The sequence below is a fragment of the Triticum urartu genome, chromosome 3A (assembly GCF_056163025.1).
Source record: "Triticum urartu cultivar PI428250 chromosome 3A, HENAU_Tu73, whole genome shotgun sequence".
NCBI lineage: Eukaryota > Viridiplantae > Streptophyta > Magnoliopsida > Poales > Poaceae > Triticum > Triticum urartu.
Window position 1 is genome coordinate 437,127,438 of NC_141875.1, and position 71,524 is coordinate 437,198,961.

The 71,524-nt window shown below is 46.8% G+C and overlaps 4 protein-coding genes and 1 pseudogene across 6 annotated transcripts; 4 read left to right on the top strand and 1 right to left on the bottom strand.

Moving 5' to 3' along the window:
- The first annotated feature begins 5,138 nt into the window (after positions 1-5,138).
- Positions 5,139-5,561, top strand: LOC147979991 (uncharacterized). Its single transcript, XM_087515426.1, has one exon. It carries the CDS (start codon positions 5,139-5,141, stop codon positions 5,559-5,561), a length of 423 nt encoding a protein of 140 aa, XP_087371552.1.
- A 1,610-nt stretch (positions 5,562-7,171) lies between these two features.
- Positions 7,172-11,058, top strand: LOC125548461 (uncharacterized; annotated as a pseudogene).
- Positions 11,059-18,924: 7,866 nt separating this feature from the next.
- Positions 18,925-25,691, top strand: LOC125544275 (transcription factor GTE9). 2 transcript variants are annotated; one of them, XM_048707891.2, is made up of 6 exons: positions 18,925-19,553; positions 19,645-19,787; positions 20,195-20,310; positions 20,740-20,820; positions 21,128-23,886; positions 25,352-25,691. In XM_048707891.2, the coding sequence occupies exons 5-6, from the start codon at positions 23,269-23,271 to the stop codon at positions 25,379-25,381; spliced, it is 648 nt and encodes a 215-aa protein (XP_048563848.1). In that variant the 5' UTR covers positions 18,925-19,553; positions 19,645-19,787; positions 20,195-20,310; positions 20,740-20,820; positions 21,128-23,268; the 3' UTR covers positions 25,382-25,691. The 2 variants fall into 2 exon arrangements, with proteins under 2 accessions (XP_048563848.1, XP_087403434.1); XM_087547308.1 differs by having other exon boundaries at positions 22,420-23,886.
- Positions 25,692-28,748: 3,057 nt separating this feature from the next.
- LOC125548462 (transcription factor GTE10-like) lies at positions 28,749-38,333 on the top strand. Its single transcript, XM_048712052.2, has 2 exons — positions 28,749-29,400; positions 38,031-38,333. Exons 1-2 carry the CDS (start codon positions 28,783-28,785, stop codon positions 38,073-38,075), a joined length of 663 nt encoding a protein of 220 aa, XP_048568009.1. The 5' UTR covers positions 28,749-28,782; the 3' UTR covers positions 38,076-38,333.
- Positions 38,334-39,688: 1,355 nt separating this feature from the next.
- Positions 39,689-42,381, bottom strand: LOC125544276 (transcription initiation factor TFIID subunit 7). 2 transcript variants are annotated; one of them, XM_048707894.2, is made up of 5 exons: positions 42,113-42,378; positions 40,787-40,920; positions 40,598-40,717; positions 40,436-40,496; positions 39,689-40,008 (listed from the first exon to the last, which is right to left on the bottom strand). In XM_048707894.2, the coding sequence occupies exons 1-5, from the start codon at positions 42,237-42,239 to the stop codon at positions 39,857-39,859; spliced, it is 594 nt and encodes a 197-aa protein (XP_048563851.1). In that variant the 5' UTR covers positions 42,240-42,378; the 3' UTR covers positions 39,689-39,856. The 2 variants fall into 2 exon arrangements, with proteins under 2 accessions (XP_048563851.1, XP_087403435.1); XM_087547309.1 differs by having other exon boundaries at positions 40,598-40,920; positions 42,113-42,381.
- Positions 42,382-71,524: the final 29,143 nt, after the last annotated feature.

Genomic DNA, 71,524 nt, shown 5'->3' on the forward strand with positions numbered 1-71,524 from the left:
CGCACGGGTGAGTAACTGCCAATTCACTCTTCCCACCACGCCCTTATCCTTAGCCACGTATGACGCATGTATTGAGTGGGGTAGGTAACGGAGGAGCGTGTTGCGGGAGAGCGTCAAAGCAGGGGCTCGGTCTTCATGGATTGGTGGAGGAGGACAGCGGTTACCCGCCGAGGGATCGTCTCCCAGCCCCGGCCCACCTAGAAAAGGAGGGGTGGGGGATGAGTGGTAGAATTCATCCAGACATCCCTCTTCCTCCATTCTCTGATTCCTTTTGGTAATGCTGAAATGGAGAGCCCGGGGCCAGGCCCCAGGCCCTAGCTTGGGGCTGGTGATGTCGAATGCCCGCATCAACGCTTGGGAAGTAGTAGAAAGGCCGCACGCTCGACGTCCTTCCTAGCACTCTCTTGCTCTTGGGAAAATCTTTTCCTTTTCTCTCCGACAGGGTTGGGGATTGTCTTCACAATAGTGGTCCACTAAGGATAGATACTGTCACCCAGGTAGTATCCTTTATCGTAGTTGTGGCCGTTGATAGTAAACTTCACCGGTGGGATGTTGCCTTCGGCAAGCCTAGCAAACGCCAGCGAGCGCTGAAGCACGTCATTGTGTGATCCGGCCATGCCAAAGAAAGAGTGCCAGAGCCAGAGATCTTGAGACACCACGGCCTCAAGTATGACAGTGCAAGCCCTGTCATGGCCCTTATACTGCCCTTGCCAAGCAAAAGGGCAGTGCTTCCATTCCCAGTGCATGCAGTCTATGCTGCCAAGCATCCCTGGGAAGCCCCTGCTGGCATTCATCGCCAACAAGCGGGCTGTATCTTCAGGAGTCGACTCTCTCAAGTAATCACGGCCAAACACAACAATAACAGCCTTACAGAAGTTATACATGGAGTCTAGGCATGTAGACTCGCTCATACAGACGTACTCGTCAATGAGATCACCGGGCACTCCATATGCAAGCATTCGGATGGCGGCAGTGCATTTTTTATAAGAGGAGAAAGCATTTTTTCCAATGGCATCCTCCTCGCACTCGAAATAGTCATCATAGCCGACCACTCTTTCTCTCTAATACGGTTCAAAAGATGCCTACTCATACGAAAACGGCGATGAAATTTCTGATGTTTGAACAACGGGTTTGTTGTGTTAAAGTAGTCCTTCCAAAGAAGGAAATGCCCGCTCTCTCGGTTGCGATTCAACGCCGGGAGGTGCCTAGGAATGGAGCCACGGAACGACGGGCGTTGACTATGGAGGTGGTGATGGACCAACACGGGAGCCAAGATCTCCTCCTCCTCATCGGACGAGGAATCGTCGGGGTTGAAAAGGACATTGTGAAAAAATAACTCGTCGGCGGAGTCCATTTTGTACCTTGGCAAACTGTCGAACAGCTTGCGGGCGTCGAAGAAGGATATGACCGGCGAAGGGAGTCGCGCCGCCCTCGGACCAGCTAGCTGCCCTGGCGGTGTGCGACGAGCCTGTCGGCGTCCGATGAGCATGCTGGTGAGGATCTGGACGGGGCGGCGAGGCAGCTTCTTGGTCGCAGTCGCGGCTGTGTCGAGGGAGTGGGGTGGGAAGCTTTTGGTTCCTTGGTGGCAAGAGGGCGGTGGCGGGCGACGTGGGAGGTGGCGGCGTTGCAGAGGGGATGTTGTGGCGCCGGCAGCTGGCAGAGCCACCAGAAGAAATGGGTGGTATGGGCGGTGGCGGCAGCGACGTGGGAGGTGGCAGCGAAGAAATGTGTGTTTGAATCTGAACTCTCTCACCTAATCCGTACCTCCTCCCTTGGAAAGAAGCTTCTCTCCCAATTCTCAATCTCATCCCCTTCCCCTCTCGGCTCCGATCTCGCGTAGATGAGTTCGTGACAGTTGGTAATCAGAGCTAGGTTTTGCCCCCTCAATTTTTTCTTCGCTGCCACTCATCCCCTCTCGATCAAGTCGTAACATCCACCGCTGCGGGTGCGGTCTTGCTCCGGCGAGATCCACTCGAAATCCCCAGCGGGGTTGGCCTGATTTGGAGCGAGTGCGACGGCGTCACCCTGCAAACCCTCTGCTCAAACTCGCCATATCATCACTGCCATGTCGGAATCCACGGGAGAGCTCAAGGCAACGCTGTAGGCGCTCCTCAAGCGCTTCGGCGAGACCATGCTTGCGGGCAACAAGCAGCGCGAGGCCCAGATCGCATTCAACACGCAGGTCTCCTCCGATCTGGCGCACATCCGCAAGTAGCTAGACCTCACCCAAGCCGACGTCGATGAGGTGCGTCAGCAATGCGAGCCACCACCTTCGCCGTCCGCCGCCAAGCGCCACCGACAGAACGATGCCGACCACCACGACGGCGACACCCAGGCCTCTGTGGTGACATCATTGGAGCACGCCCGTGGGTCTCGTCCTCAGGGCCCCGCTGTTTGCATCGCCAACAACGGGCCGCCCCTACTTCCTACGCGGCACCCTCTGCAGTTCGCGGGCGTCGGGCAGACGACCGCGTTCATGGAGGGCCGCGATTCGCACCATGGGTAGCGCGAGGAGTACACAGTCAAGCCACCCAAACACAATTTTCCCAACTTCGACAGCAATGCGCCCAACCTTTGGATTGACCACTGCATCACCTACTTCGACCTATACCGCGTTCCGCAGCACAGTTGGGTGACCACGACCTCGCTCTACATCGACGGCCATGCAGCGCACTGGTTTCAGGCGTACCGGCAGACGCACGCGTGCCAACCTGGGAACAGTTCACCGCGGCCATCATCAGCGAGTTCGCGTCGGGCGAGTTTGAAGTGGATATGCATAAGCTGCTGCAGCTCCGCCAAACTGGCATCATCTCCGAGTATAGGACAGCGTTCGAGGCTCACATGTATCACCTGCTCGCCCTCGACGCGTCGCTCAACCCCAAGCTATTCATCACTCAGTTCCTACTGGGCTTGCGCGACGATCTGCGGGCTGCAGTTCATCTTCAGGAGCCGTCCAGCATAACACGCGCCGCGGTGTTGGCCCGGATCATGGAGGAGGAGGCAGGCACACAACATGCTCGACCACGGATCATTCATGCGGGGCGACCACCTCCCCCACCTCTTCCTCCCTGGGTTGTGGGGGCGCCATGGCCAGGAGGCGCTGTAGTGCCCAACGACGACCTGGCACGCGAGCGGCAACTTTGAGAGCACCGACGTGCCAACGGGCTCTGCTTCAAGTGCGGTGATCGTTACTCCCGCGACCATCGATGCAAGTCGGCCACTCAACTGCTCACAATTCAGGTCGGGGACTATGGCAAGGTGCTAAGTGACAATGTCGTTCATGCCCTGGATCTGCTCGACGCGCCAGCTGATCAAGATCTCGCACCAGAGTGCTGCGTGCTCTCCACGCACGCTATTGCCGGCACTGAGTCGCCGCGCACCATTCGTGTGTGTATGCTCATCGGCAATCAAGTCATGCTGCTATTGGTGGACTCTGGGAGTATGCACAACTTCGTCTCCAAGGCATTCGCTGAGCGCGTGCACGCACCATCTGTACCCGTGCCAGCAGTGGAGGTCCGAGTGGCCAACGGGGAGCTCATGACCTGCGACAGCATGGTTCAAGGGTTGAACTGGTGGATTCAAGGGCACACGTTCACCACCGATATGAGGCAACTGGATTTGGGGGCCTACGACGGCGTGCTCGGCATGAACTGGTTGGAGCAGTTCAGCCCGATGAGCTGCCACTGGCTCGAGAAGACACTGACCTTCGAGCACCACGGCGCCATGATCACCCTGCAAGGTGTTCGACCCAAGCAGAACGAGAAGATGGAAGAAATCGAGCCCGAGCAATTGTGCAAATGGCAAGCAGGCAATGACATTTTGTACATGGTGGTCCTGGACTTGCCCCGTGCACCGGAGCCGCAAGCGACCAAGGTGCCACCAAGCGTGCAGAGCGTTCTGACAGACTTCGCCGCCGTGTTCGCCGACCCCAAGGGCTTGCCTCCACATAGCCGCTACGATCACGCCATCACCTTGGTGGACGACGCGCGCCCCGCCAAGTCGCGCCCGTATCGCTACTCACCACTACAAGAAGACGAAATTGAGCGTCAGGTCCAGGAGATGCTCCAGTCCGGCGTCATCGAGCACAGCATGAGTCCCTTCGCCGCGCTCGTGCTGCTCGTCAAGAAGAACGACGTCACCTGGCGTTTCTATGTCAATTATCTCCAGCTCAATGACGCCACGGTCAAGAACAAGTTCCCCCTGCCCATCGTGAACGAATTGCTCGACGAGTTGGCCGGAGCAGCCTTCTTTTCCAAGCTGGACCTCCGCGCTGGTTATCACTAGATACGCATGTGCGCGGTCGACAAGGAGAAGAGGACGTTCAAGATGAACCATGGCCACTTCCACTTCAAGGTCATGCCGTTCGGGTTGACGAATGCCCCGACAACCTTCCAGTGCCTCATGAATGCAATCTTTGCCAAGTACGTGCATAAGTTTGTAATCATATTCTTTGATGACATCTTGATCTTCAATGAGACATTGGAGGAGCACCTGGAGCACCTTCGCCTCGTCCTCGCCCTGCTCCGAGAGCACCAGCTGTACGCCAAGGAGTCCAAGTGCCTTTCGCCCAGGACAACATCTCCTACCTCGGCCACATCATTTCCAAGGATGGTGTCGCCACAGACCCCGAGAATACGCAAGCTATGGTGGCATGGCCTTCCCCAACCAACGCGACCGAGATTCATGGCTTCCTCAGCCTCACCGGCTACTATCGTAAGTTCATTGCGCACTACGGCATCATCACCAAGCCGCTCACTAGCTTGCTAAGCAAGAAGGGCTTCGAGTGGACAGAGAGGGTGCAGGTGGCGTTCGATCTCCTCAAGCGTGCAATGGTGACCGCGCCCGTGCTCGCGCTCCCAGACTTTGCGCGCTTGTTCACGATTGAGACGGACATGTGCGACACCAGCGTCGGCGCGGTGCTCGCTCAGGAAGGGCACCCAATGGCGTTTCTCAGCAAGGCCTTGGACGTGCGCAACCAAAGGCTGTCGGCGTACGAGAAGGAGTTCATCGCTGTCATGATGGTCGTCGATAAGTGGCGCACGTACTTGCAACGTGGCCCGTTCACCATCATCACGGACTACAAGAGCCTATGCAACCTGCAGGACCAGTAGCTCGCCACCGAACTGCAGCGCAAGGCCATGGCCAAGCTGGTGGGGCTCCAATTCAACTTCCGCTACCACCGCGGCAGTGAAAATGGAGCCACTGACGTTCTATCTCGCGTGAGCGCGGCTCTGAACCTCGACGCGCTCTCCATCCGCCAGCCCGCGTGGGTTCAGGAAGTGGCAAACTCCTATGCCACGGACGACGATGCGCAGGATCGCCTGGCGCGTCTCGCGATCCACAGTCCCGACGACGATGGGTACAAGCTCTACAAGGGGCTCATCCGCAAGCAGGAGCGCTTGTGGATCGGCAAGAACACGGCATTGCGCACCAAGATCATCAGCGCTCTGCACGACAGCGCGGTCGGTGGTCACTCTGGCTCCATGGCCACCTACCAGCGCATCAAGAAACTTTTCGTGTGGGAAGGCTTGAAGACCGACGTCACCGACTATGTGCGGTAGTGCCCAGTTTGTCAGCATGCCAAGCACGAGCAATCCAATCCGGCGGGCATGCTCACACCCTTGCCCGTCCCGTCAGCTCCCTGGCACGACCTCACCATGGATTTCGTGGAAGGCTTGCCATCGTCGGAGCGCTTCGATTCTATCATGGTGGTTGTGGATAGACTAACCAAATCAGCGCACTCCATTCCGCTCACCCATTAAAAGCCCCTTAGGTGGCCAAGGTCTTCTGGGATGAGGTCGTCAAGCTGCATGGCATTCCGAGCTCCATCGTCTCCGACCGCGATCGCGTCTTCACCAGCGCACTCTGGCGCGAACTCTTTGCCAGTGCAGGCACCAAGCTGCTCTTCTCCACGGCGTATCACCCCCAGACGGATGGCCAGAGCGAACGCGTCAACCAGTGCATGGAAATGTACTTGCGTTGTGCCGTGCACGATGCGCCCTAACAATGGCGTCGATGGCTGCCTACAACAGAATTCTACTATAACTCGTCGTTCAATTCCTCGATAAAATGCTCCCCCTTCAAAGCCCTTTACGGCGTCGAGCCCAACCTGGGCGCCATGGCACTCTGGGACGACAAGACGGTGCCCATGATCGAGGGCGAGCCCTAGGACTGGGGTGTGCACACGGTGCGGCTGCGCGAGCACATTCTCCATGCCCAGCACAGATTCAAGAAGCAGGCTGATCAACACCGCACGGATCGCTCCTTCGAGGTGGGCGACGCTGTTCTCCTCAAGCTCCAGCCCTATGCGCAGTCGTCGGTGATGAACAGACCCTGTGCCAAGCTGGTGTACAAGTACTTCGGGCCCTTCTTAGTGATCGACAAGATCGACAAGCTGGCGTACAAACTGGAGTTGCCAGCGGACATCAAGATCCACCCAGTCTTCCACGTATCCCAGCTCAAGCCATTCACCCCCAACTATACACCGGTCTTCTCCGAGCTACCACGACCCCCAGATCTCGCTGGCCACAACGACGAACCGATGGAGATCCTAGAGTGGCGCATGCTCAAGCGCGGCAACAGTGCCCTGGTGCAGGTCAAGGTGCACTGGTGCAACGACGAGATGACGACGATGATTTGGGAGGACTATGACACCCTTCGCCGTCGATTTCCGCAAGCACCAGCGTGGGACGCACCACCGGCCGGCGATGAGGAGCAGCAAGCAGAACCTGAAGACGACGCTCGTTCTGAAGGAGTGAGGAATGTCACACCTACATCACTAGGAGATGATGCGGTGGACGCGTGATGGTGTGGACCCCCTCTGCCATGTGGCATGGACCCACCTGTAAGGCAAGTTGACAAGTGGAGCGCAGCTATATAGCCAGCTGTAGGCCAGTAGGCAGGGCATGCGATGTGTGTGTGTTTGAATCTGAACTCCCTCTCACCTAATATGTACCTCCTCCCTTGGAAAGAAGCTTCTCTCCAAGTCTCGATCTCATCCCCTTCCCCTCTCGGCTCCGATCTCGCGTAGATAAGTTCGTGACACCGATCCTATATGACATATGAGACATCATCCTGGGACTATGCATTGGCCATGCCCTAAGGACGTTATTGTGTTTGATGGCATCCGGCCGGATTCGTGGTTTGAAATTGACCCAAATTGACTCCCACCCAAATCCTCTCGGCCGGCCCTATGCCGTCCCAAAGCAGCCCGCCCGTAGCACCGCCTGGTTTCCCTACGAAACCTATGCACCACCTCGCCGCCGCTGATCTTCCCCGTGCCCACGAACGCTGTCGCAGGCTGCTGGACAAGCTGCTGCAACATGAGGATGGGTGGGTGTTCGCCAAGCCGGTGGATACACACAGCCTCGAACTCCGCGACTACCTCTCTGTCATCGCCGAACCCATGGATCTCGGCACTGTCAGCCGCCGCCTTGAATTGCGTCGCTACCCGAACCTGCTCTGCTTTTCCAAGGATGTCCAGCGTACCTTCAGCAACGCCATGACCTACAACAACAAGGGAGACGATGTGTACGAGAGTGCTGCTAAGCTCTCTCGCATCTTCGAGTCAGGGTAGGCCTCCATTTTGGAGGCGCTCCCATCACCGCCGCCGGTCGCCATGCGCAGGACAAGGCTCAAGGATGAGCTGTCGCGGCTGCCGATGGACTTGCAGGGGAAAGCGGTCGTCATTATGAAGGACATCGGCGGGTGGATCCAGGAGGTGGATGGGAGGGTTGAGGTGGATTTCGACAAGGCCGACGAGGCGACTCTTGACAAGCTTGAGTGGCTGCTCGCTCTCGCCACCATCAGGAAGGTAACTATTGTGTCCATTTGGAGTCCTTATGGTTCTGATTTGGGAAGCATAATTTTGCAATGCTTGGTGGCAATCTTGTCCAAAGCGAGCATCTTTATTGCAATGTTGTTTAGCGTTCTTGCGCAAACATGATGTGTAGACTGCTTTAAAGATGGACACCTACTTTTGATGATATAATAAGTAGTCCAGGGTGTCAGGTTGTACCGATGTGAAGAAATTCCCATTTTGGGGACAGAAAGGTGCATATTTTCGTCATTTTGGAATTGGTAGTGATATTGTCACACTACCTTTCTGGGAGGGTGAATTGCGTTGTTGATACAAGAAGTTGTCCAAGAAGTTCAGTTTCATCCATCAAGTAGTATCAAATTTTACACTTGGGTAGCTGATGCTGCATAAATGGTACTCCCTCTATTAGTTTACAGAGGGAGTACAAAACAGCCCGACCCACTCACATGACGCCGGTGTGGAATGCCACTTTAATCTGGAGTGTTTGGGCATTATTTTTCGTGCGTGAGCGACACCTGAGGGGGAGGGGAAGGGATGTGTGCAGCCGGAATTGGTTGTGGTTGTGGCCTGTAGTTTTTCGTGCTCTTTGCAGTTCGTTCTGTCAATTTCAATTAGGGTTTTCATGCTCTTGATTAATCTCTGTAACTGGTAGTTAGTGGCACAAATTCGTAGTAGATTTGCGAATGTTGTATGGTATTAAGTGGTAAATGATCAGTAGTTTACTGTTTTGATAGATTGCTCTGTTAGGATTACAATGCCCTTTTTCACATATGTTCATGCAAATACTTAGAAACTTGACATCTTTCAATCGGATCTTGCAATGTAAGCAATGATGTTCATTAGTTCACTTTGGAAATACATCACCATGTTTTTTCCTGGCAAGACGTGCACTTCACCAATGCCATGTGCAGTGCCGTCCTCTGGCTTTGCCCTCTGCCTCGTCGTTCGGCCATGGCGTCGTCCCTGGGTTGAGTGAGTGGGACAGGGGACATGTGAGAGGGGTGACATGAGTGCCCCCTGGATTTAGGGACGAGAGGAACGATGATTGAGCTAGGGATTTGACGCTCAATTTGAGAATTTAGGGCCAGTGGCTATTCTGAAATAAGTTGTAACTGCAAGTTTTCAAAAAACTACATGGCGTGCCACGTTGGCCTCGCGTGGTTGGGCTGAGCTGTTTTGTGCAACCTCTGTTCATTTATATAAGACATTTTTTAGACTTATGGCAATTCTAGAAAATACTTCGTATCTTATATTAATGAACAGAGGGAGTGCCATTTATGCAACATCATATACCCAAGTGTAAAGTTTGATACTTGATGTCTGGAACTGAACTTCCTGGACAACTTCTTGTATTACTAGTGCAATCACTCTTTTTGGGATTTCATCTATTAGATTTCGTGTGGACGAACCAGATTGGCTGCAGTTCATCGAGCTCTACGGGTCTGGCTTTGCGTCTACGAGGCTACGAGCTAGGCATGGCGAAGACACGAGGATTTACCCAGGTTCGGGCCATCTTGCGGTGTAATACCCTACTCCTGCTTGGTTGTATTTTGCTTGTGGGAAGAACTCTTGGAGCTACAAGATGAGCCGGAGCTCAAGGGTGCTAGCCATGGCGCTAGGGTTTGAGTAGGAGGTGAGGAACCCATCCTCTCTACAGTGGCCGCCCTGTCCCTTATATCGACACCTTGGGCCTCTTCCCCAGAGATATGAGCGGGAAGGGCTACCACAGCGCGGCAATTCGAAAGGGGATAGGCGCCGGTGCTTCTCGGACAAAAGGTAGTCTTCGCCTCCAAAAGGTGTTATCCATGACGTGCCAGGGGCTCCATGATGACCTCTGTCCTGCCGCATTGCCGTCTTGGTCTTCTATCACCAAAGGGAAACCCTTGGGACTTGCTTTGGGGGCAGGTAGGCATGGCTGCTCCCTTAGCACCAAAAAGGAAACTGCCCCTGCCGCGCAAGCTGGCGCCTGCTTTGTCGATGTCACCCACGTGACGGGTGGCTCCCGCCTCGCACGGCTCCCCGGGAAGCCTCAAGAGGGGGCACCCCATGGGGGGCGGTCTTGCGAAGCAGCCCGTGGTGGTGGTTGAAACGGTGAAGTTCTCTGCTGGGGAGAGCCCCTCGCGAGGCTCTCAGCTCGCGACGCCCGTTGGTGGGCTGCCTCATGTGTTGGGCCAAGTGACCCCTCCTGGACCGTAGGCAGGTGGCCCGTGGTACCCTGGTTCCCACTGGGCCGACACTAGCCCCTGAGCCCGCCGCGCGCACTTTTTGCTCGTTGGGGAGGGACGTAACGACGTGGGTCCTAGAACTGTTGGGCCCAGGCAGGGACGTGTGGCAGCATGATGGGATGGGGACGCCCCCACTCCCCACGACTCCTCGGTAACCGTTGCCTTGGCCATAAAGCCTGTTGTAGGGCGAAGGCGCATCATTGCTCCTCATCTCCATGTCCGCCTTCCTGCGCATTGCTCCTCTGCTCCCTTTGCTTCCAATCTCCGCCGCTACCGCCATGGCTCCCAAGAGAAAGCTCTCCGCCGCTGCTAAGAGGAAGGCAGTGTTGGAGGAGGTGCTGCCGCTGACGCCGGCTCCGAAGAAGGGCAAGGGCCGCGCCCGCACCCTTGGCACGGTAACGAGGGTTCTCGCTCGGGGCAGGACGCGCTCTGCGACTACCGCCGTGGAGGCTGGCTCCAGCGCCCGCGGGAAAACCTCGGCCCGTGGCCGCGAGCGGCGCGGCGTTCGTGGTCGGGGGGCACGACGGAGCGCGCGCTCTCTCGCCCCGGGCGGGAGCCCATACGAAGAAGGTGGCGCACGAGTTCATCATAGGGCTGCATCACCAGCCCTACAGCAGACTGCGTCTCCTGGACTCCTTCACAAGGGTGATGGAGGACGACGAGCCCTTGGGCCTGTGGCTGCAGGCAGACGGGTGTTGCAATGGCCCATTCTTGGTGGCGGCGGAGTTCTCCCCCGCCGGCTTCATGTTCTTGGCGCAGGTGTGGAAACCGTTCGCCCGCTCCCACGACCTGAGGCACGGGCAGGTCCTGCAATTCAGGTACGACGGAGCGGCCACCCTCTTCATGAAGTTCTTCGAGGTCTCTGGCGGCCGCATGGACTGTTGCGTGGAGAGCGAGAGCAGAAGCGGCACCGACTCCTCTGGCGGAAGTGCGAGCCACTCTGACCCCACCAGCGGAAGCAGAAACGACGAGAGCTCCCGAAGCATTAAGAGAGAAGACATCGACTCCGACTAGGCGCGCCTAGTGCCTGGGTCGGGCCCTTGCAGATGGTTCTTTTTCTTTTGCTCCTGCAAGATTAATGTGGCCTCACGAGGGTGAGGATGATGCTTTATGAGGACTTGTTATCGTGCGCACTCCTCGTGATGCCTATTTTTCCTTCTTGCATGCTCTGGTGCTCTACGTCGTTAGGACCCAGCTCCCGAGCGAGCTACGACCATTGTTGGTATGTCAGGTCGCGTGCCTGGACAAGGCCAGAGGGTGTAGGACTTTGAGGGGAGGTAGGAGTTCCCGAGGCGCGATGCTCGGGAAGCCCCCCTTTAACGCGCAAGCGGCTTGTGCAAAGGGAAAATTGGCACCCCGCGAGGTCGCGAAGGGACGAACTCGAGAGGTGTCAGGGGTGGCCTTCGCGGCATATTAGACTTAGCTCTCGGGTATGGCTTCTTAGCGGTGTCGCCGTCCGCGTGTCGCGCCTTGCGACGGGCGTCATTCAATGAGGCCCCTGGCCGGAGCAGAGGGTGGTGCGGCGGTCGCCTCGGGAAGCAACGCTCTCGAGGCCACCTGAAGAGGGGCACTTCTGAAGTCGTCTGGGCCCTCAGGACGCTAGTCACTGGAGGTGCCTTGAAAGCCGCGACGGACGCGCGGGAGCTCCATGCCTAGGAGGTGAGCTCCTCTGCTCCTGTACAAAAAACGAAGCAACCCCACGGGAGCGTAAAGATGGTGCCTCAGCCAAGCTCGCCTGGCATTCCTGTCGTGCGTTACACCCCTCGCTAGGCCTACTCTTCCCCCTTTGCTTGCCCCGGTACTCTATGTCGTTAGGACCCAGCCCCCGAGCGAAGCTACGACCATCGCTGGTATGTCGGGACGCGTGCCCGGACAAGGCCAGAGGGTGTAGGGCTACGAGGGGAGGTAAGGGCTCCCGAGGCGCGATGCCCAGGAAGCCCCCCTTTAATGCACAAGCGGCTCGCGCGAGGGGATAAGTCGGCCCTCCGCGGGGTTCGTGAAGGAAAGAATTCGGGAGGTGCCGCTGCTGGGTCCGCGCAGGCGTGCCAGACTTGGCATATTAGGCTGTGACGCGGCGGGGTGTCCTCTGCAGGGCACGGCTCGCCAGGGATGTTTGCTGGCGAGGCCCCCTTTGCCGCGGTGCGCTGCCCGTGGGACCGCCCGTGGAGAGGGGGCCGAGGCCTTCGGTGCCCTACATTAGCGAGACTGCCAAACGTTGGCAAATAATGAGGTGGCGCGCGCTCTCCAGGTTACTCATGGGTACCACACGAGGATACATGTACCAAGGACCTTGGTGAGGTGACACGAGTGGGAGCAGGCGTGCGAGCCAGAGCTCGGCCGCTTGGGTTTATGGTGCTGCTGGGTCTGACCTGAGCACATGCACCGGATCTAGGCCCCGCTTGCGTGGCACATAGAGGGAAGACGGTGAGTGCGCACGTCTCTCGAGGGCACTTCATGACAAGTACTTGCAAATATTTAGAAAACGAAGTTTTGCTGATGCACAGAAAGGTGTACTTCAGGAAACCCTTGGTCTCAGGGCCCAGCGCCTGGTGCGCCGCCAACGCACATTTCGTCAGCTTCTTCAGCCCGGGGCTCTAGGCTCATGCGCATTAGCCTTGTGAAGATGGCCCCGCATTCTCCAGGACGAAAGGCATGCGCGGGTGATGGAGTGGGCCCAGGGCCCTCCCGACCCACGGCAAGAGGAAAGGGTCCTCGAGACAGGCCCTGTTGAGGTTGATGAAGTCGACACACATGAGCTTGCTGCCACTGGCCTTGGGGACGACGACGAGGCCGGTGACCCACTCGGAGGGGGGGGAGGAGCACTTCCTGGATGACCCCTGCCTCTTGTAGCCTCTCGATTTCCTGAATGACGAACTCTTGCTTCCCAATTTCCTGGCGATGTATCTTCTGCTTCACGAGCCGTGCATTATGACACACGGCTAAGTGGTGCTCGATCACCTCCCTCGGCAAGCCGAACATGCCTGATGCTGTCTAGGCGACCACATCAGCACCTGCCCGGAGGGGGGCGACGAGCGCACCTTCCTATTTGGGAGAGAGGCTGACCCCAATGGTGAGGGAAGGGCCCGCGGTGGTGCCGCCCAGTGACATCTTCTTGGTCTCCACGCAGACCTGGGAGAGCTGGGGCTTCTTCTTCAAGGGGCGGCCTCGGAGGGTCCCGCCTCGTCTTCGTCTGCCGAGTACGCGGTGGCGGCGACCTTGTAGGCGTGTTCGAGGGTGCACATCACGTCCTTCTTGTCACGGCGGACGGTGAGGCGCACCTGCCCGAGGGGCGTCGTGGAGCCGTTAGTTACGCTGGAGAAGGGCCTTGTGGGCATCAAGCGCTCATAGGGCACCTGGAGCAGCTCGAAGGTGTCCACAGAGATCACATTGAGGCCAACGCCACCATCGATGAGTGTCTTGGTTACTGCCACGTTGTTGATGGTGAGTGTGCACAGCAGAGGGATGGTGCCCACAGACTTCGTGGACTTGGGGTGATCGGTGTGGTCGAAGGAAATCCCGTACTCTGACCACTTAAGGGGCTTGGCGTCTGCAGGCCCTGGGAGGGCCGTGTTCACCTCGCTCAAGAATTGCTTGAAGTGGTGGTTGGAGGGGGAGCCCGAGCCTCGCCAAGGATGCAAGCCATCGTGCGTGGCTCCTGGTAGCCCCCGACATCCTCTTCAGGCAGGTCATCGTTGTCCATGTTTCGGTTGGCGCGCGGCAGGGCCGCGTTGGCCTGCGGAGGGTTGGCTTCGTGAGGGCTAGCTTGCCGACAGCGGTCTCGCTAGCCCTGGCAGGAGTTGTTGTTGTCATTGTCACGGTCCTTCCAGCGTCCTCCCTTGCAGCTGTCGCTGCGGCCCGAGCCGCGTGCTGTCGCCACGCTTCTCCCGCCGCTTGTCGCGAAGTACCTTGAGCTCATGGCAGTCTTCAGTGGCGTGGGAGTGCATGTTGTGATAGGCGCAGAAGGGACGGTCGTCCTTTTGGGTCTCGTCGGGGTTGCAGCCGCGCTTCCGCTCAGGCTCCACCGCAAGCATGGCAGGGCCCTTGCATTTGGTGTCCTTGCCCTTGGGCTTGGCGATGTCGAGGCTGGTGTTGGGGTCGTTGTGGGCGAAAAGGCGGCCTTCCTCAGCCTTGGCGCACTTGTCGGCGAGGTCGAAAAGCTCGACCACGGTGTTGAGCTCGTCATGGATGGCGAGCTTCTCAAGCATCCTAACATCCGTGACGCCCGCGGAGAAGGCCGCGATGACCGCGGTGTCGGAGGCCCACGGGATCTTATTGCACACCTGGCTGAAGCGCTGCATGTACTTGAGGAGGGGCTCGTCAAGGCGCTGATGGACGGCGCGCAAACGGCTGAGCACGAGAGGGCGGTCGGACGTGCCCTTGAAGTTAGCGACGAACTGCTGGCACAGGTCCTCCCACGAGGAGATGGAGCCCTCAGGGAGGTTCATCAGCCACATGCGCACCGCGTCATTGAGGGCCATGGGAAACTAGTTTGCCATGACCTTGTCGTCACCCTCGGCGGCCTGGATGCTCAAGGAGTAGAGCGACAGGAACTCCATGGGGTTGGCGGTGCCATCGAAGCGGGGAGGCATCTCCGGCTTGAACTTCGCGGGCCACACCACGCGGCGGAGCTCATGTGTGAAGGCCATGCAGCCCCCGACGGTGGAGACGACGCCGCCGGCGAGGGCGGCGCGGTTCTGGTGCCCGACGGCCGTGACCTCCTGGATGGTGCGGTTTTGGCGCTTGAGCTGCATTTCGAGGAGCACCCATGCATCTAGGCGCGCGCTGGATGATCTGGTAGCTCGTGTCGTCGCCGTGCGGCGGAGAGGAGCCGTGGGAGGGCTCAGGCGAGTGCTCCCGACGTTGGCGTGGCGCGCCGTCATGGCGCGAAGGTGGAGGTGGCGCGTCCTGGCGCGCCCGTGCATCGTGCGACGACGGGGAGGGAAGGGAGCGGGATGGCGTCGGGCCGTCGCCGGCGACCTTGATGAGCTCGGTGATGCGGGCGAGCCAGGCGTCGTAGACGTTGGTGGGGCGGTAGCGCAGCAGCTCCTGCGCCATGAGGAGCGCAGCCTGCGGGCCGGTTGTTGCGGCAGGCAAGCGAGGTCACCGTGGCCATGTTGGTGGCGCGAGTGCGGCGCACATGAGGGGCGACGACGGGCTCCGTCTAGAAGTGGTTGGAGCAGCGCTGGACGCGGCATGCGCGGTGGTCAACCATGGCAGAGCTGAAGCTTGAGGCGCAAAAACCAAGCCCCCTACCCGGCGCGTCAAATGTCGGCGGATTGATTCTGAGCTACGGGAAATCCACCAAAACCCTGGTTCGAGCTCTAGGGGCCTGGCTTTGCGTCTACGAGGCTACGAGCTAGGCATGGCGAAGACACGGGGATTTACCCAGGTTTGGGCCACCTTGCGGTGTTACCCTACTGCTTCTTGGTCGTATTTTACTTGTGGGAAGAACTCTTGGAGCTATAAGATGAGCCGGAGCTCGAGGGCACTAGCCATGGCGCTAGGGTTTGAGTAGGAGGTGAGGAACCCATCCTCTCTACGACAGCTGCCCTGTCCGGCTGTCCCTTATATCGGCGCCTTGGGCCTCTTCCCCAAAAATATGAGCGGGAAGGGCTATAACAGCGCGGCAATTCAAAAGGGGACATGCGCTGGTGCTTCTCTGACGAAAGGTGGTCTTCGCCTGCAAAAGGTGTTATCCATGACTCGTCAGGGGCTCCATGATGACCTCCGTCCTGCCGTGCCACCGTCTTGGTCTTGTATTACCAAAGGGGAAACCCTTGGGACTTTCTTTGGGGGTAGGTAGGCATGGCTGCTCCCTTATCACCAAATGGGAAACTGCCCCGGCCAGCCTGCCTGCTTTGTCGACGTCACCCACGTGACGGGCGGCTCCCGCCTCGCACGGCTCCATGGGAAGCCTCAAGAGGGGGGCGCCCCGTGAGGGGGCGACCTCGCGAGGCAGCCCGTGCTTGTGGTTAAAACGGTGAAGTCCTCTACTGGGGAGAGCCCTTCACGAGGCTCTCGGCTCGCGGTGCCCGTTGGTGGGCCGCCTCATGAGTTGGGCCGAGCGACCCCTCCTGGGCCGTAGGCACATGGTCTGTGGTACCCTGGTTCCCACTGGGCCGACACAGGCCCCCTACAGTCCCACTGCTGCTATTGAGGTGTACACCATAGAAATATTGTCCATTGTATAATAAATGTAATATATGGCACACCACCCTTTTTTCTGATCAAAGCTGTGGGATGGAGGTTTTTGTTGTTTTCTGTGGCATGCATTAGTGATAATGTTAGATTGGCGTGGAAAAGTTACTCCAAAGAGTTTATGAGCTATATAGAGATACTTTGTTTTTTTCCAGACATACACAGGATGATTGTTCAAGATCCATCTAAAGCTGTGGGAATTGAGAAGTAGGCATATTCACCGTGTACTGTGAGATGTGAAATACCTAATTGTTTTGGATCTTGTTAGCATAATCCTTGTGTCCTGTAGCATAGTAGTATAGGTCTGGTCTGTTAGTGTTCCTTAGCTACCAAGATAAGCTTGCTGCCTGACAACTAGTAGCAGCAGCCAACTTTGTTTTGTCTGGAGAGGGAATTGAATGCTGAGAGTTGATGAGACTTTCATTTTCATTGAAGTATGATGATTTCAAGTTTTTAACCATAGTCACCGGGACCTGAAGCCACTACCTCTGGTACTCATCAGAGTGCTCCCAAATATACTTGGATTAGAATGAAATTGTTATCCAACTTAAGAATAAAGAGCTTTATTGCTGGGTCATTGACCTGTATTAACCGGCTTTGCAACTACATCCCGAAGAACACCAAGTATCTAACCATCTCATCAACCCACAATTTTAGCTGACCATGAATCTGTCACAACTTCCAATGATTGTACATTGTGAACGAAGGGAGCTTTTGACATAATGTTTCACTTCAAAATACTAATATTGCTGAGTATAGTCTACTAGATTTTGAAATGAGAGCTTATGGATGTCTTCCTTGTTACTGACTTGTGTTTTGAGTAGATATGACCACCACTACTAATATTGTTTTGATTTGGCGTTTTGAGCTTGAAAAACTGCTTTTTTGGTACGCACTGATGGAAAGGAAATCTACAACAAATACTAGTTTGTAGTCGTATTGTTCTCGGGGAGTTGCTGCATGTCTGCTACTCGCATTTACAACTGCTGTTAGAATGCTTTGAAGCATTAATCATGGTAATTTTTGCACTTGAGATTGTGAATCTTATGCCTAGATTTCTTTATTTTCCTTATTTTGTGAAGTGTTTTCCTGATAGTTGACACTTTTGACATGACCATATCTTTCCTTCTAGTTGTAATGTTTTCCTGGACATCACACCTACAACTATTGCTAGGATGTTTTGAAGGAGTATAAATAAATGCAGACACTTTTGACATGATCATATCTTTGCTTCTAGTTGTAATATTTTGTTTTGCCTTGGATCACGATGATGCCCTTTTTGGTTGCAGGAGGCAGGAGCGCTGGATAATCAAATTTGATGTGGCGCTGCATGATTTTACCACCATCAATTGTTTCTCGGTTCCAGAACGCTGCTGACTTAAGCATGGCTTCCCACTTTTGCGAATGAGTATCAGCATGATTTCTAAGTGGCTGTGACATCGTTAGCCTAGATATCTCTGGATTTGTATGAATACCCCACTGTCAGTATGGTTGTAATTTTTGGGCTTATATTGATGGTGGGTTATTCTGTCTATTGGTATGTTGGAATTAGACTTTAGACTTGTGATGATACTGAAGAACTGCAAGGATGTGTGGAAGTCATGTTGTTCGAGTTGGAGGGAAAATGTAACATGGATCACTGGACCGTAACTTCAGAAAATCTTTGTTCTAGTGATGTTTGTCTTATTTCAGTTCCTAATTTAGGACCTGGGAAAAGGATCACAAATAGCAGCCAAAGCAGGAAGAGCAGAAGCTCTTTTGTTTTCACCATGAGGGGGAAGGAGGAGGAGGAGGAGGAAAGGTCTCTAAATTTTGTTTTTCACCTTTTCTTTCTGTTTTGATTCAGGTGCTCCAGAGATGATTCGTGTGTGAAGTTCTTTGGATGATCGATCTGTTCTTCAGTGTTAGACCAATAATTTGGGTGGTTCTACTGAGTATTTTCTTCTTGTTTGGATGAAGCAGAGCTCTCCGTGCGCACGCCCTTGATTTTGGAGAGCTTTGTTCTTGGTGAGGTTCTTCCCCACATTGATCGATTTCGTGTTTTTGCGTTCTACGTGTGCTTGCTCCCGTAGTCCTACTGTCTTTGCCTCTGCAGTTGAAGATCTTTGGTAACGTGGTTCGTACGAAGAAAGAAGATCAAATATTGATGTCCACTATCTTGCAAAGAGTGCATTGTGAGGCATGTATGGTACGGCCAGCCGCCGGCCGACATCGATATTTCATATAATTTTCATTAGCTAATGTAAGTTGTTCTAAAACAAAATATAAACGATGCCATATTATTTGGCTCAACTCGTTAGTCATCGAGTGCGGCTCAATTCGAGCCGAGTCGCGAGCTACTTGTTTAGCTTTGACTTTCGATTTTTAATTTCAGCCTGTAAGAGTAGGAAAACCATTTCTATCTATAGTTTGACATTAACTATTCGTCAAACCTTTCGCTCACCATTGGCTCGGCTTCTCATGGCCGAGATATCCGAACGAAATCCCTCACATCATTCTAAACTCTTGTTTTTAATGCAACCATGTTCGTCTAGCCTCGCCAATACCTCTTGTCTGTTTCTCCTTAAACTAATCATCAGTCATGTTCATCTCTCTTTAAATTCCAACCCATCTCCTTAAACTAGCCGTCCACGTGACATGAGTTCTCGCCAACAACGCAACTCAGGTTCAGTCCATTGCATCCCGTGGTTGCAATCCAGCTCATCACTATACCGCCCAGATTTGATCCCTCCAATCCTCCTCGACACGGCTATGGTGCCAACGATTGTGCCTCCTTGAAGTTCTCCAGTGATCCACCAACAATACCACGTCCCACGTTCATCATTGCTACCACAATGCCATCATCGACGAGTTTGTAAAATACTTTCACTCTGAGATCAAATTTACTAATTTTGCCTCTAGAGAGGACGAGAGAGGAGAGCAGACCATTCACCCCACCACCGGTCCATGTCCATCCCTGGCCGCCCGCTCCCACCGTGATCCAGCAACGGTCGTTGCCGATGCACCACTCCCGGCTCCTCTCTCATCTCTTCTTCCCCCACCCCATGCCCCATTCTCTTGCTCGAGCTCCTCGCCGATTTTACCGATCGTTGGCCTCTGATCTAGGGTTCGCTGCTGCCGGTCGCCATTCACCTGTGTGCCTCAGGAGGAAACGGCTCCCTGGACCTTATCCTTCTTCACATTCTACCTCTACAGATCAGGAACGCCTCGATGGCCGTCTCTTCCGTTTCTCCTTTCTCTCCCTCCTTGCAATACACCGGCCATGATTCAGGGATGGAGAAGGGAGGGGGGTAGAGCCACCATATCAAGAGGTACCTGCCGTCGGGCTGGACCATGTTTTGCTTCCTGTTGTCTTCTCTCTTTAGGGATATCTCATCTTTGTTTTGTTTTTGTTTGTTACAGGTAGAGTGAAGGAGCCACGCTTGAGAACTTGGCGTGAGTTACTTTGGTTCAGCGGCTACCAATGTTCCTTTTTTACTTCAGAGTTCTAAAATCATGTTGCCTTTCAAGAATAAGATGGAGAAAGGTCCAAACAATCTTTCAAGGTATTTACTCTTGTCGTTTCTCTCTGTAGCTGGAAATTGCTCTTTTGGGATCTTTTCTATGCCTACCTATTATCAAGCCAGTGGAGTGGGGTGGGTTAGATGTGATTATTTTCAGGGGATTGAAATTGAAGGCATCAGTTGGACAATAAATATGCATCACTTGATATCATTGTTTTTTTTTGAAACAAACTTGATATCATTGTGATTTTGCACCTCACCATCTTTTTGAAATAAAGTTTAATTTAATCAAGTTCAACTCTATCATCCACAACTAACGACATGTTCCATATTTAGTTGTCTGCTTAAATCTGATTTTTTTTCTGGTTGGTGCAAAAATAGTATGATATCCCTACTGATATGTATGAATATACAGACGAAACACATATTTACATGTTTAGTTTTTCCAGATTTGTCACACTTGATGGAAACTGGAAGCATCACTCTCCTTGGCTGAAATCACAGTGGTCAAATTATAGATCACAAGCTGTAGACGAATTGTTTCTTCTGATTTCCCAATCTTCAGGTTATGGGTCATTTCCCCTTTGCAAGAATTAATTTGTGTGCCTCCATTTTTGTTCATTCCAAGGTCAAGGGGAAAGAAAAATTTCGAAGGCAGTGATGTTTTCATTACAAATCTGAATAAAATTCGAAGTTAGCATTTTCTTTACATGTCCATCTCTTAAGATTCTTGTGTTTGGATACAATAACACCTCAAGTAGCTTATATATATATATATATATGCATATACGCCATGTTACATACTCCATTTAGTGGCTAACATAAAGCTTCTTATACTACAGAACTTCTAGAGAGAAGAAAGATAAATGCAGTGATATTCTTATACTATAGAACTTCTAGAGTGAACAAAGATAAATGGAGTGATATTCTGATACTACAAAACCTCTTATGTACTCCATTTTGGTTATGCTGGCCTCACTTAATTGCTTTGCAGATTGAACTGACCAATCCATGTGATTGAGGAATCCTTGTGGAGAAAAAGAATTCAAGGAAATCCGCAGCTCCGAATACAGAGGTGAGAAATCGAATCAATCGAGCAGCGCTCTGGTGATCTATTCATCTACATGTTCTGATCTGCATGTATTCCCTGTTTTTCCTCTGCTGGTTCAGCTTTGTTAAACTTATAGCAGATATAAAATACCTGTATATATATGCTTAGAACAAGCAAAATTAGCACTCTCTATCTTGAGTTGTCAGTTTGATTTACATACACATGTCACTAGACTATGCATCATCAAGCAGAATGTTTATGTGTGTTGCCAGTAACAAATTGTATCAAATCTTGTGTTAAAACAATACTATCAAATTAACTTTCCAACCAGGATTTCAAGAAAAAAAAATTGTGCTGGAGCAAGAAAGGGAACATGGTAAGGAGTGTGCCTACAAGAGTTTCTCTGTTCTCTTCTTATTGGTTGCCATATGCAGCTTGCGGGTCTCAACTTAATAAATACATCAACTGCGTACCGAAGGAAAAACTCATTACATGAATTCTGAGTAGGTATTTTCAGTCTTTCGCAATGTAGTTTGTTTATTTTTCTCTGCACCATGATGTGCTGATAAAATTTGGATAATCAATCCAATTTCCAGTGATGATGCCCTAGCTGATCATGCTTCTTTACCACAATCATTTTCCTGACAGTAGTTGTGCATGCAGTACATGTTTTCAGTTGAGCGAACCCTCTTTTAGTTAGAGATCAAAATTCAAGCCTGACATGGCATATGAATGCTCCCAGTTTAGCAAAAGCCGTGATCTTTCCAACTTTGAGAGTTGAAGGAAATCTCCGGATAAAAAATTGAAGAATTCATATAGCACAGTACAGGGTGAGCATCCACATGACAGTTCTAAAGTTGTTTTTACCATATGGAAGTTCATAAGTTATGATAAGAATAAAAATGCAAAGTTTCAAAAACTTATGTTTCCAGCATGATGGCTCCCCTGTTTCTATGGTAATCTTTTTCAAATATTCTGATCATGGTCCTCTAAGCATTCCTGGTTTGTCACTTGAGCCTGAACCGTGGGTCGCAGATCCAACGGACATTGATGAAATCCATAGAAAAAAGCCTAGCTAACTCTTCATAACAAATGGACTGAGTTAGTGCGCGCACTCACCGGCCGGTGCTTCTCAGTTTTTTTAACATGCTATAGCAGCTATACAATATCAGGTTTATGGAAACATATTTCAAAATTGGTAATTAGTGTGTTCTATTCTCCTTTCCTTGGATATTTCTTATTCTATTTTAGAATTATTATTTTTCGTCCGCACTTTCAAGTATTTATGCGCCTGGGGTCTTTCATTCTACAGCTGAACAATTATATCTCAAAATAGCTTGCGCTGCGCCCCCTATATTTGATCCTTCTGCCCTCTTTTAAATTCAACCTCTAATTGACGTCTTCTCGTTGTTGTTGTATATACGTGCACCAAATTATACAAAATGAAATATTGTGGAACAGGCATATTCAAAACTGTTTTTTGAAGTTAAATATCTAATGTGAGAAGCCTAGATATAAGAAATATAGGTGTAAGGCGATTGTTTTGAGGTGTCAATGCAACTTACAGTACATGGATCTGGTTAGAACTTTGATACTTCTTGCTTTGATATGCTGCTACGGTAGCTCAATACCGATGAAACAGAAGGATTGGTCATGTCACCAAATGGGTACCACACACATATAGATTGTTGCTTGCTCTCACGGTCCATGTCATCCTCGATCCATGTTGGTATGCATCCTCTCCCTTTCCTTTCCTCTCTACTAAGTTGTCTCTCCTTTTCCTTTAATTATTCATGTGATCTTTTTTGCTCTGAGAAGCCCTTCATGATGCACAGAAGGATTCAGTTTCTGAATTCTTATCAACAGTTTTCAGTTGTCTATTGCAAAAATGTTCTATGTATATCATGTGAGTTAAAGGGTCAACCAAATGATCATATATGTATTTATATAGAATCATATCTATCTATTGGCAGCCATGTCTGATGCATACATCTTTGCTGATTAAAAAAATATGCACAAAGACCTACGTGAAATAGCTCGATAAACAAAAAATACTGCTCGACCGATTTCTTCCTCTTATTCACTGTTCCATTTTATAACACAAAGCGCTCACATGGGCTCTCTTGGGCGAGGCGTGTCGCCGCACCTCTTCCTGCTAGTCAGGATTAATTGTTGCTATCTAGAGTATTTATTGAAAGATGTGTGATCAGAGAAAATTAGCTCTAATCCTAGCGTAATTATGGGGAGCACACTTGAAAGCATCGATGGTAAAGGATGTTTAGTTTGAAAACCCCAAGAGATGGGTGGTAATTTGAGGAAGTAAATCTGACGCTCCACTGACTTGATCCAAGGGCCATGCACCGGTGTCATTCCTAGCGGTCTCCTATAAAAGGGGTACGGCATCCGGATCTGACCCAAATTGACTCCCCCCCCCCCCCCCCCCCCCCCCCACAAATCATCTCGGCCGGCCCTATGGCGTCCCAAAGCAGCCCGGCCGGAGCGCCGCCCGGTTTCCCTAAACCTACGAACTACCTTCCCGCCGTCGATCTTCCCCGTGCCCTCGGACGCTGCCGCATGCTGCTGGACAGGCTGCTGCAACATGAGGACGGGTGGGTGTTCGCCAAGCCGGTGGATACATACGAACTCGGCCTCCGCGACTACTACTCCATCATCGCCGAACCCATGGATCTCGGCACTGTCAGCCGCCGCCTTGAATTGCGTCGCTACCCGAACCTGCTCTGCTTTCCCAAGGATGTCCGGCGTACCTTCAGCAACGCCATGACCTACAACAACAAGGGAGACGATGTGTATGAGAGTGCTGCTAAGCTCTCTCGCATCTTCGAGTCAGGGTGGGCCTCCATTTTGGCGGCGCTCCCGTCGCCGCCGCCGGTCGCCGTGCGCAGGGCAAGGCTCAAGGATGAGTTTCCGCGGCTGCCGGTGGACTTGCAGGACAAAGCGGCCATCATTATGAAAGACATAGGCGGGTGGATCCAGGAGGTGGATGGGAGGGTTGAGGTGGATTTGGACAAGGCCGACGAGGCGACTCTTGACAAGCTCGAGTGGCTGCTCGCTCTCGCCACCATGAGGAAGGTAATTATTTTGTCCATTTGAAGTCCTTATGTTTCTGATTTGGGCAGCATAATTTTGCGATGCTTGGTAGCAATCTTGTCCAAAGCGGCCATATTTATTGCAATGCTGTTTAGCGATCTTGTCCAAACGTGCTCGCGTAGGCCGTGTTAAAGATGGAAACCTATTTTTGATGATATAATAAGAAGTCCAGGGTGTCAGGTTGTACCAACGTGAAGAAAATCCCATTTTTGGGACAGAAAGGTGCATATTTTCGTCATATTGGAATTGGTAGTGATATTGTCACAATGCCTTTCTGGGAGGGTGAATTGCATTGTTGATACAAGAAGTTTTGTCCAAGAAGTTTAGTTTCATACATCAAGTAGTATCAAATTTTACACTTGGGTACATGATGCTGCATAAATGGTACTCCCTCTGTAAAGGGAGTACAAAATCCTTGTGTCATGCATCTATGTTTTGGATCTTGTTAGTGTGTCCTGTAGCATGGTAGTATAAGCTTGCTGCCTGACAATTAGTAGGTTGTTTTGTCTGGAGAGGGAATTGAATGCTGAGGGATGATGAGAATTTCATTTTCATTGAAGTATGATGATTTCAGTTTTCAACCATAGTCACTGGGACCTGAAGCCACTACCTCTGGTACACATCAGAGAGCTCCCAAATATACTTGGATTAGAATAAAATTGTTATCTGACTTGAGAATAAAGAGCTTCATTGCTGGGTCATTGACCTGGATTAACCGGCTTTGCAACCACATCCCAAAGAACACTAAGTCTCTAATAATCTCATCAACTTCCAATGGTTGTACATTTTGAAAGGAGGGAGCTTTTGACATAATGCTTCACTTCAAAATACTAATATTGCTGATTATAGTCTGTTACATTTTAAACTGAGAGTTTGTGGATGTCTAGCTTGTTACTCACTTGTGTTTTGAGTAGTCATGATCACTACTCTAGTTGATTTGGCATTTTGAGGCTTGAAGATCTGCTTCTTTTTTTTACGCACTGATGGAAAGGAATCTACCACAAATACTACTCCATCCGATCCAAAGTAAGTGTCGTGGTTTTAGTTCAGAACTAAAACCTGAACTAAAACCACGACACTTATTTTGGATCGGGGGAGTAGTTTGTAGTCATACTATTCATGGGGAGTTGCTCCATGTCTGCTACTCGCATTTACAACTGCTGTTAGGATGCTTTGAAGCATCAATCATAGTAATTTTGTATTCCTTGAGATTGTGAATCTTATGCCTAGATTTCTTTGTTCTCCTTCTTTTGTGAAGTGTTTTCCTGATAGTTGACACTTTTGACATGATCATATCTTTCCTTCTAGTTGTAATGTTTTCCTGGACATCATGCCTACAACTATTGCTAGGATGTTTTGAAAGAGTATAAATGCTGACACTTTTGACATGATCATATCTAATATTTTGCTTTGCCTTGGATCACGATGTTGCCCTTTTTGGTTGCAGGAGGCAGGAGCGCTGGATAATCAAATTTGATGTGGCGCTGCATGATTTTACCAGCGTCAATTGTTTCTCGGTTCCAGAACGCTGTTGACTTAAACATCGCTTCCCTCTTTTGCGAATGAGTATCAGCATGATTTCTAAGTGGCTGTAACATCGCTAGCCTAGATATCCCTACTCTGGATTTGTATGAATACCCCAGTGTCAGTGTGGTTGTAATTTGGGGGTTTGTAGCTGGTCGGTTATTCTGTCTGTTGTTATATTGGAATTAGACTTTGAACCTGTGATGATACTGAAGAACTGCAAGGATGTGTGGAAGTCATGTTGTTCGATTGTTCATTAAATATATGATTTCGTGGGTGGATTTTCTGCCATGAATTGCACTGCTCAAAAGATTTGTGGCAATGCAATTGAAGTATATGGATTTGGAGGAAAAAATGTAACATGGACCACCGGACCGTAACTTCACAAAATCATGCTGATACCCTCGGTGGCTCCGTTGGATGTTCTTGTTGTCTGGATGGAGCAGAGCTGTTCGTGTGCAAGTTCTTGAATTTGCAGAGCTCGGTTCTTCCGCACTTGAATCTGTTTCGTGTTCTTGCGTTCCGAGTATGTCCTCGGCTAACCTCTGGAAGGTGAAGGTGCCCTCGAAGCTGAAAGTATTCTGATGGAGGTTGGCACAACACTCTTTACCTGCGGGAGATGTTGTAGCTCACAGGCATATAGCGGAGAGCAGCAGATGCAAAATTTATGGTGCAATGGAGTCCTGGAGACACTCCCATATCAGTTGCACGATGGCAACGTGCGTCTGGGCTTTGGGAAATGAGCTGATCGCCGAGCACCTAGCTAAGACGACTGAGCCATCGACGAGAAAGTGGTTGTTCGCCCTCATGGATCCGATTAAACACGAGGAATTCAAGACGACGGTAGTGACAAAGTGGGCAATTTGACATGATCGGAGAAAGGCAATACATAAGGAAGTTTATGAGAGCCCACTCTCCGCACATGCTTTTATGTACAATTTTTTGTTGAATGTGGGGCTATCTAAGAAACGTACAAATCGATATATCCTGGTAGCAAGATGGACGTCGCTCCCGACGGATAGTCTAAAGATAGATGTTGACGCGGCGTTGTCCAAGACCAAGCACTCAAACTCACCGGCGGCAATAATTCGGGATGGCAACGAGGCGTTCCTTGATGCTTCAATGGTCGTTCATGAAGGGATTGCTCATCCGGTGATACTCGAGGCCCTTTCGTGTCGAAAGGGCCAGCACTGGCCGCTGACCTGGGAATGAAGAGATTCGTCCTAAGCTCTAACTATGATGAAGCGGTTAGAGCGATGAATGAAGGAAGCATGGAGATCTTCGGTCACGTGGTTCGTGAGATCAAGCAAATGACGAGAAGCTTCAGATCCGTGATTTTTCAGTATGAAAAAAGAAGATCAAATGTTGACGTCCTATATCTTGCAAAGAGTGCAATGTGCAGCATGTATAGTACACAGTGGCGGATCCAGGACCCAGGCCGAGGGGCCTGGGCCTGGGGCGTGATGATGGATTACTTCGTTGACTATAGCATTACGCACTGTAGCGACACTATAGAGGCATTGTAGCAGCTTGGGGCCATGGGCTTGGCCCAATCCCGGGTCCGCCCGTGATGGTACGGCCAGCCGCCAGCCGACATCGACATTTCATATAATTTTCATTAGCTAATGTAAGCTGTTCTAAAAGAAAGTATAAAGGATCTCATGTTATTTGGCTCGACTCATCAGTCATCGAGTTCGGCTCGATTCGAGCCGAGTCATGAGCTACTCATTTAGCTTCGGCTTTCGAAATTTAATTCCAGCATATAAGAGTAGGAAAACCCTTCCTATCTATAGTCTGACAGGAACTATGCACTAGACCTCTCGTTCACCGTCGACTCGGCTTTAATCCCACGGCCGAAATGTCTGAGTGAAATCCTTCACCTCGTTCTAACCTCCTATTTTCATGTAGTCATGTTTGCCTAAACCCGCCAATTCCTCTTGTCTGTTTCTCTCCTTTAACTAATCCTCAATCCCGTTCATCTCTCTTTGGATTGCAGCCCACCTCATTGCCATGCCCGCTGTTCACTTGCGTTGCACATGTTCTCTCCAACAACGTAACTCAGATTAAGTCCATTGCATCTCGTGGTTGCAATCCACCTCACCATGTCGCCCAGATTTGATCCCCTCCACTCTTCCTCGATGCGGCTACGGTGCCAACGAGATTGTGCTTCCTTCACATTATCCAGTGATCCACCTCCAACACCACATACCACGTTCGCCAGTGCTACCCCAACATCATCGCAAACGTAGGCAGTCGCGGTCCCTTCACCATGGGAAGATCGGAACATCGACGACGTCGGGGATGATGACCGCAACAGGGCTTTCGTTGCTGATCCCGCCTCACCATCACCCCCCCCCCCCCTCAGCCGCTTCAATAATCTTACCAACACTCCTCGAAGACTATCTCACATGTGGTTTGAATGCATGTAAAATAAGTGCTTCATTAGCATAGATGAAAAGTTTCGGTATTTTGCACACCAAGCTACCTAGTGCATACATGTGTGCTTCCATTGGCTTAGTGCTTCAACATTATATGTGATGTGCTTCGAACACAAACACAATAGATTTCCTAATACCTACGTGTGTGCATGCATCAGTATAAGATATGGCATGCTTCAAACTCATACACAGTATGCTCCTAGCTAGTACATATATGTGTGCTTCATTCCTTGGACCACAATGAAAAATATTTTGGCACTATACTTTTCATGCTTCACCTTTCATAAAAATCCAATTCCAAGTCCAACCATGCATGCTTCATAGCAGCAAATATAACTTTACATCCAAATCCAACAATACATGCTTCAAAGCATAAAATGAAGCACTAAGAACGAAGCATGAAGGGTAGTCCCCACAAAAAAAAATGCAGGATTGCATTGTTCTGACTATGTACTCACACATATGCTTCACTGGTATTATTACAATGATTGGGTACGTTCATGCTTCAACCATCACAAAATTTATGTTTCTAAATACAGCAATATTTGCTTCCTCCAATATCAGGATTAATTATTGTTTATCTAGAGTATTTATTGAAAGATGCGTGATCAGAGAAAGCTACTAGATCTAATCCTATAGTAGTAATTATGGGGAGCACACTTGAAAGCATCGATGCTTCAAGGATGTTTATAGTTTGAAAACCACAAGAAGATGGGTGGTAATTTGAGATTTGGAAAAAAAAAGAGGGTGGTAATTTGAGGAGGTAAATCTGACGGTCCACAATAACTTGATCCAAGGGCCATGCACCTGTCTCATTCCTAGCCGTGTCCTATAAAAGGGTTCGGCATCCGGATTCGTGGTTTTGAAACTGATCCAAATTTGACTCCCACCCAAATCCTCTCGGCCGGCCCTAGCTATGGCGTCCCAAAGCAGCCCGGCCGGAGCGCCGCCCGGTTTCCCTAAACCTGCGAACTACCTTGCCGCCGCCGATCTTCCCCGTGCCCTCGAACGCTGCCGCGTGCTGCTGGACGAGCTGCTGCAACATGAGGACGGGTGGGTGTTCGCCAAGCCGGTGGATTCATACGAACTCGGACTCCGCGACTACCACTCCGAAATCCGCCAACCCATGGATCTCGGCACCGTCCGCCGCCGCCTTGAACGGCGTCGCTACCAGAACCCGCTCTGCTTTGCCAGTGATGTCCGGCGTACCTTCCGCAACGCCATGACCTACAACTACAAGGGCGATGATGTGTATAAGAGTGCTGATGTGCTCTCTCGCATCTTCGAGTCAGGGTGGGCCTCCATTTCTGCAACGCTCCAGTCGCCACCGCCGGTCGCCGAGCGCAGGGCAAGGCTCAAGGATGAGCTGCCGCGGCTGCCGGTGGACTTGCAGTACAAAGCGGCCGTCATTATGAAGGACGTAGGCGGGTGGATCCAGGAGGTGGATGGGAGGGTTGAGGTGGATTTGGACAAGGCCGACGAGGCGACTCTTGACAAGCTCGAGTGGCTGCTCGCTCTCGCCACTATGATGAAGGTAATTATTTTGTCCATTTGCACTCCTTGTGTTTCTGATTTGGGCAGTATAATTTTGCGATGCTTGGTAGCAATCTTGCCCATCTTTATTGCAATGTTGTTTAGCGATCTTGTCCAAACGTGCTCGTGTAGGCTGTGTTAACGATGGAATTTCGTGGGGCATGCTTGCATTACCTATTTTTTGATGATCTAGTAATATCAGTGTGAAGAAATTCCCATTTTGGGGGACAGCAGGGTGAATATTTTCGTCATTTTGGAATCGGTAGTGGTATTGTCACTATGCCTTTCTGGGAGACTGAATTGCATTATTGATACAAGAAGTTGTCCAAGAAGTTCAGTTTCATACATCAAGTATCAAAGTTTAGTAGTTTACACTTGGGTACATGATGCTGTATAAATGGTACTACAAAACAGCCCCACTCACTCACGCGATGCCGACGTGGAATGCCACTTTGATCTGGAGCGTTTGGGCGGTATTTTTCTCGCGTGAGCGGCACGTGAGGGGGAGCGGAAGGGACGTGTGTGCAGCCAGAATTAGTTGTGGTTGTGGCTTGTAGTTTTTCACTTTTTTGTGCTCTTTGCGGTTCGTTCTGTCAATTTCAACTGGGGTTTTGTTGTTGGATTTTGTGGATTTCTCTTCTCTAGCCAGGAAGCTAAGGGGGGAAGCTAGGGATTTCTGGAAGAACCTTATCTCCCGATTCATTCCTCTTTGTCTCAGTATATACAAACTACATTTACATTTTAACCCTTCTCACTTTACTATTTGCAACTAACTCCTCACAACACTCCCCCTCAAGATGGGGTGAAAATGTCTAAGAGCCCCATCTTGCCACACAACTTAAAGAAGGATACAACACTCACGCCCTTTGTTAATACATCCGCAAGTTGGTCTCCAGTTTTAACAAAACCTACTTGAAGTACTCCCTCATCAAGTTTCTCCTTAATAAAATGTCTATCAATTTCGATATGTTTTGTTCTATCATGCTGAACCGGATTGTTGACAATGTTGATTGCGGCTTGATTATCACAATGGAGCCTGAGTGGTCCTCCTTTAAACAACCGAAGTTCAGTTAATAATAATCGAAGCCATAACAACTCACATAGCCCTGAAGCCATGGATCGCAGCTCTGCTTCTGCTGTGGATCTGGCGACAACACTTTGCTTCTTACTCCTCCAACTGACTAAATTTCCTCCCAAGAAGATGCAATAACCTGAAGTGGATCTCCTGTCATCCAAGCACCCAGCCCAATCAGCGTCTGTGTATCCCTCAACTTCTAGATGCCCATGGTTGGAAAGGAGAATTCCTTTTCCAGGACAACCTTTGAGATACCGCAGAATTCTATTTACTGCATCTAGATGACCTGATCGAGGATCATGCATATATTTACTCACGAGGCTTACGGCATATGCAATGTCTGGTGGGATAGATAGATTAAACGTCCCACAAGTCTCTGGTATCTCCCCCTATCAACAGGTTCTCCTGAATTGGCTGTAATACGAAGGTTTGGCTCAATTGGTGTGGCAGCTGGTTTACTTTCAAGCATCCTAGTTTCAGCGAGAAGATCAAGCACATATTTCCTTTGAGAGATATAGATACCTTGAGCTCCATAAGCTACTTCTATTCCCAGGAAGAAGTGGAGGAAGCCAAGGTCTTTGACTTCAAATGACTTCGCCAACATTTTCTTCAAGTTCTTTATCTCCACATCATCATTCCCTGTGATCACAATGTCATCAACATATACGACCAATACGACAGTTTTATTTTCGTGGTGCTTAAAGAAAAGGGTATGGTCAGCATTGCTTTGTCGAAAACCCAAAGTGCAGACTTCCTTGCGAAATCTCCCAAACCAAGCCCTTGGTGACTGTTTAAGTCCATAAAGTGATTTCTTCAATCTACACACTTTACCCATTGTCTCAGGCCCACTGAACCCTGGTGGAATCTCCATATAAACTTCTTCTTTCAAATCTCCATGAAGAAATGCATTCTTCACATCTAGCTGAAACAACTTCCAATTGTTATTTGCTGCCACCGAGATTAAAGCTCTGATGGTGTTCATCTTTGCAACTGGGGCGAAGGTTTCATCATAGTCCACCCCATATGTCTGGCTATAACCTTTCGCCACAAGTCTCGCCTTATATCTATCTACTTTCCCTTCGGGTGTATGTTTTATGGTAAACACCCATTTGCAACCTACCACTTTCTTGTTACAAGGAAGTGGAGTAATTACCCATGTATTATTCTTGTCAAGAGCAGACATCTCCTCAAGCATTGCTGCCCTCCATTTTGGGTTTAATTTTGCCTCCTGCCAGTCCCGTGGTAAGGGTTCTGCAGAATCCAGCGCTGCAATAAAGGACTTGTAAGAAGGACCAACAATGTCATAAGAGACATAGTTGGAGACATTATAAGGATCCAATTTAGAGGGCAATTTTCTGGCACTAGCTCGTGGTTGCTTTCTATAAGCTATTGGGACATCAAGGTCGTCATATTGAGAAGAGATGTTACCACTGTCCAAGGAAGGTCCAGTATCACTAGTTTGAACTTGAGTATTATCTTGTTGGTCAGCCTCCTTCTCTTGCTCACCATGTTGTCCATAAGCCTCAGGCTCAGGTTCCAACACTTGCATCCTTTCCTCCTCAATACGACGTCTTCGTGTATACACCTGAATCTCCCTTTTCTCATTTGGTTTTGGCCACCGGAATGCTTCACTTGATGTATCATACTGCTGCTCATGTCTTCGTTCTTGCTCTGTTTCCACTGGAATTACCCCAATTATCATCTTTCTTGATGTTGCATCATCTTCGTCTTCCTTATCTCCCCCTGTCTCACAATCTGCATCTAAATTTTCATTTTCATTAGCAAACAAATCAGGGAAGACATCGGTTAAATCCGTCGGTTCACCATAGAATGGTTCCTGCTCCCTAAATACCACATCCATACTCACAAACATTCTCCTTTCAGATGGACACCAACATTTATATCCCTTCTGCTTACCAGAGTACCCCACGAATACACACTTTAACGCCTTTGGATCTAGCTTGCCAACAGATGGTCTATAATCCTTCACAAAACAAACACACCCAAAGACCTTAGGTGGAACCACATATTTTGTTTCACCCGTTAGACACTCTAACGGTGTTTTATAACCAAGTACCCTGGATGGAATTCTATTCATCAAGTAAGCAGCTGTCATTACAGCTTCACCCCACAAAAACTTAGGAACATTCATAGATATCATTATGCAACGAGTGATTTCCAGAAGATGTCTATTCTTCCTTTCTGCCAAACCATTCTGCTCTGAAGTACCTGGACAAGTTGTGTGATGAATAATCCCAAAACTGGATAAGTACTCATCAAATTCCTTGTTCACATACTCCGTGCCATTATCAGTGCGAAATGTTTTCACACAAGCATTATATTGCGTTCTGATCATATTATGAAAATCAACAAAGCATTCAAACACATCGTTCTTGTTCTTCAACACATAAACCCAAGTCACTCTAGTACAACAGTCAATAAAGGTAACAAACGAGCGATATCCATTTAAAGATGGAACTCCACTAGGACCCCACACATCAGAATGTATAACTTGAAGTGGTGTGTCACTTCTATTATCAGACGATGTATAGGAGCTACGTGTTTGTTTACCATATTGACAAGCGTCACATACTAGACTCCCCTGGTTAACTTTACTATAAAGAGCAGGATAAAGCCTACCAAGGGTGACAAAAGACATATGTCCTAGCCTGCGGTGGTGAAGAAGGAATTCGTCAAGTGGTGTAAGGGACGCAACAGCTGCAACCACAGGTGGCACATTATTATCCAGATAATACAGTCCATCATGCATGATCCCCGTCCCAAGTCTTCTTCCAGTCCCAAGTTCCTGAAACAAGCACCATGATGGAAAGAAGATAGCAACACAATTAAGTTCATTTGTGATGCAACTGATGGATAGCAGATTTATTGGGAACGAGGGAACATGCAAAACAGATGACAAAGACATATCAGTGCTACACATAATTGTCCCTGATCCCATAATGGTTTGGGAGGAGCCATCAGCTAATTTAACGGTTTGTTTATTTAAATCAGGAGTATAGTCAATAAAATTTCTGTAGGAACCAGCCATATGTCTAGATGCACCTGAATCTAATAACCATGGTGCATCAATGGACTTATCTATCACAGTGTGAGAGTTGTTACCACCAAAATTTGCTAAGGCTGCAGAGGTAGGCGCTTCAACAGTTGGCTTGTCACCTAGAGAAAGCCCCTTGAATTGACACCACTTCTCCCAATCCTCAGCAGTCATCTCAACACTCATAGTTTGGGTGGTATTTTCAGTGATCACCGACGTGTTTGCTTTAGCAGCAGGGCGTGTACCTCGCCCACGGTAGCCTCGTCCTTCAAGCCCACGGCCACAGCCTCTTCCACGCCAGTCCTGCCCTCTTCCTCTGCCGCCTCCCATTAAGTCAGGGCATGAAAACTTCAAATGTCCTGGCTGACCGCACTCGAAGCATTTCTTCTCAGTTGTATTTGATCCCGACCTTTGATAATTTCCACCCTCTGCTGCATAGAGTGCTGATCGCCGCTGCATGATACCTTGCATCACTGACCCGGCTGCCTCTAATTTCAACCTGGTTTCCTCACTAATGATAGCTGATATTGCCTGCTCCAGTGTAGGAAGCTTTCCGCTACCATACAGTGCAGCCCTCCTGTTTTCATACTTAGAATGAAGTCCATTTAGGAAGTCCCTCACACGTCTCTTTTCCGTCCACTTGTTAAATTTCTCAATACACTTGCCACACTCCATATCAATTGGATCAAAGTAATCAATCTCACTCCACAATCTCTTCAACTCGGACACATAATCCACAACTGATTTGTCACCCTGACTCAACCCCTGCAGCTCCTTCTGAATTTTACAAGCAAGCATCTCATTACCGACTCCAGAATATGTACCTTTCAGTAGCCGCCAAATTTCTGACGCCTCCTTAATCCTTTCCACCTACTTAGCAATTTGAGGTGAGACTGAACTCAGCAGCCATGCTCTCACCAATGCGTTGGTCATCTTCCACTTCTGGCCTTCCTTGGAGTTCTCGTCAGCTGGTTTTTCAATTGCCCCATGTATATAGCCCTCTAGACTTCTTGAGACAAGAATTGTCTCTGCGTGCTCTGCCCAACTTGCATAGGTTTCAGACCCATCTAACTTCACCAGGGGCATCTGCAATGGATGAACCTCCTCCTTGACCTCTGCTTCTGGTTTTGAACTCCCTCCTTGCTTGCTCATAGCCTCGAACAACAATCTGTATTTCTCATCCATGGCTTGCAACACCGCTGCAAGCTCCCCTGCCGTGACTCCCGATGGAGCGGCATCCTTGTCACCCATCGTTGCAAACCTCTCCTTGATGTGCTGCTCTGACCTTGTCTTCAGCAGCCCAGAAATCCTCTTGCTTCAGGACCAAGCACACTTGTGACCTTTGGTGCTTCTTTCTCTGTTGCAACACAACAGCAGCTCCTGCCTCCTTCTGGACACAAATCTTGCCCAGCAACACCACGCAACCACCTCCAGGGAACACTCTCCTACACCTCTGCTTGGCACCTCCAGCCTGCTTCCACACCTACAGTTCTGCTCGCCTCCAAATCAGTGGCTCTCCACCAACTGCTGCCCCAACTGTACACAATCCGTGCGCTGGCTCTCTGCCGGCGACACCCTTGCCGAGGCTTCCGATTTCGAGCAGCCTGCACAAGGCTACAAGCAGGAGCACCACTCCCAGGTCGCACAGCCACCAGCTTCAACTCCAACCCGCTGAACCGCCTCACACCCTGGCCGCAGCTCCTTCTTCTATTCGCTCCAGTCCACCACCAGAAGCACTCCTATTCTCTCTTCGACAACAGCAAGGAGCGCCACCATTCCCTTGGTCGCCGGCGGCGGCTACAGCACCTGCTCTGACACCATGTTGTTGGATTTTGTGGATTTCTCTTCTCTAGCCAGGAAGCTAAGGGGGGAAGCTAGGGATTTCTGGAAGAACCTTATCTCCCGATTCATTCCTCTTTGTCTCAGTATATACAAACTACATTTACATTTTAACCCTTCTCACTTTACTATTTGCAACTAACTCCTCACAACAGGTTTCATGCTCTTGGTTAATCTCTCTGTAATTGGTAGTTAATGGTACTACCTCCATCTCAAAATATAAGACGTTTTTGTAGGCTCTCAAAATATAAGAGGGTTTTGTAGGCTAAACTGGCCTGCCAAAACGTCTTATATTTTGAGACGGAGGCAGTAGTAGTTTTGCGAATGTTGTTGTACTATATCAGGTGATAAATGCATCAGTAGTTTACTGTTTTGATAGATTGCTCTGTTAGGATTACAATGCCCTTTTTTCACATATGTTCATGCAAGTATTTAGAAAGTCGACATCTTTCAATCGTGTCTTGCAATGTAAGAAATGATGTTCATCAGTTCACTTTGGAAATACATCACCATGGTTTTTCTCTGGCAAGACGCGCACTTCACCAATGGCATGTGCAGCGCCGTCCTCTGGCTCTGCCTCGCTGTTTGGCCATGTCGTCGTCCCTGGGTTGAGTGAGTGGGATAGGGGACATGTGCGAGAGGGGTGGCGTGAGTGCTGCCGCTGGATTCGGGTACGAGAGGAATGGTGATTGAACTAGGGATTTGACGCTCGATTTGAGAATTTAGGACCAATGGCTATTTTGAAGACTAAATGATCAAGGAGGACCAAAGTAATAAGTTGTAACTTGCAAGTTTTCCAAAAAAAAAACTCCAGCCATTAGAGGTGAATTGGTACATGGGACTGTTTGGTTTCCACCCGCGCACGCCCTGCCAATAGCTGGCGCGCTAATATGTTGGTGAGAGAATCCGCCGCCAGCGTTTCGCCCGCTCGTGGGCGTAAAAATTGAACTGCCCAATATTGGCGTGGCTCCCAAAATTTGGCGTCCATCCAAGCGGCTGCTCGTCTTAGCAATGAACCCCAATTTTTTTGGCGCGGCAGCTTGGGGCTATAATCCAAACGACCCCATGGCGTGCCCCGTTGGCCTCGCGTGGTTGGGCTGAGCTATTTTATACCATTAATGCAACATCATGTACCCAAGTGTAAAATTTGATACTTGATGTATGGAACCGAACTTCCTGGACAACTTCTTGTATTAATAGCGCAATTCGCTCTTTCTAGGATTTCACCTATTAGATTTTGTGTGGACGAACCAGATTGGCTGCAGTTCATCCTGCCCATAGCCCTTGGATCATAAATTGAATACTCTCATCAAGGAGTTGTATGTTCTGATCGTTGGAGTTCGTGCTTTGTCATTCTTCCCTCGTGTAGCTAATTGGAAGATTTTCATTGTTTTCTGTGAGATGCATTAGTGATAATGTTAGATTGGCATGGAAAAGTTACTCCAAAGAATTTATGAGCTATCTAGAATATGTTACAGTAAAATATGTTATTCCAGGCTTTAGAATGCCATGTGATAATTTTGTTTTCCCAGACCATGCTATGTTATATATGCTCCGAGGAACATACACAGGATGATTGTTCGAGATCCTCCTAAAGCTGTGAGAACTGAGAAGTAGGCATATTGTGTTTTAGCTGATTCACCGTGTACTGTGAGATGTGAAATACCTGAATGTTTTGGATATTGTTAGCATAATCCTTGTGTCTTGTAGCATAGTAGTAATATAGGTCTGGTCTGGCAGTTTTCCTTAGCTATTAAGATAAGCTTGCTGCCTGATAACTGGTAGGTTGTTTTGTCTGGAGAGGGAATTGAATGCTGAGAGATGATGAGACTTTCATTTTGATTTAAGTATGATGATTTCAAGTTTTCAACCATAGTCACCGGGACCTGAAGCCACTACCTCTGGTACTCATCAGAGAGCTCCTAAATATATACCTGGATTAGAATAAAATTGTTACTTAAGAATAAAGAGCTTTATTGCTGGGTCATTGACCTGGGTTAACCGGCTTTGCAACCACATCCCGAAGAACACTAAGTCTCTAACCATCTCATCAACCCACATTTTTAGCCGGCCATGAATCTGTCACAACTTCCAATGGTTGTACATTTGTGAACAAAGGGAGCTTTTGACATAATGTTTCAAAATACTAGTAATATTGTTGAATATAGTCTGTTGGATTTGAACTGAGAGTTTGTGGATCTGTACCTTGTTAGTGACTTGTGTTTTGAGTAGTCATGATCACTAATCTAGTTGATTTGGCATTTTGAGGCTTGAAAATTTGCTTCTTTTTTTGCGCACACTAATGGAAAGGAAATCTACCACAAATACTAGTTTGTGGTCCATATTATTCATGTGGAGTTGCTGCATGTCTGCTACTTGCATTTCCAAGTGCTGCTAGGATGCTTTGAAGCATGAGACAATCATAGTAATGTTTTGTATTTGACATTGTAAATCTTATACCTAGATTTCTTTGTTTTCCTTCTTTTGTAAACTGTTCTCCTGATAGTTGACACTGACGTAAATGTGCACATCACAGCTACAAGTATTGCCAGGATTTTTTGAAGTAGTATAAATGCAGACACTTTGACATGATCATATCTTTGCTTCTACTTGTAATATTTCGTTCTGCCTTGGATCTCAATGTTGCCCTTTTTGGTTGCAGGATGCAGGAGTGCTGGATAATCAAACTGGATGTGGCGCCGCATGATTTTACCGCCATCAACTGTCTCTCGGTTCCAGAATGCTGTTGACTTAAAACATGGCTTCCCTCTTTTGCGAATGAGCATCAGCATGATTTCTAAGAGGATGTAACATGGATTTGTATGAATACCCCAGTGTCTGTTGTTGTTTTTGTTGTTGTAATTTTGGGGTTTGTATTGATGGTGGTTATTCTGTTTGTTGGTATGTTGAATTAGACTTTAGACTTGTGATGATACTGAAGAACTGCAAGGATGTGTGGAACTCATGTTGTTGGATTGTTCATTAAGTATATGATTTTGTGGGTGGGTTTTGTGCCGTCAATTGCACTGCTCAAAAGATTGGTGACAATGCAATCGAAGTATCTGGATTTGGAGGGGAAAATGTAACATGGACCACTGGACCGTAACTTCAGAAAGTCTTTGTTCCAGTGATCTCTGTCTTATTTTACTTCCTAAGTTAAGTACCTGGGAAGAGGATCACAGACAGCAGCCAAAGCAGGGAGAGCGGATGCTCTTTTGTTTTACCAGATCAAGTCGAACGCCTTGATGTCCAATGGCCAGAATTGCCTGGTGGACTGTTGCTTCAGTTTTTTGTGCTGATTTATGCCCTAATAACATTCGGCAATTCTATGCCTATGCTTTCATCCCAGAAGGGGAAAGCTTTTTATACTGTCAGTTTGGCTGCTGTTTGCTGGGCTATATGGATGTCCAATGGCCAGAATTGCCTGGTAGACTGTCGCTTCAGTTTTTGGTACTAAAACATTCGGCAGTTCTATGCTTGGTGCTATGCTTTCTTCCCAGAAGGGGAAATCTTTTTATACTGTCAGTTTAGCTGCTGTTTGCTGGGCTATATGGAACTGCCATAATAGGACGACATTCCAGTTTAAGTTTCCTAAATCTCCATTTGAAATTGTCTTTGCTTCCTGTGCTTCTTTATTATACTGGGCAGGGATGCCGAAACATGGCGATGGGGACGATCTGAGGAGAGGAGCCATGATGCTGAAGGACAACGCCAACAAGATGATGAGGATCTGTGTAGCAGCACAACAGCGTTCAGGCTAGGCTGATGGCAGGATGTGCAACTGATTCTGTTGCTGGTGATGGTCTTATTTTGTTTCAGTAGGTGGTCTTGTGTTCCTGGGTTTAGTCCTGATACCTGTGAGTGACCTTGCCCCTGTGTGGGTGTTTTGCCTTGTGGTGCTCCTGCATGGGCGTTCAAAGTGTTAATAGGATAGATGGATTTTGGTGTCGCGTCGTGTTCTCGTCCCCATAACGGGTGTTTCGATGACAAGCACCTGTGGTGGATTTCCCGGCTATGCGTTGAACTTGCATCCCCTTTCCCGCCCCCTATAACTCAATGGAAAGGGATTATGCCTGTTTAGAAGAAAAAAGAATTCGAATGCCTTTGTGACAAGAGAATTAGGATCTGGAACACCCCCCCCCCCCCCCCCCCCCTCCTCACGAATAGCGGTGCAACAAAATGAAGCACATGAAATCTTCAGCATTCACAACTGAATCTTATGAAAACAGCAACATTGCAGCACTGTTGTAATCAACATCTGGCTGAACAAATAAGGACTCGAGCACCACCTTATGGGAGGATACGGACACTCTTCCACCATGATGGAAAGTCACACTCTTATTGTTACTGATGAGATGATAATCAGTACAGTAGAAGACAACAAGCACACTTGCTTGGTAAAAGTGTGCGTTCTTTGATCTGAATCGCCTAATACATACACTGGGTTTGATCAGCCAACTGAGGCTGCACTACCTATTCTGGTCCACTTCAGCTGTCCGACTCATCAGAGTCGCTCCGATCAGCCTCAGCTTCTTCGCCATTTGCAGCAGGCTCTTGAACGTCAGGCTTGGGTGCAGGAGCTGGTGCAGCCTTCTTGCGATCACCACCTTCACCGCCTCCAGCTACACCAACATTCTGGTCTATAAACAAGTTAAAGAACTTTATACATAGACAGATCTGCATATAAACGGCAAAGTTTCCTTTTATGATGGTTTGACCCATGGACGCAATGCAGTCATGATACAAAACACCTTTCGACAAGGCATTCCAAGTTTTGAAGGTTAGGTTCATTCCAAGTTTTGAAGGTTAGGTTTGGAAACCTCTATAGGCAATCACTATAATCACATGCTTAAGAGATTCTCAGCATTATCCTTATCAACAAGGGAACTACATATAGACATCATGGTTTCTAAAGTAAAGGGCAAGCAGTTTATTCATCAGGAAGTTGATGAGGCAATGGAAGTGCAAAACTACCAACTAAACAGTACAGAACAAAACAAATTACTAGTCATTTGTTCCATTGCAATCTAAGATGCATTTGGCAAATCACACGGACCAAAAGGATACTGACAGGCACTCCTTGCATAATACTTATAAGATCCTTCTCAACTCGGTGAACAAGCTCTGCCTGCAGAAATGAGTGCATGCAATCTTTAGCGTCCTGATTAACAGTGTGTTTTCATCAACATGGGAAACAAATATGGCTGAAAGGTAGTCAATTTCATATACACTCAAGTCAGGCTCTCTGCGAAAACGTCGCCTGCGTGCATCCCTCATTGGAGGAGTAAGTCCATGCTTGTATTCAACTCCTTCTGGAGCAGGATCATCTTCTTCTCTTACCATTATCATCTGTTCCAGTTTAAAATGATTATGAGGCCTACAAATTAACAAGATATATACATAAATCTTCACTTTTACCTGACCAATATCAGCAGTTTTAACTAAAAAGGAATCATCATATGTCTTATATGACTCCACAACGGTTGGGAGATCCAAGAGAGATGCAGGAAACCTCTGGTTACCAATCATAAATGTGCCACTCCTTCCATCCTCTGTAGGAAGAAAAATGCCATCAACGAGAAGGCAATAAGGATTAGGTAAAGTTCAGTTCCTGATAACAATCGTAGACCTGTATTGTGTTCCTTATAATCAAGAGAGACCACTGAGTTGTACTATTACTGGAAACGAGTGAATAAACTGAATATGCACACATACAGTGTTACATAGAAAGTTTGGTAATCAGCATTTAAGGCTATAATTGCAGAGGTTGTCTAGTACGAGCCAGGCAGGCCACAATGAAACGAATTAAGCTCTTCAGAGATACTCCCTCCGTTCCAAATTACTTGTCGTGGTTTTAGTTCAAATTTGAACTAAAACCATGACAAGTAATTTGGAACAGAGGGAGTATATATTTACTGAATCCAAAATTCCCTTTTATTACTGATACTGACTGGTTTCATGGTTTTGTTCATATAAGCCAAGTTAAGCACATCTGAGCGTAGACATGCAATCTCAGTAACTTGTGAAGAAGGGAATACAAACACAGACAAAAATTAAGTGAGAAACTGAAATTGGTCTCATCTCATCCGCAGGTAAGAACTCATAATTCAACAGCGGTTAAGCTACAAAGAAACTACACAGACGTAAAGTTTTGTGTTACAGTGATATTCGATTATCTATTAATCTGCGTCAACAAGCAGGATATTTGTATTGTGTTAATGAGACAGTTACAACTGACCAATCTGCTATCAACACATTCTAACCTACCTATCACTGCAAAACAAATTTAGGACATTGATAACTACAACAGCCCCCTACTCACGGTTACACTTTGTCAATATTAATCTGGACCATTCGCTCCGAAGTACTGAGAAAACTGAACACACACCATGATGCCAGTCAGTAGTGCGAGATTATCCCCTAGGGCAGGGTATCCGCAATGCCCATTCCACACACGCTGTGGCATTCGCGCGCGCCAAACCACAACCGATAGTCATCACTGAACGGAATGCCCCTCGGTAGCCTTCAAGGTGCCTGGGTTGAGCAGTTCGTCAAACAGCGTGCGGGCATGCTGTTCTGCCAACGAACTATCCGACAATTAAGCGCCGCTGTTGCAGCGTATTCTCCGCGAAATACCCGTCTCTGTTGCCATCACAAATCCGCAGTTCTACTGCCATACACCAATTTCCCGCGGAAACAGGAAGTAGAATTCGCGGGGTGGGGAGGAAGAGAATTGGAGGGCACCTGAGAAGGAGAGGTCGAGGGAGGCGTCGTCGGGGTTGGAGGATGAGCCGGCGGCAGATTCGTTCATAAGCCGCTCGATCTGCTCCGCCACGGATGGGGGCACGCGGAGGATGAACTGCTCGTCCATGGCAATTCCACCGCCGAGAATCGAACTCTGTACAAGATTCCTACACGAGGCGAGTTCGAAGGATAGCTACCCTTTCCCCTTTGTTTGTTTGTCCCAGAAGAAGAGAGTTCCCCCTCGTCCGCTTCATTTGCTTTGGCGGCTCCGGTGGATAGGACGCTGAACGGTAGGTCCGTTGGACTTACAATATCCTATTTTTTTAAAAATGGAAATGAACTGTACTAACTGATGAGCGTTCGGCTTTTAGGGGTAGCGCCGAACGATTGCCATCGATGAACGCGATCACCTAAACAGTACGTGCCGTGAAAAATAATTTCATGTAGGTATACAATACCCAAGCCTCTATTCCAGGCAAAGTTTTTGCCTTGAGATTCAGCCATTTGGATGAAAGTGACTTTTGGTGAGTTTTGTTTCTGGTGCGTGGTATTATTTTGGTACGGGGTGGGGTAGAAACGCGTTGTGGCTTCGGTTTTTTGTTTCAAATTTTTTGAACTGGTGTGACGATTCCTTTGGTGGGTTTAGCATTTTTGATTGCATGTGGGGGTAGGTTGGCGTGGTTGTTCCTTTCGTTTCTATTGGCCGTTGGATTTCTTCTGTGTCGCTGTCAGGTCCGCTGTTTGCGCTAGTCGCTGTTGGTCCATTTGTTGCGTCCCTTTCTGCTGTTCGGCCGTTGTCGGTCCGTTTGTGCTGTCGCTGTCCCAGCTCTTCTCGAGATCTGTCAGGATTAGCAAGCTCTCTAGAAGGATCCTGTCCAATCCAGCGCGACCGTCGCACCGCCGTAGACGACTATAAAAAGTGACTCTTCTCCTAGCCGACGGTCCCTATCTCGCCTCCTCCCGGCCCTCCTCACCTCACCTCGAGCTCCTGTCTCCCCTCTCGGCGCAGCCCCTCTCCGCATATCCTCTCTCCATGGCCAAGTTGGTGGCAGGGGAGCCATCGGAGATGGCGTACAGGAAGCGCAACCGACGCGGTGGGGATGGTTACCTCGAGCCACAGAAGCACGATCGAGTGCTGGAGCGGCGGCGGCAGCGTTGTCCCGTCCGCCGGCGTCCTCTTCCACGCCCCGATCATCGAGGAAGATTGCCACGTCTACCGCAGCTCTTCCCATGGCGGCCCCGAGATCTCGATCAAGTTCTTCCACCGGCGGCGGTTGGAGCCTGAGAGGGAACTTCCAGAGTGAATTAGCCTTGGATTGGAGCATTGCGGGCATCTGATGGCCATGGGACAGGGCGTCGTCTAGATCCATCCCAGCGAGCCGTAGTTCACCTGTAAGCACACACGAATGTAGTAGTAATTTATTAATTTTGATCCATATCGAGCGGCGAACAAATCCAGTCGGTGTTGAGCGTTCGTGCGATTTCTTCCTGCTTGCCCCGATTTCATGTTTTGATCGGCTCCAACGGTGACGGAGTCCCTTCCGGAGTGGTGCATCAGGCAGGAAGAAATTGGTCATCATCGGAAGCTCGCTAGGACAATCTCTATCTTGGTCCTCTGGGAGCCGTGGCTTCACCGTAATGCAGTGGTATTCGACGGAGAGGCGCCATCCACACACAAGGTGCTCAAGGCCATTGAACGCGAAGTCAGAGCATGGAAACAGGCAGGATTACTGCGAGGGGAAGTCGAAGCGTTTGTGCTGGGACTTGCAGTGTGGGAGAATAGTGAGTAGTCCTTAAAGGAGTAGTGGTCGAGTGGGATGGCCGAGGGCTTCCTGTATATAACAATGTAATCTCATTTGTGAAGGGTTTCTACCCTTTCCTTCTATAATATATGATACGCACATTCGTGCGTATTCGATTTTTTTATGTTTTGATCGGCCGTGCCTCCTCCCTCTGTCCATGTTTCAAAGTAGCTCAGACGCGGCGTCTGCTCGCTTAATGCTTTAAAGCAGAAGATGAGGATGTGCAGCCCCGCGCGCCAAGCAATCGCCTATGCCGAATCAGGTGATTTTTCTCGGCCCCTCAAGTTTTCTTCCTCATTCCCCTTCTCCCGTTGTTCCTCCTTCCCCTCCCATGGCCGCTCCCATGGTTGCTCCCCACCTCTTCCATCATGATTCTTCTCTACCTTCAATAGCGCTTCTCTGCCTCTCCCGTGCAGCTCCCCCCTGCCCCTCCTATGTCTGCTGCCCACATCCTCCCACGGGCGCTTCTCTCCAACCTTCTCATAGGGCATCTCTCTCTGCCTCTCCCTTTTCTGATGGTTCCTCTTTTACATTTGCCGTAGCATCTCCTCTGTACAGTAGCCTGCTCATTAAAAATCTACATGTCAGAAATATCTCAAGCCTCAAGTTCTTTCTTGGCTGCACATAATTTGTTTTCTCTTTTCCCTTTTATGTTGTTTTGGAGCTGTAGATGAAGATAAGGTAGCAGATCAGAAAATTTGCCGGTGAAGGTCACAGAATAGATCTTGCTGATTATGTAGTTGCATAAAGAAATTGACTTGACTCACAGTGTGCTACATCATACTAGATATTTGGTTCCATGAACACCTACTTCATTTTATATGAATGAATCAGATTGCCAGTTAGTTTTTACTCACAATTGATTGTTGTTGTTTTGCTGAAGAGTTTGTGACAAAAAAGATAATTGTTACAGCTGAGAGCATAGACAAATCTTATGTTGTAACAGGTTTGGAGTTATGATGAGAATCAAAATGACAAGGCTCAAAAAACTAGATGCTACCTTCAACTATGTTCCTTTGTCCATCTCCTCAAATACTCTATATCATGTTCCTTTCAGCGGTTACATATTTTTAGTGACAATATGTCAGCGGTCGATCTCATTGGAGTTTTCCTTTGGTGTGTAGTCATCTCTTATAGTGGCCATAAATTAGTACATATAAATTCAATTTATATGAACAAGATTCCTGCTCTATGGCAGTTATGGTTAGTGATATGTAACAGTGAGCTGTTGTATCTTTTTTTCATCCAGTTAGCAAAGCATCATTTTCATTTTTGAGAAGATTTGATGATAGTCCAGTTTATAAACTTACTCCAGATTGGACCGATGTTGATAATTCTTATTCTTTTGTTAGATATATGGGTCAATAGATTTTGTGATTTAACTCCCTGATAGTCTAAGTTGCTTAAGTTTTGTACCTAGATCAGATTGTATTTAGGCAGCACACTGTACAAGCATTTTCAGATGTACAAGATGGTAGACGTGCATATCATGGTAGACGTGCATATCATGGTAGACGTGCATATCATGCGGGTCTCCTCTGCAGTATTGCGCAGCCGTGTCAATTTTGAATTGGCATTAGACTGGACTATAAGATGTTTAATGCCTACAAACATGGCCTAATTTATTAACAAAGAGAACTCTATACTACTGTATGTGAAATTCGTGTGTGAAATGAGCTGACAATAGGATTATCGACTACTCCATAAGTTTGCTGGGCAATTGCCATTCTTTTTTAATGACAGTTCTATATGCCTTGTTGGAGAAGGAAATTTCCCCCTTTGTCGTGTTCTTATGTCAAATATATCGTGTTTATTTTTTTCATAACGATCACATTATATAGATAGTTTATAATCCACCAAGTTCTTGCCAGAAAAGACGATGAAAAGATAAACAGAACTTTTCTTTTTGAAATTTACACCTATTTGCAAGGCCCCATATGAATACATTACCGATGCAGTGGTGTTATTTTTCGTGATTTTTTATTACATTTCTTTTGCTCTTTGAGTGAGGAGCTTGAAAAGAATATATCTCAAGCGCACTGTATGAGGCTTTAGAAGGAAATACATACGAGACTTCAGGAGGAAGGGAAGACAGAACAGGCTAAGAAAGACTTTGGTGAGGTGTAGGACTGATTTTTCTCTACTGTTCTATGGTATCCCTTCTATAGTTTGTTCTGCACATGTACCTTGCACTTGGTATAGATCATGATGATATTTTCCATTATATTTTTGTCAATGGAACAACTAGCTAGAAGAAACGGCTTACCATGTTCCCATTTGAGTCTTGTGTGCAAGCCTATATTGTATACTATCTGTCTATATTATAATTAACTCGAAGAAATGGCCAACCATTCTTTTATTTGGAATCTCAAGTGCAAGGCCATATTATGAAATGATATAAGCATGTCAGATTCAAGGAAGTTGCTGATCTGGTGTCATGTTACACTATTTGTCCTCCCTGAAGTACTAAAAAACAGAAAATAATTCATTTTCCTATAAGTAATCATTTTATTTTTGATTGTACTGCGAAAATGTATGATGTTATCATATACTATTTCATAGAATGATCACCGTGGTTGCCGTTTGTTATCTTTGTTTAGTATTGCACCACCATTGCTTGATTAACTAAACAATCATGATCTTTACCTATCCTTTTGGTAACTGCAGATCGCCTTACTTTGATCTGGTAAAAGAGGAAGTTGAAAAGAAGCAGGAAGAGTAACAAAAAAATCTCTGCCTTTTTTCTGACGGGTGTGATCTTATCATGTTGGCTTTCTTATATGATGCCAGTCCCGTGTGTTGATACCAGATCGCTACAAAGGATGAGATGCTCCACAGATTTGGAGAGAGTAATGGTTAGTTCCTAGGTTTGTGGTGGAATCGAAAACCACTTCAGTGTCCGACTTGGTGTAAGCCGGCCGAGTTATCATCTTCTATTTTAATATTTTTTTGCCAAACCGTCAATCTAACCAAATAAAAACATATCAGTGATCCATGTTTGAGGAGAATAATGGACAAATATAGTGAAATGTTTTTACACAATATTTTTCACAATGAAAAATCAACCATCTATGCAATCTGTTTCACCATGACACTAGCACAATTTTAACAAAAAAAATAGCACATTCTTTATAAAAAAATGAATATAATTATAGGCTGTCAGTCTATCAATCATGTGATGCAGATTAATCAGCCCTTGGTGAACAAGGAAGTAGTACAACAGGGAATTAGATGTTCGGTGCCAATGACTTTGTATGTTTTGTAGTACTTCTGTTCAGTGGCAATGAATTTCTTCAGTTTGTACAAACCTGTAGAGCACTTATCTGTGCACTTGTATATTCAGTGTTGATGAATTTGAGACCCAGTATGTAAAACATGTGTTTTTGTGAGTAGAGAGAGAGAGAGAGAGAGTACATTTTCATCAATTTATATTGTTTGACCGATGCAAACTTTACATAGCGTCTGTTATCGATCTAGAATGCATCACGAATAGTGACAATAAATTTATCCTTTTCAGTTTGCTTCTATATATTACTTATTTGTTGAGAATACAACATTATTCTCATAATTTCGTTATTTTAATTTAAAATTCAATGTGTACAACAAAGATGCCACCTACAAACACTAAGTATCAACCGGGCCCGGCGTGGCGCCGCGCGGGTATAGCTAGTACATGCTGTGAAAAACAATTGCGTGTTAGTGTACAATACATGTCGCGAAAAAGGTGGGTGTTCCAAATTTTGAACTCACACCTCCTAGATTCTAAATATGACCCAACAACCAACTCACCATGAAGGAACTAATGTCTAGTAATGAAAAATTAACCTTTTGGCCCATTTTTAAAGTCTTTTCCTGAATTTTTTGTGTTCATCGTTCGCATTGTACTTCAGGTGGTTGAATGGTTTTGCTTTTTCCATTTTTCGCCCATCCACGTTCTCGTTAGATGACTCTGCTATGTTAATATTGTGGTTAGCCTTGATGGACGAGAGAAAGAAAATGCTTGGAAGATGATTTTTACCTAGGTTTGCTAGGTTGTTACTCAACCCAATAACCAACTCAGACACCTTCAATTTGCTGTTAATTATACATGAGCATGATATTTGAACCTTTTTTTACTTCCATGTCAGCAAAAATTATCTTCCCTTGGTATTTTTGTTGGATTTCTCTAGTCCACCATTGGCATCATGTTTGGTAACTATAGATGATATTAGTAATGGAGTGGCTACTCGAGCAGCCTAGTAACTATGGCATGAGCGGCCTAGTAGCTGTAGCATGGGAAGTTTGGCAATTTTAATATGGGCAACTGGTAACTATATCATGAGTAGCCTAGTAAATTTAGCATGAGAGAGGCCTGATAACTTTAGTATGGCCATCCTCGTAACTATAGCACGAGTGAGCCGGTAACTTTAGCATGAGTTCCCTAGTAACTACATAAATGCCATGTTGGCAACTGTAACATCTGCATATATAGTCTCTGCACATGGGACCCATCTCGCACCAGAGTACTACAACGACATTGAAAGATCGAGAAGAGGGGTCTAGAGGAGGGGTGCTTAGACCCTTAACAATCAAAAATGGCAGTTTTTAGGATTCTTGATGTGACCTCATGTGTTATCGCCAAAAGTATGGTCAATAACACCAACCAGAGAAGGACAGAAAAGTATGTAATTCCTGCCAAGCGCAATGAGAAAAAGAAACAGAAAGAAGCTACTGTTGTGCGTAAAGGCAATCAAGAAATTGAATTGAGAGTCAACTTTGTACGTTGTGGCAAGATGGCAAAACGTATTTTTATTGGGCATGTTCAGCTTGTTGCAGCAGAGGAAGTCGATCCACAATTTAGAACTCCATGCATGCAAATCCATCTACGTGAACGTGTAAGGGAGTAGTACTAGTTGTTTTGGCCTTTTGTGATCAGTGTGCCGTATTTTTAAAATTATTAATTAGTGATTATTTAGGAGAGTTGGATTAGTACTAGTAGCAGACCGTGGCTATGATTAGGTTGGAGTTCAATTAGTATTCGGCCCATACAAAAAGAGTTCAGGTCGGTTGTACCTTGTGCCTGCGTGCACTATTAAAAGAGCCAGCCGGCCGTGTATCAAGCGGGTTAGGTTTTGGAGTTAATTAAACCAGAAAATCGCCGAGATGTGGCGGCGGCCAATTCTATGTTCTTGCTTCTGTTGAGAACCCATCGTGGTTTGTTCTTGTGCGTGTGTATTGGAGAGCTGCTCCAATTGCTACACGTGATCTGCTAAAGACCGTCCAGGTGATTCCGTCCATCGTGGGGTTCGCTTGTTGTTTGGTTGGGTTTGCATCTTGGTAAACATAATTCTAGATCGTTGTCAGGCTGCTATATATAAACTGATTTGTACTATGAAAGATTGGGAAATTGTTTGCGCCGTAGTTTTTCTGTTGACGGACGCATCAAGTGGTATCAGAGCAAGGTTGATCATGGTACAATTTTTTTTCCTCGGCTATTTGATTTAATTGTTTGAAAGATGGTGAATTCGTAGCATGAGAAATCTGATCATGAGGAGGGCGATGAACTTCCAGAGGATCTGAATATAAGTGATGATTTATGTATCCATTTGATATCGATCAAGGGAGCGAACAAGAAGCTTGGGACAAGGGTTGAGGAGTTTTCTGCAAATATTGTTGGCGTCGAGGATAGGTTGAATGAGCGTTTGACTGCCAACGACCGACAGCGCACTGATAGTCTACAGGTGGTGACTGCGAGTCTTAATCAGCTCACCGCAGCAGTTCAGCGCCTTCAGGCGAGAGATGTGGCACCCCGACAGTTCCGCTCACCACGACGACGTCATGACCGCGACAATGACGATGATGGTGATTTTTCTGAGGATTCCGATGCCCGTGGAGGCTTACCTCACCGACCACGGCATGATGCTGGGGCTCACCGCCATGCTGGGTAGTGCCGTGACTATGGCGGCAATGGTGCCCACGAGGATGATGGTTTGGGTCGAATCAAGATAACCATACCTAAATTCTCGGGACGTTGTGCTGACCCGGAGAAATATTTGGAGTGGGAGATGCACGTAAATCAGATTTTTGACGGTCACAACTACTCCGAAGAGAAGAAGGTTCGTGTTGCATCTATGGAATTTACCGAGTATGCTCTTGTATGGTGGGATAATAAGAACCGTACTAATGAGCGACCAGCGACATGGGCTGACATGAAGCGAATCATGAGGGAACGTTTTGTGCCTGCTTACTACACTCGCCAGCTTAATAGTAGACTGCGTCGTCTAGTGCAAGGTACGAAATCAGTTGATGAGTACTATAAGGAGATGCAAGTTTTGATGATCCGTAGAGCTGTGCGTGAGTCTGCGAAGGCGACCATGGTACATTTCTTTGAGGGGTTAGAAGAAAAGATTCGCGACCGTGTTGATTTAATGCAACATAATGGTATTCATGAGTTGCTTCATCAAGCGGAGCGTGCTGAACGTTGGGTATTGGAGAAGCAAGTTTCAGAGACTCGTCCAACTTACAATAGTGGGCGACGTGGCTCTTCTCCTATTGATGATGGGTTTAATGCTAAACTGACTCCTTCTTATAAGTCAGGAAGCATTGAACAGAGCAAAGTGGCGGCTGCGTCAAAGGAGGTTTCTCAGGTTTCATCTAATGCGTCTTCATCTCATCATCGTAATATTATTTGCCACAAGTGTGGAGGACGTGGACACATGAAGCATGAATGTTCCAATCAACGAAGGGTTCTACTTGTTGATGCGGAATATATTTCGGAATCTGAAGATGAGACGCCTAAGTTAGAGGATGGAATTGAAAGAGGTCATGGTGATATCATACTATGTTATCCTCAAGATGATCCTGATATGAAGAGTTTGCTATCACATAAGGTCCAGCGAGATGACAAGACCATTGTTGAACAAGGACATCGGCGGAGTATTTTTCAAACTGCATGTATCATCAAGGGAGAGGTTTGCAAACTGATAATTGATGGCGGCAATGCTAGCAACATGATTAGCAAGGATGTGGTGGAGTCTCTTTCTTTATCAACATGGGAGCACCCAAACCATACTATATGAAGTGGATAAATGATGTGGGCAAAGTAAAGGTAACACATAGGGTGAAGGTGCCTTTTTCTGTTGATGGCTATGTTGATAAGGTGGAACGCGACGTTATGCCACTACATGTTTCTCACCTTATTTTGGGGCGTTCATGGTAGCATGATGTTAACGCTCTTCATCATGGACGAACAAACACGTACACTTTTATGCATAAGGATGAGTTCTATGCTATTCTTCCCAAGGATGCAAACACTATAAAGTGTACTGTTGAAGTGTTCAAGAAAAAATCAGCAAAGTATAGGTCAAAACCGAGGACGGTTTTCTTTCAAGGAAGGGAGGATGATGTGACCTCATGTGTTATCGCCAAAAGTATGGTCAATAACACCAACCAGAGAAGGACATAAAAGTATGTAATTCCTGCCAAGCGCAATGAGAAAAAGAAACAGAAAGAAGCTACTGTTGTGCGTAAAGGCAATCAAGAAATTGAATTGAGAGACAACTTTGTACGTTGTGACAAGATGGCAAAACGTATTTTTATTGGGCATGTTCAGCTTGTTGCAGCAGAGGAAGTCGATCCACAATTTAGAATTCCATGCATGCAAACCCATCTACGTGAACGTGTAAGGGAGTAGTACTAGTTGTTTTGGCCTTTTATGATCAGTGTGCCATATTTTTAAAATTATTAATTAGTGATTATTTAGGAGAGTTGGATTAGTACTAGTAGCAGACCGTGGCTATGATTAGGTTAGAGTCCAATTAGTATTCGGCCCATACAAAAAGAGTTCAGGTCAGTTGTACCTTGTGCCTGCGTGCACTATTAAAAGGGCCAACCGGCCGTGTATCAAGCAGGTTAGGTTTTGGAGTTAATTAAACCAGAAAATTACCGAGATGTGGCGGCGGCCAATTCTGTGTTCTTGCTTCTGTTGAGAACCCATCGTGGTTTGTTCTTGTGCATGTGGATTGGAGAGCTGCTCCAATTGCTACATGTGATCTGCTAAAGATCGTCCAGGTAATTCCAACCATCTTGGGGTTCGCTTGTTGTTTGGTTGGGTTTGCATCTTGGTAAACCTAATTCTACATCGTTGTCAGGCTGCTATATATAAACTGATTTGTACTGTGAAAGACTGGGAAATTGTTCGCGCCGTCGTTTTTCTGTTGAAGGTCGCATCAAGTGGTATCACTTGATGCACAACAGAAAAACGTTGGCTCGAATGCTTTTCTCAATCTTTCACGGTACCAACTCAGCAGCAACAAACACAATCTCTGATCTCCACCACTCAACATCAAAAGAGCAGCCTGGGAATTAGAAACACCAGGTCTACAATCTGTAGATGCAAACCAGCAAGAACTACACGCAAACCCTCGTCATTGAAGAATCACGTGGGCAATCCTCATAGGATCAGCAGAAACTTAGAAGCGATCTCTCCCAATCTTCTCGCCAAGGAATACAAAACCAAATCAGTCCTTCAACTCAACCACGCACGGATTTCGGCCGCCATCACCTGGCGTTTTTTCTTGTTTAACTCACCCCAAAAAACTCCTCCCTAATACACGGCCTAACAGCCTTAAATAGTGCACGCAGGCACCAGATTGCATCAACCTGGACTCCTAATATAACTTGAACTCTAAACTGGCTAGATATGCACGACTAGTACTAATCCAACTCTATCTTTTATTTTATTTAATCATTAATTAATTAATTTAAAAATGCGGCCACATTGAACACAAAAGTCCAAAACGGACTAGTACTTTGACAAACGACATGCATGCACCCTGGTGAGTCCTTGATATTGTTACTTCAAAAATAGTTGGCTTCCCATTGTGACATGATTGCATGGCGTTCGAAAGGTGGGCTTTACTTCTTTGTCCGGTATAATCTGAAATTTCATCGTGCTAATCTGTAGTATCTGAACCTCCGAAGCTAAACACCTCATGCTCATATCTTGTTTATGCATAGAACTGACAGTAACAATTTGGTTCTCTTTGTCACGGCGCTTAGCTGGTATGACATACTTCTCCAGCAATGTAACATCCGTCTCCGTATACGGTGTCGCATCATCCTCCCTTCGTTGAAAAGAAACCGTCCTCGGTTTCGACTTAGGCTTTGATGATTTCTTCTTGAACACTTCTACAATACACTTTATATTTTGTGCATCTTTAGGAAGGATAACAAAGAACTCACCCTTATGCATAAAAGTGTACCTGTTTATTCGCCCGTGATGAAGAGCGTTAACATCATGCTGCCACAGACGTCCCAAAATAAGGTGACAAACATGTAGTGGCATAATGTCGCACTCCACCTTATCAACATAGCCATCAACAGAAAAAGGAACCTTCACCCTGTGAGTTACCTTCACTTTGCCAACATCATTTATCCATTTCATATAGTATGGTCTTGGATGCTCCGATGTTGGTAACAAAAGAGACTCCACAACATCCTTGCTAATCATGTTGCTAGCACTGCCACCATCAATTATCAATTTGCAAACTTATCCCTTGATGGTACATGCAGTTTGAAAAATACTCCACCGCTGTCCTTGTTCAACAATGGTCTTGTCATCTCACTGGACCTTATGTGCTAGCAAACTCTCCATATCAGGATCATTTTGAGGATAACATAGTATGGTATCACCATGACCTCTTTCAATTCCATCCTCTAATTTAGGCGTCTCATCTTCAGATTCTGAAATATATTCCGCATCAACAAGTAGAACCCTTCGTTGATTGGAACATTCATGCTTCATGTGTCCACGTCCTCCAAACTTGTGGCAAATAATACTACGATGATGCGATGAGGTCGCACTAGATGAAACCTGAGAAACCTCCTTTAGCACAGCCGCCACTTTGCTCTGTTCAATGCTTCCCGACTTATAAGAAGGATTCAGTTTAGCACTAAACCCACCATCAATAGAAGAAGAACCACGTCGCCCACTGTTGTAAGTTGGACGAGTCTGTGAAGCTTGCTTCTCCAATACCCAATGTTCAGCACGCTCTGCTTGATGAAGCAACTCATGAATATCATTAAATTGCATTAAATCAACACGGTCACGAATCTTTTCTTCTAATCCCTCAAAGAAACGTACCATGGTCGCCTCCGCAGACTCACGCACAGCTGTATGGATCATCAAAACTTGCATCTCTTTGTAGTACTCATCAACTGATTTTGTACCTTGCACTAGACGATGCAGTCTACTATGAAGCTGGCGAGTGTAATAAGCCGGCACAAAACGTTCCCTCATGATTCGCTTCATGTCAGCCCATGTCACTGGTCGCTCATGAGTTCGGTTTTTATTATCCCACCATACAAGAGCATACTTTGTAAATTCCATTGATGCAACACGAACCTTCTTCTCTTCGGAGTAGTTATGACCATCAAAAATCTGATTTACGCGCATCTCCCACTCCAAATATTTCTCTGGGTCAGCACAACGTCCCAAGAATTCAGGTATCGTTATCATGATTCGACCCAAACCATCATCCTCGTGGGCACCATTGCCGCCATAGTCACGACGCCGCCCAACATGACGGTGAGCCCCAGCATCTTGTCGTGGTCGGTGAGGTAAGTCTCCACGGGAATCAGAATCCTCAGAAAAATCACTATCATCGTCATTGTCGCGGTCACGTCGTCGTCATGGTGAGTGGGACTGTCGGGGTGCCACATCTCTCGCCTGAAGGCGTTGAACTGCTGCGGTGAGCCGATTAAGACTCGCAGTCACCGCCTGTAGACTATCAGTTCACTGTCGGTCTCTGACAGTCAAATGCTCATTCAACCTGTCCTCGACGCCAACAATATTTGCAGACAACTCCTCAACCCTTGTCCCAAGCTTCTTGCTCGCTCTCTTGATCGACATCAGATGTATACGTAAATCATCACTTATTTCCAGATCCTCCGGAAGTTCATCGCCCTCCTCATGATCAGATTTCTCATGCTGCGAGTTCACCATCTTTCAAACAATTGAATCAAATAGCCGAGAAAAAAATTGTACCGTGATCAACCTTGCTCTGAATACCACTTGATGCGACCTTCAACAGAAAAACGTTGGCTGGAATGCTTTTCCCAATCTTTCACGGTACCAACTCAGCAGCAACAAACACAATCTCTGATCTCCACCACGCAACAACATCAAAAGAGCAGCCTGGGAATTAGAAACAGCACGTCTACAATCTGTAGATGCAAACCAGCAAGAACTACACGCAAACCCTCGTCGTTGAAGAATCACGTGGGCAATCCTTACAGGGTCAGCAGGAAATTAGAAGCGATCTTTTCCAATCTTCCCGCCAAGGAATACAAAACCAAATCGGTCCTTCAACTCAACCACGGACAGATTTCGGCCGCCATCACCTGGCGTTTTTTCTTGTTTAACTCACCCAAAAAAAACCCTGATACATGGCCTGGCGGCCTTAAATAGTGCACGCGGGCACCAGATTGCATCGACCTGGACTCCTAATATAACTTGGACTTTAAACTGGCTAGATATGCACAACTAGTACTGATCCAACTCTCTCTTCTATTTTATTTAATCATTAATTAACTAATTTAAAAATACGGCCACGTTGAACACAAAAGTCCAAAACGGACTAGTACTTTGACAAACAACATGCATGCACCCTCGTGAGTCCTTGATGCTGTTACTTCAAAAATAGTTGGCTTCCCATTGTGACATGATTGCATGGCGTTCGAAAGGTGGGCTTTACTTCTTTCTCCGGTATAATTTGAAATTTCATCGTGCCAATCTGTAGTATCTGTACCTCCGAAGCTAAACACCTCATGGTCATATCTTGTTTATGCATAGAAATGACAGTAACAATTTGGTTCTCTTTGTCACGGCACTTAGCTGGTATGACATACTTCTCCAGCAATGTAACATCAGTCTCCGTATACGGTGTCGCATCATCGGCCAATTATGTGTTCTTGCTTCTGTTGAGAACCCATCGTGGTTTGTTCTTGTGCGTGTGGATTGGAGAGCTGCTCCAAATGCTACACGTGATCCGCTAAAGATCGTCCAGGTGATTCTAGCCATCGTGGGGTTCGCTTGTTGTTTGGTTGGGTTTGCATCTTGGTAAACCTAATTTAGATCGTTGTCAGGCTGCTATATATAAACTGATTTGTACTGTGAAATATTGGGAAATTGTTCGCGCCGTCGTTTTTCTGTTGACGGACGCATCAATTCTTCAAGTTAAGGTTGAGTTTAGCACGTGTTAAGGGGCACCCAATACATTTCATGCATGCATGGCAAGAGTATAGGCAGCGGAAAAAGTAAAGCATGCAATTGCAAGAATGTAAAGGGGATGGGAAATGGAGTGTGCAAATGCAATGGAGATGCGGAGATTTTTGGCATGGTTCTGATAGGTGGTGCTATCGTACATCCACGTTGATGGAGATTTCAACCCACGAAGGGTGGCTGCACGAGTCTATGGAGGCTCCACCCACAAAGGGTCCATGAAGAAGCAACTTTGTCTATGCCACCATGGCCATCATCCACAAAGGACTTGTCTCACTCGGGTAGATCTTCACAAAGTAGGCGATCTCCTTGCCCTTACAAACTTTTTGGTTCAATTCCACATAATGTCGGAGGCTCCCAAAAGACACCTAACTCCACATCATGTCCCTTCTGTATTTATAAGATTTTTTGGCATCGATCTCACGTTGAGATGGGCCTCGAGGGGCCCACTACCCACCACCACACACCGGAGGGGGTGGCTCACCCAGGTGGGTAGTGGCCACCTCGTGGCTCTTCTGGACCTCCTGCAAAGCTTATAATGCCTCTTTTCTTCCAAAAACAATCGTCACAAAGTTTCGTTGCATTTGGGGAACTTTGATTTCTGCACAAAAAACAACACCACGGTAGTTCTGTTGAAAACAACGCCAGTCCAGGTTAGTTTCATTTAAATCATATAAAATTGCACCCAAACCATATAAAATTGTTGTAAACATGGCATGAATACTTCATAAATTATGGAAACGTTGGAGACATATCAATGCCCTTCATAGACGACAGAGATCTGATCCCAGACGAGCTTCGCATTGCAAAGATGCATGATGCACCTAAACTCATCTCTGGACAGATTGGAGCAGATGACAGCCCTTGCACATCCAGTAAGTGTACTTGTGAATGTCATCATCATTGGCCATCTTACAAAGGTCAGTCAATCCTATCTTAGTGACAGTCCACGGCTCACTGTTCATGGATAGGAGACGCTTCCACATCATAGCCTTCCACTTGGGATAGTCTATGCCATCGAATATGGGGCATGCAGCAGACACCTTGATTATACCTGTGGTCGACATAACTAAAACTCTAGGTGGTTAAACCAAAATCACACAAAACAAGGGAGTACCTTGCTGTGATACCAATTGAAAGCACAGGTTTACTCCCAGAGGGGGTGAATGAGAGATTTTTGGAAATTCATCAAACTTTGATTAATTTGACGAAGATCAGAATGAAGAAATAGAAATGCGAGGGAAACTAAGTCATCACAGAATCAGAGTAGATGCACACAGGATACGCAAGAGTGAAGAACATGCAATCACATAAGCATACAAGCATGAAGAATATGAACCGGGGAAATGAACGATAACATGATGAAATTCTTCAATTCAAATTCATTAGTAGATAGATCAAAAATTCTTCAGCAGTGAAATAATGTAAGAGAGGGTGATAAATTTGAAACCAGGTTGGCTCGGTGAAGACAAATCAATTTGGTAGACCATATCAATTGATGTATTAACTGTGCGTCTAGTTGAGGCGGCTGAGATGAAATCAGAGGACACACAGTCCTCACCGTATTCCTCTTGAGCTAAGGTCACTAAGTCCTCGCCCAATCACTCGTGGTAAGTCTTCAAGGTAGACTTCCAAAACCTTCACAGACTTGTTCACCGGCACACCACAATGACTCTTGGTGTACTCAGAACTTGACACCTAACCGTTTGGAAGAATGACAGTCTTCAAAGGTAATAGGCGTCAGATCACATAGATCAATCTCTTCAGTGATACTCAATCACTTTGGCTCTGGATTTTTCCTCACTTAGGATTCTCTCGAAGTCGTCAGAGGAAGGTTTGCTCTCAAATGACAAGTGTCAAGTTCTCTCGGGGCATCCAACCAACACGTGGTTGTGGGGGGCAGCTATTTAGCCAGGGGCAACCCGACATGAATTGTCATAAATGCCCTTCTCGGATTGGACCGTTGCTAGGATAAGGATCCACTCGACAGCTGGCCCGTGGCGCAGCAACAGTCGAAATTTGAACTCTCAGATTCGTCAGGGCACTCAATTTCCTCACGGTAGGCAGATCACACTGGCGAACTCCTAACTCCTCACCCAGGCCAAATTCGTCAACGACCAGATGAACTTTGTCACTGTCGCTAGCAATTGTGTCAGTTGTTTCGGAGATTTCCAAAGGCTTCACTCGAAGCGGCTTGTGTATGTATAGGTTTGAGCATCACTTTGGAAATGTGAAATATGTTTCACCTAGACCCCCTTTAACAGTATGGTTTTTCCTATGACTCAAATAAGAAGAAAAGAAACTACGGAAACAAAGTCTTCAAGCTTCCAGTCTTCACATCAATTTCTTCAAAGGCCGTGCCAATTTCATCACCAAATTCTTCACTTGAAGAAATCCACTTTTAGGGGTCGTCTTCCATGTGTTAAACCAAATCTTCAGGGACTCTTTCTCCTGTGTATACTCACAAACACATTAGTTCCTAAACCTATTTGTCTTAAATACTCCAAAACCACTAAGGGGGCACTGATGCACTTATAGCAGGCCACTTAACATTACAACATATAACCATCTCATACATAAACTCATTATCATGACAAAGACTATACCACATCATATGGATACTCTGCAATACCAAGTTAGACTTCCTCTAATCAGTTTAAGCAAAATTTTAGTTACGTGGTTAACCAGTTTTAACAAATACACTAGCAACCTACGTCCACGATATAGATGATGATTCTTGATGCTAGATTAAGTTTTGGGGTGTGTGAAACAAGATACTTAATCAAAAGTTTCTAGTCCCACACTAAACTTCGTCAAATACGTGTGACCCCCTAGAAGATCATCCATCTTCAGTACCCTCTTGTTTACGCGATAGTTTACTATTCTTGACTATGATGATGCCCAAATAACTGTTAGCAGATCGTCGATAGCTAGAGCCGAGCGATTGTCAGAACTTTGTACAAAGCCTCATCATACCATCAATGAATTGAACCGAAGCAACACTTGAGGGAAGCATAGCAAGAACATCAAACCCTCACATCTACATGTGATCTAGATCGCAACCTGCACCTACTCATATAACCGCTCATAATGCCACTATTGGGAATCGTAGTAGAAAACAAAAAAATCCATGCCTAGGCACACCCAAGATCAATATGAAGATGCATAACGGGTTGGGATCATGATCATTACTGTCACCGAGTTGTAGCGGAGGAAGAACATGTCGGTGTAGATCGTACTTAGAGTCCCTTGAGCTGTCGGTGAACGATCCCGCGAACCACCCACAAACAGTACCTTGAACCGAAGCCCAAAAGCACGACCTCTCTACTTGGTTGCAAGCATGCAATCTTCATGATCCGACAGCGATTCACCGTCCAGAGCTAATTGTCGTCGAAGAATTAGAGGGAAGAGATTAGAACCACATGGGGCTTATAATTATTAGGATTAGAGGATAAGTCTATCTCTAATTAGTCAACTAAGACCAACTAGATCTAGAACTAGAAGAACTACAGGAGGCTCCAAAACTTGTGTATACAGAAGAGCAAAACCCCCATAGTATATATAGGTTAGAGGGGAGTGAGATGGCAACCACCAAAGAGGGAAAGTCCCTCCTTGGGGCCCCCACCAAGGGGGAGGAGGAATCCTAGTCCAATTCGGCCTCCCCCTTCCATAGGGGGGGGGCTTCCTCCACTTGGTCCTTGGCGGCCCAGATTGCCTTCCACCACTTGGCCTTCTTAGGCCCGTTGATACTAAATTAAATATAAAAGTGTTCTAAATATTTTCAGACCATTATATATATATATATAATTTAATATCCCCGACAACATTTTCCACCTATGCACTACTAGGAAAAAAGGGCTATAGATGATATGGCCGCTAATGACGCACCAGAAACATGGTGCGCCACTACTATATAGTAATGGCGCACCATGAGCTGGTGCGCCATTAGTGTGGTAGACACTAATGGCGCACCAGATCCACGGTGCGCCCCTACTAACATATTTTTTTAATTTTTTCAGAAATACTAATGGCGCACCAGGTCACAGTGCGTCATTGCTAGTTTAACTAGTAATGGCGCACCTACCACACAGTGCGCCACTACTATTTTTTTTTGCAAAACTACTATCATTTTTATTTTTCTAACTCATGAATATTTTTAAATTTAATTCATGGGAACTTTTTGAATTCATGAATATTTTTTCAAATTTGATGATATTTTTTCATATTCAATATGAAAAAAATATTGAATATTCATGAGGACACTTGATCTCGACCCCCCTCCATCTCGATCGCTATCCCCCCTCGCCAGATCCCCCTCGCCGCCGAGCACCCCCCGCACCCTCCCCTGCTCCACCGCCGCCGACGACCCACCGCACCCTCCCCCGCTCCACCGCCGCCGACGACCCGCCGCACCCTCCCCCGCTCCACCGCCGCCGCCGACCCACCGCACCCTCCCCCGGCCCGCTCCATCGCCGCCGCCGACACCCCGCACCCTCCCCCGCCCCACCGCCGCCGCCGACCCCCCGCACCCTCCCCCGCTCCACTGTCACAAATGAATGCAACTAAAAATCCAAAAAAAAACAAATTTGATTATATTTTCAAATAACAAATTGGATGATATTTTCAAATAACAAATTTAATGAATGCAACAAAAAATAATAAAAATATTACTTATGGCGCACCGCTGGCTGGTGCGCCATTGCTATGCTAAAAAAGTTACTTATGGCGCACCACTGGGGGATGCGCCATTCCTATCTAAAAAACACTTACTTATGGCGCACCGCTAGGTGGTGCGCCATTGCTATACCTCCCCGACTAAAATCTTGGCCCCAATGCCCGGCCGATCCCATCTCACATCTCTCAGCCCCTGCGCGCCGCTGCCCCGACGATCCACGACGCCGCCGCCCCTACGTGCGCCGCCGCCCCCGCGCCCCCGCGCCCCCACCACTGCAGCTCCTCCGCCGCCCACCAGACAGCAAGCCACCGTGGCCCCCAACCATCCCGCCACCGACGACCGCACGGGGTGCAGGATGACGACCGCCGCCGACCCGCAACCGTCCCGCCGCCGCCCGTAAGCCCCCCTCCTCCTCCACCCGTCCTCCTCCGCCCGTAAGCCCCCGCCTCCCTCTCTGATCCTCCCTCCTTGCCCTCTCCCTCTTTGCTCGATCTCCACTATATCCTTAGTAGAATCGGAGCTTTGTAGTTTACTAGTCTATCAGCCCTTTCTTGAAAAAATAAATTATAAAATGAATTTCATCAATCATGTGCTCACAGATTGTGATTCATGTGCTCACAGAAAAATTAATAATCAAAATCAAATTACAATAGGGAGTCCCAGGTTTTGACCCCATGATACATGCTACATCCTGGGATTATTCCTCTTCTGAACAAACCATCATGTAGCATTTTCTAATCCTATTATGTTTACAGAAACCACACATTTTGTTTCTAGATATGAAATGTCCTGTCATTTCCTTGCCTTTTTGCTCCAGATGATTACAATGCTCTTCACACTGTAGTTGAGTGCCATGCCCGCTGTAGAACTCTGAACATTTTTACTGATAACCTCTAAACAAGTTCTGATCTCAGAAACTTCATGAGTATATTCTATAAGATACTAATATTCTATAAGATATTTTTTTTCAAGTTCTTTCCTCATAGTTCTTCCACATTCATGGAACATATCAGGTGAATTTCAGCTACTCCAGCCGTTCCTCCGGTTGCCTCCCTCCTCTCCACACTCAAGACAGGACGACCGACGGTCGACTCCCTCCGCTACTGAACAGGACGTTGGTAATATGAACTCTCTCTTCTTCTCTTTGTTTACCAATTCTACTATTGTATAGAAACATCTTTATGTGATATGTCAAATTGTGAAGTTTGTGAACTATGAGAATTAGAAAGATTAGGGAAAGTAACTAGTTGATAAGAGGGATGCATGAGAAGCTAGCTACACTGCCATGAACTTTGTTTTTCCTTTTGACAAACACTCTTGTTAACATCAGGAATTAAAAATGCAGCATAGAACAAGATATATAGATAGCTGAAACAAAGAGGTGTGCTTTGAAAGAAAAAAAATGTGCATCTGCTACTGTTTATAATTAGCCCCCTCCCTCCCTAACTAACTAGAGTAATTAACAACACTAGTTAATTAACAATACTAGCCAGCTTGCTAGCTTGATGAGTCATCACCAGTTTCTCAAATCTTGTTTCCTCTGATGATCAATACATATGTTCAGAGATTAATATGCCAGCTTGACGAGTCATCACCAACCAATATGATGATCAAAGCTTGTCTGTAATTGCTTCTCTGTCTGTTTGTAATATGCTAGCTTGATTAACAATACATATGATGCAAATCAACCATTAGAGATTGTGGTTGGGATTTTATGGACTGTTCATTTTGGCTGTTACATGTTACTGTGCTGGCTGGCTGGCCAGCGTCTTCTCTGACTTGTTTTCCTTTCCCACTGCTCACATGTGGTGCTAGTTTGCTGGGTTTGTCTCCGACCATCGTGTCGTGATGATTTTGCAGGTACCCCGAGAGGCCCTTGAGTTTGCCGGAATGTCGATTAACTTCTGTTCCGGCAAATTCAGGTACTCCATATGTCCTATTTTCAGCAAAGGTCATGCTGAAAGTTTTCGTGAATTTTAGCATGATTTTGCTAAAAATAGGACATATGGGGTACTTGCGACAAATGCATGGGTCGGGGTATCTTAGTACTTAATTAAGTAGGATCAACTGCCTCTTCTGTTATACATATAGAAGTGTGATATCAACTCATAGTTATTACTAATGTCAGTTGCTCGTCATTGATAAACCCTAATCTGGAAGAGGAACCACTCATCCTAACCATTTGCTCTCAAAATTACCACTTCACTTCACCACACTGTGGATTATCTTATTGTACCCAACAGAGATGATGTAGTTTTGAATTATGAACGTAGGAAATGTCGTCATCGGACGACGAAAGTCTCCCGGGGGAGTGCGGCTGGTGCCACGATGATTGAGGTCTGTGCGACAAGCCTCACGTGGACGATGATCGATGCTTCAGCATTAAGCTCGAGGAGACCTTTGAAGTTGAAACGGTACGCAACGACGGCAATTGTTTTTTTCATAATTAAGCATGACGTCAACTATTTCAATGTGTAATTTTCATCTTTTACAATTCGAGTATAGCTTATCCCATGCCATGCAAGACGCTATGTCTTGGAGAGGATGGATTTTGAAGACCATGAAATTTCTGAAACAAAGAAAATTCACCTAAGGACTCATCACGATGTGGATTTTGAAGTAAAACTGTATAATTCTGGGAGCGTAACCCATTTTGGTTGCAAAAATTGGGAAGCATTTTGCAAGATGTATGGTTTTGATGAGGGTATGCTTGTCACCATGGATCTTGGTGATCCTAAAATTGAGCAAGACAATATGGACATTTGGGTCCTTGTTGATACGCCTCCAATTCTACTGCTATGTGAGTTTCTCAAACATAGTTATTAGCTAATTTATATTGTTTATTTCAAAATAGTTGACAGCTTATTTCCATTGATAGCTTATTTTCATTGTTCAAAGAATGTGCGGGAAATGGTAGACAAGACCCACTACACCGATGGTTCCGAATTAACAACTTACAAGGAGAAAAATTATCTGGTCGGATTTTGTACTGACATTGAGAATTACAACATCTACAATCAAACTCCTCAACATTATGGTCAATACGTGCCACTAGTGCATGTGTTCAACTACAGTAACTACAACGGAGATACCCTGGTAAGATATTTTACTATTACGACATCCGTGCATCTTTTGCATACTTCTAAAACTAGTACATCATTGCTAACTATGAAGTTATTACTATGTTTTTTAACAGATAATCCCACAAAATTGTGTGCCTCATTTGATGTATCATAAAGGTAGCCTTAATGTTTTGAACATACAGCCAGGTCATCCTATGAATCTCAACTGTCCATACAAGATTTCTAAAACAAGTCGAGACATGCAAATCAAAGGATGGAAAAAATGTATGGACAGTCGTAAGGAGGTTCTTGGAAGCAAAAGGAAGCGAAGCGCAAGAATTGGAGACAGGATGATCTCCATTCTCCATAATGGAGAGTCAGGGTCTATATTGTTTTATGCTATTTTACCTTAAATAGGGTATTTAGGTCCTGTCTAATACTGATGATCATGTGCTAAGAACAATTAAGTAGGGTTGGTTCGATGACTATCAAGATGATGATCGTATGACTTGTTATTAATAACGAGTAGAAGTTGTATGATGATGATTGGTAGGACTTGTTAGGATTAGTATTACTTTCGACAAACTCGCTACTCGCGGTCTCGAGACATTAATGTTCTATCTTTGTTCGGTCTTTGGAATTCAGAGACTAATATGATGAATTGTATTCAGAGACTAATCTTCTATTGTATTCGATGAATCTGCTGTTGCCGTGTGGTGTTGTCTAAATTCTTTCCAATAATATATTTTGTAACCTATGAAAATATCAGAAAAGAAAAAAAATAATGGCTAATATTCATACTAGTGGCGCACCACCACATAGTGCGCCATTAGTAAGCCAGAGCACACTAATGGCGCATCATCCACCAGTGCGCCATTAGTATGCCAAAGCACATGGGTAAATATGCCCCCCTGGGAGGCATACTAATGGCGCACCGTGGGCTATACTAATGGCGCACTGCATGGTGCGCCATTAGTAAAAAAATACTAATGGCGTGGTACTAGTGGCGCACCTGTAGTGCGCCATTAGTAGCGAAAATAGGTGCGCCACTAGTAGGCTTTTTCCTAGTAGTGATGTATATTTATTGGTAATACCCGATACTCTTAGAAACTCTTCCGATGACCCCATGGATTCTCTCGGAACTATTCCTAATATTGATGAAACAATTCCACAAATATATTCTCATCACTCCCGTCCTACTGCATGACTACCTTAAGCTTGTGACCCCGTAGGTTCGGTAACTCATAGACATGAACGAAACTCCTTCGTTCAATGACCGATGGCGGAACCGTGGAAGTCCATGTCGATCCCTATGAGCACACGAATGATATTCGAGTGAACCTTCGGTTATCATGTGATGTTCCCTTTGCTTCGCGATACTTTCGAAAACTCAGGATGCATCGGTATCCTCCCGAGTCGACACACGTTCACTATAACGACATCCTCGTTTTTGCTTTTGTTTCTTTTTTCTCGTTCTCGTGTTCCGGCATCCCCGTGACATAGTCATCTGTGTCTGGTAAGACGATGATGGATGCTGCCACACCGAGAGGGCCCTAGGAATATCTCTCCATCACCGGAGGAGCTAATCCCACTCTCGAGCTACCTAGTCCCTTGTCAATTTTTTTGATGAACCTGTAAGTTGTCATTATGATCACCGTGTTACAGCTGACATTTGAGCAACCCAAAGATCATCGTACGGTAAGAAGTGACTACGATACTCTCATGGTCTAAGGATTAAAATCACACGTTAGCACTTCATGTTATTACAATTGATTACAGATGATATTACTCAATTGATTGTTCTTCCAACGTCATAATCTCAATATTGTTTTAGGACTATTATTTAACACTTAACGATATTCTAAGATCCGAAAAACGTGATCACCAACAACACTTGAGCTAGTACTAGAGGCAAGACTAGCAATTTTTTATTTAATCGTTTATCATTTCACACGTGCATATGAGTTTTCCATCGAATTGCATATTCGAGGATCATAACAGTTATATCATAGAATATAAACTCTTTAATTATGAATATGGAAATATAATAATACAAATAGGGTTAATTATCCTTTTGCCCTCAATGGTGTCCATGTGCTCAGTTTTGCCCTCAGATGCGAATTGTGCTCAGTTTTGCCCTTAGTCCATGCACAACTACTATGACGAGGCCAAACGGCCAGATTTGAGTCCATTACGTCCGTCGGCGTTAGTGGTTGTGGGTCCGGAGCTTACACGTGGGACCGTGTGGACGTGGGTCCGGAGCTGACATGTAGGCCCGTGCAACTAAATCCCCAAATCATTCATAGGATTCTAGCCCACTCTGCCCACCCGCCGGTCGGCCATCCTATGTCGCCGCCACCTGCGTCGCAGCCAACACCTGCCCCGCCACCAGCTGCATGGCCTGCTCCACTGCTACCATCCTGCACCAACGCTCCACCGCTACCTGCGACGCCCGCCACCTTCCTGTGACACCACGGGTGGGGGCGCCCGCCACCTGCTCGACCCGTGGCGCGGCCTCCTTCCGTGCGCCCAACCGGAGCGCTCAAAGGTGGGGGGCTGCTGGAGCAGTTTGAACTAGGAGGAAGATGAAGGAAATATGCCCTAGAGGCAATAATAAAGTTGTTATTTATATTTCCTTATATCATGATAAATGTTTATTATTCATGCTAGAATTGTATTAACCGGAAACTTAGTACATGTGTGAATACATAGACAAACAGAGTGTCCCTAGTATGCCTATACTTGACTAGCTCGTTAATCAAAGATGGTTAAGTTTCCTAGACATGGACATGTGTTTTCATTTGATGAACGGGATCACATCATTAGAGAATGATGTGATGGACAAGACCCATCCGTTAGCTTAGCATAATGATCGTTCAGTTTTAATGCTGCCGCTTTCTTCATAACTTATACATGTTCCTTTGACTATGAGATTATGCAACTCCTGAATACCGGAGGAACATCTTGTGTGCTATCAAACGTCACAACCTAACTGGGTGATTATAAAGATGCTCTACAGGTGTCTCCGATGGTGTTTGTTGAGTTGGCATAGATCGAGATTAGGATTTGTCACTCCGTGTATCGGAGAGGTATCTCTAGGCCCTCTCGGTAATGCACATCACTATAAGCCTTGCAAGCAATGTAACTAATGAGTTAGTTGTGGGATGATGCATTACAGAACAAGTAAAGAGACTTTCCAGGAATGATATTGAACTAGGTATTGAGATACTGATGATCGAATCTCGGGCAAGTAACATACCGATGACAAAGAAGGGAACGGCGTATGTTGTTATGCGGTTTGACCGATAAAGATCTTCATAGAATATGTAGGAACCAATATGAGCATCCAGGTTCCGCTATTGGTTATTGACCGGAGATGAGTCTCGGTCAGGTCTACATAGTTCTCGAACCCATAGGGTCCGCACGCTTAACGCTCGGTGACGATCGGTATTATGAGTTTATGTGTTTTGATGTACCGAAGGTTGTTCGGAGTCCCAGATGAGATCAGGGACATGACGAGGAGTCTCGAAATGTTCGAGACGTAAAGATCGATATATTGGAAGGCTATATTCGGACATCGGAAAGGTTCTGAGTGGTTCGGGTATTTATCGGAGTACCGGAGAGTTACGGGAATTCGCCGAGGAGTATATGGGCCTTATTGGGCTTTAGGGGAGAGACAGAGGGACTGCCTAGGGCAGGCCGCGCGCCCCCAAGGCCTAGTCCGAATTGGACTAAGGGGAGGGGCGGCACCCCCTCCTTCCTTCTCTTCTCTCTTCCCCTTCCTTCTCTCCTACTCCTACTACTTGGAAAGGGGGGAATCCTACTCCCGGTGGGAGTAGGACTCCCCAGGGCGCGCCATAGTAGAGGGCCGGCCCTCCCCCTCCTCCACTCGTTTATATACGGGGGAGGGGGGCACCCCATGGACACACAAGTTGATCATTGATCTCTTAGCCGTGTGCGGTGCCCCCTCCACCATAATCCACCTTGGTCATATCGTAGCGGTGCTTAGGCGAAGCCCTGTTCCGGTAGCATCATCATCACCGTCAGCACGCCGTCATGCTGACGAAGCTCTCCCTCGACACTCTGCTAGATCATGAGTTCATGGGACGTCACCAAGCCGAACGTGTGCAGATCGCGGAGGTGCCGTACTTTCGGTACTAGGATCAGTCGATCGTGAAGACGTATGACTACATCAACCGCGTTGTCATAACGCTTCCGCTTACGGTCTATGAGGATACGTAGACAATACTCTCCCCTCTCGTTGCTATGCATCACCATGATCTTGCGTGTGCGTAGGAAATTTTTTGAAATTACTGCATTCCCCAACAGTGGTATCAGAGCCAAGTTTATGCGTGGATGTTATATGCACGAGTAGAACACAAAGGAGTTGTGGGCGTGGGTATATACATATTGCTTGTCGTCACTAGTTGATTCTTGATTCAGCGGTATTGTTGGATGAAGCGGTCAGACCAACATTACGCGTACGCTTACGCGAGACTGGTTCTATCGACGTGCTTCGCACACAGGTGGCTAGTGGGTGTCTGTTTCTCCAACTTTAGTTGAATCAGTTTCAATGAACAGGGTTCTTTCTGAAGATCAAAAAGCAATCACTATACCACGCTGTGGTTTTGATGCGTAGGTAAGAACGGTTCTTGCTAGAAGCCCGTAGCAGCCACGTAAAACTTGCAACAACAAAGTAGAGGACGTCTAACTTGTTTTTGCAAGGCATGTTGTGATGTGATATGGTCAAGACGTGATGAGATATAAATTGTTGTATGAGATGATCATGTTTTGTTAAAGTTATCGGCAACCGGCAAGAGCCTTTGGTTGTCTCTTTATTGCATAAGATGCAAGTGCCATATAATTGCTTTACTTTATCGCTATGCGATAGCAATAGTTGGCGAGACGACCATGTGACGACACGTTGATAGAGATCAAGATGATGGAGATCATGGTGTCATGCCGGTGACGATGGAGATCATGACGGTACTTTGGAGATGGAGATCAAAAGCACACGATGATGATGGCCATATCATGTCACATATTTTGGTTGCATGTGATGCTTATCTTTTATACATCTTATTTTGCTTAGTTCAACGGTAGCTTTATAAGATGATTCCTTACTAAAATTTCAAGGTATAAGTGTTCTCCCTGAGTATGCACCGTTGCGACAGTTCTTTGTGCCGAGACACCACGTGATGATCGGGTGTGATAAGCTCTACTTTCACATACAACGGGTGCAAGCCAGTTTTGCACATGCAGAATACTCGGGTTAAACTTGACGAGCCTACCATATGCAGATATGGCCTCGGAACACTGGAGACCGAAAGGTCGAGCATGAATCATATAGTTGATATGATCAACATAGTGATCTTCACCATTGAAAACTACTCCATCTCACGTGATGATCGGACATGGTTTAGTTGATATGGATCACGTGATCATTTAGATTACTCAAGGGATGTCTATCTAAGTGGGAGTTCTTAAGTAATATGATTAATTGAACTTAAATTTATCATGAACTTAGTCCTGGTAGTATTTGCATATCTATGTTATAGATCAATAGCTCGCGCATAGCTTCCCCGTTTATTTTTAATATGTTCATAGAGAAAAATAAATTGAAAGATGTTAGTAGCAATGATGCGGATTGGATCTGTGATATGAGGATTATCCTCATTGCTGCATAGAAGAATTATGTCCTTGATGCACCGCTGGGTGACGGACCTATTGCAGGAGCAGATGCAGACGTTATGAATGTTTGGCAAAGCTCGGTGTGATGACTACTCGATAGTTTAGTGCACCATGCTTTATGGCTTAGAACCGGGACTTAAAAAATGTTTTGAATGCCACAGAGCATATAAGATGTTCCAAGAGCTGAAATTGGTATTTCAGACTCATGCCCGAGTCGAGAGGTATGAGACCTCTGACAAGTACTTTGCCTACAAGATGGAGGAGAATAGCTCAGCTAGTAAGCATGTGCTCAGAATATCTGAGTACTACAATCACTTGAATCAAGTGGGAGTTAATCTTCCAGATAAGATAGTGATTGACAGAGTTCTCTAGTCACTACCACCCAGTTACTAGAACTTCATGATGAACTATAATATGCAAGGGATAACATAAACAATTCCCAAGCTCTTCGTGATGCTGAAATTGAAGAAGGTAGAAATCAAGAAAAAGATCAAGTGTTGATGGTTGACAAGACCACTAGTTTCAAGAAAAGGGCAAATGGAAGAAGGGGAACTTCAAGAAAAACGACAAGCAAGTTGCTGATCAAGTGAAGAAACTCAAGTCTAGACCTTAGCCTGAGACTAAGTGCTTCTACTACAAAAGGATTGGTCACTGGAAGTAGAACTGCCCCAAGTATTTGGTGGATAAGAAGGATGGCAAAGTGAACAAAGGTATATTTGATATACATGTTATTGATGTGTACTTTACTAGTGTTTATAGCAACCCCTCAGTATTTGATACTAGTTCAGTTGCTAAGATTAGTAACTCGAAACGGGAGTTGCAAAATAAACAGAGACTAGTTAAGGCGAGGTGATGATGTGAGTTGGAAGTGATTCCAATGTTGATAAGATCACCATCGCACACTCCCTTTACCTTCAGGATTAGTGTTGAACCTAAAATAAATGTTATTTGGTGTTTGAGTAGAGCATAATAATATGATTCACTACAAAAAAATACACTTCCGTGATGATACGTGTTTGTCATAGTAGGTCGCGTTTTCTGTCATGCATGTACATCATGACAAATTTATGATAGAATCAAGATAGTCATACCTGTGTTGTCGTAGAAGTGTTCCATGACATTGCCAAAATTATCATCACGGAAGTGTCCACTTCCATGACGATAAATCGCGCGTCACAGAAGTGCTTTTGTCAAGGGTGACCGACACGTGGCATCCACCGTAACGGAACGCCGTTAAGCTATCGGGTCGGATTTTGGATCCGATAACCCGTTAATAGCGACGACCAATGCCGATTTTCCACGTGTAGAACTCTCATTGGCTGATGGATCCACGCATCAGCTCCGCGTTGGCACAGGTGTCACTCATCCAACGGTCGAGATGGGTCTATGATATGTTGACACATGGACCGGCTCAAAAGTGGCCCACAAAGTTTAAATGGGCTGGCCCAACCGAAGGCCCATAAGATTTAGCAGACCATAATGGGCCGGCCCAGCTAAAGGCCCACAAAATTTAGCGGACCATAATGGGCCGGCCCAGCTAAAGGCCCAGACAATTTTGCAGACCATAATGGGCCGGCCCAGCTAAAGGCCCACAAGATTTTGTGGACCACAATGGGCCGGCCCAGCTAAAGGCCCACAAGATTCTGCAGACCATAATGGGCCGGCCCAGCTAAAGGCCCAACATTCTCTGTCAAACCGGCCCGTCAATGGCCTGTCCTAAACTTGTCATCGACGCGGCCCATGGTCACTTCTAGCCCGTTAACAGTCCGCTAAGTAATTGGGCCGAATTACGGCCCGGTGTATTTCCGGCCTGTTAAAGGTCCGGCTTCATTTGGGCCCATTTACATGCCATCAAAACTTTCGGCCCATAAACGACCGTGAAGGATTTGGGTCATATTCGGCCATGTCTGACATTCGGCC

Coding starts and splice junctions, on each gene's coding strand:
- LOC147979991 (XM_087515426.1), top strand. CDS start 5,139: ATGGCCAAGCTGGTGGGGCTCCAATTCAACTTCCGCTACCACCGCGGC.
- LOC125544275 (XM_048707891.2), top strand. CDS start 23,269: ATGGCGTCCCAAAGCAGCCCGGCCGGAGCGCCGCCCGGTTTCCCTAAA. Junction 23,887..25,351: donor CTCTCGCCACCATGAGGAAG/GTAATTATTTTG, acceptor TTTTGGTTGCAG/GAGGCAGGAGCGCTGGATAA.
- LOC125544276 (XM_087547309.1), bottom strand. CDS start 42,239: ATGGACGAGCAGTTCATCCTCCGCGTGCCCCCATCCGTGGCGGAGCAG. Junction 40,921..42,112: donor CCTCGACCTCTCCTTCTCAG/GTGCCCTCCAAT, acceptor TTCTTCCTACAG/AGGATGGAAGGAGTGGCACA. Junction 40,497..40,597: donor GCAGAGAGCCTGACTTGAGT/GTATATGAAATT, acceptor TCATTTCTGCAG/GCAGAGCTTGTTCACCGAGT.
- LOC125548462 (XM_048712052.2), top strand. CDS start 28,783: ATGGCGTCCCAAAGCAGCCCGGCCGGAGCGCCGCCCGGTTTCCCTAAA. Junction 29,401..38,030: donor CTCTCGCCACTATGATGAAG/GTAATTATTTTG, acceptor TTTTGGTTGCAG/GATGCAGGAGTGCTGGATAA.